At 42.1% G+C, this 72,089-nt stretch overlaps 1 long non-coding RNA gene across 1 annotated transcript; it reads right to left on the bottom strand.

The window, feature by feature from the left end:
- Positions 1-12,105: 12,105 nt before the first annotated feature.
- LOC135361481 (uncharacterized) lies at positions 12,106-71,883 on the bottom strand. The gene is made up of 6 exons (XR_010404760.1): positions 71,774-71,883; positions 71,284-71,494; positions 54,183-54,243; positions 41,194-41,333; positions 13,207-13,404; positions 12,106-13,117 (listed from the first exon to the last, which is right to left on the bottom strand). It is a non-coding gene; the product is annotated as an uncharacterized LOC135361481 (long non-coding RNA).
- Between the last annotated feature and the right edge of the window lie 206 nt (positions 71,884-72,089).

The following is a 72,089-nucleotide window of genomic DNA, read 5'->3' as shown; positions in this document are numbered from 1 at the left end:
GCACATGCCTGCCTCAGGACCTTTGCACTTGCTTTACATATGCCTGGAATTCCCTTCCACTGTGTAGCCTCATGACTGACTCCTTCATTTAGTTCAAGTCTCTGCTCAGATGTTAACTGAACAAAGTGAACTTCCCTGGCCATCCTATCTGAAATAGCACCTTCAGTCACTCTTTATCCCTTTATTTTGCTTTTTCTTCTTAGCATTTATCTATTTGGCATTATATTGTAGTTTGACTACATTCATGCGCCCACTCAAATGGAAGCTCCACAAGGGTAGGGTTTTATCTGTTCATTGCTACAGCCCTAGCACCTAAAACAAAGCCAGGCCCATAAAAAGTACACAACAAATAGTAACTGAATGAATGATTGTTTTGTAAGGCTAAACTAACTTTTAAGGTATGATAAAGATTTTAAAAGTTCTATGTATCTATTGTCTACCAGCCTCACAGGATATTAAAACCAATCACTTCAATTTTTAAGTCAGGACTATTACTTTTACTATTGGTAAAAGAGTAGCCTCTGAAAAAATGTTCCTTCTCTTGATGTAGAAGGAAAGAATTTGATACAGGTAAAGAGAGTAAAGAGAGAGAGAGAGAGAGAGAGAGAAATAAGGAGGCTGAAAGATCTAGTAACTATTGTATCTAGTTAATGATACAATCATTTTAATTGAAGGCAGTAGCTAGACATCTTGCTGTTTCTGAACATCTGGATCTTAAGCTTATACGGAAACATTCCAAACAGTGCTAAATTTCAAAGCAGAGTGTTTCATCTTCCAAACAGTGCTAAATTTCAAGGCAGGGTGTTTCATCTTTTCATGAAAAAGACAGCTGGTGGTCCAGAAAAGAGACATTTTAATCTAGTGTTTTAATCTAGTGTTTTACATTAGAGGAACAGAGCTCACAGCTCAGTTGAGGTCTTTAGAAGTCAAGAAAAATATAAGGGCTAGAACCCACATTCCGCCTCTGGCTGATTTTCTCCCAAAGGTGATTATTTCCTCTAGTTGCCTTTTCCTCTAGGCTTTAATATTCACAAATTATCATCTCTTTTCCAAAGGGAAAGTCATATTTATCTCTGAACCTAAGCCAGCATTTCCCAAATCACATTCTACATAATATGCAAGGTGTTTACAGATATTCTTCAAATTAATATAGAATAGTATAGTATACAGTGCATTACAGGCCTTTAAGAGAGAGAAAAAGATAGACTGTTAGCTTCCTAAGAAGCCATGCAATACAGAAATTGTCTATCTTTGTATAGCTCAGTACTTCTAGAACTTACCTGACCAAAGAAAATTAGGGGCTTTTTTCCTAGAATTTTCTCACAGACAAAATTGAGAAAATATCTCTATCTTTGTATCTATACACACACAAGATAAACACTTAGACACTTACTATACATTGTTTGTATAGTAACAGAAATATACAAAAAGATTACATATCATATGTATCCATTTATGTTGCTAGAAGTGCCATCATCTAGCCAACTGGGGAGTTGGTCATGTGACGGTCATCTAAGAGCTCCTGCAAAGCTAAAGTTGCAGTTAGCTGGCAGGAAAGAAAACAGGGCAGCAGGTAGAGCATGCATGCTATTTAATCTTTTGCCTAGTTCCTATACTCTAGGAACTGCTTCTACCCACTCTCTCACCGCCCAATGGTTGCAGTAGGAAGCGCCATGTCTTTATGCTGTGTGGAGGCCCTGCCCACCCACACAGCTGTAGTGGACTGGGACATGGGGTCGGCTCTCTATTAACCCTGGCCAATTAATTAATTTCGGATCCAAGACTGAAAGACCTTAAGAAAAAGAATAAATGCGGTATTAAGAGAGAAGCTGAGACAAGAGCTAGAGAGAAAGGAGGTACTTCTGGAGAGTCCCACCCGCCCCCCCGAGTCTCTTCCTGAGGCCCAGGTACATCCCTGACTTGGAGTGCATGAGATATCCCCCCAAGCCACCAATACATTTTCTCCCTTCTCCTTTCTTTCGTCCTGCTTTTTTTGCTAGAATTGGTTCCGGCTCCTGGCAGGCTAATACACTTACCAGTCTTATCACACCTAATTACTTTTAATAAATGCTTTCAAATTGACCCAATGTTTTCTATAAGTTCTTCACGCTACTCATATTTTATATCATGCTTTGGCTTCTTAAAGATCTCTCTCTTTTTAAGGACCTCTGGAGCTTTTTTCTGAGGGAAGTATTTCAGGTAATTTATTCTATTTTAGTACACATGTTATTTAGCCCTGTTGAAGCTCATTGATATGGTGGCTACATTTTAAAAGCATAGCTCCAGATGGAAATCTGTATTTTGGTTGGTGAGGGTGGAGAGTATCAGGGAGTAATAAATAATCTAACTTGATTGTAACCCTTCACCTTAAATCAATTTTAAACCATAGAATTGCTTCCCTATAAATGAAGCCAACACAAAAGGGCCCTTGAACCAGCAAATAACCTTAGAGGGATACATTAAGAAAGGATTCAAACCTAAAAGGAATCAGAGAATTACAAACTAAAATAAGGCATCAATTTCTATCAGCAAAACTACACATACACACATGCACGCACACACGCGTATGCGTGTTTCCTTTGGGGAATAATCTGGCAGTATATACCAGATGTTATATAAATGCACATGCCCTTTGATCCTCTGTGCAACTTCTAAGAAAAAGGAAAAAATATTATATATGAAAAGGTTACATCCTTAAATATGTTAAATATTATTATTTTTAATGGTAAAAAATGGAAACAAGAAACTAATGTTCAGCTAGAAGGGAATAAACAGGTATATTATAGTATAATTGATAAATTGTTACCTAATAATTAAAGTGATGGTAGAGGAGACTATGTAGGCAACTAAAAATTATTAACTTTATATTGAAGAGCGGTCCACCTTGCATGTATGGGATATTTACAACTTTGTAAAAAGAAGTGTATTTTTAAATGTCTGAAAGAAATATTCCAATTTGCTTAGAGTGATTTATTGAATGGTAATGTAACTACTTTTCAGTATTTTTTAAATGTGATTGTATTACTTTTCTAATTTTACATCTTCTAAATGAAGTAAACCTAGAAAACCATCATACTCCAAGAAACCAAATTTTGATACTAATATTCAGCTAACTTGATTTAAAGACTCAGGAGAATCCTTGAAAAAGCACCCCGGAGAAAATGTAATTAAATCACTGATCTAGATCTAGTGAGTCCTAGGGAAAGTGTTGTAGTAGAGAATATTAAAGCAGGGTACACAGTGTTTTAGAAGCTGTGCATTGAGAAAATATTTTTAAGTGTTCACCAATACAATTCTTAGGTGTGGTGATACACTACTCGGCACAGACATGGGAATTAGATTATTTCATTTTTATAAATTACACTGTTAAATTTCCTTCTGAGAAAAAACAAACATGCCACTTCATGTTATAAATTTAAACATCTACTCTTTGGCATATTGTTACTGTATCAGACTTTGCTCGTGCGCATGAGAAAGACAGAAAACAATTCCCCCAATGTGTAACAAATACCATAGGTAGGCCACTTTGAAAGAAATACAGGTGAATTACTGTTCTGAAGTATACTGCTATTACTACTCCTCTACGCTGTGATTGAAATTTAACATTCTGAGGACAAACTTTGTGCTCCCCCACCACTCTGTGAAAACTGACCCCCCCTTCCCCACGCCAAATGTCATTACTTAACCTCCCTTCGCCAAATGCGATGAATGGTCTTTACGTTCCCCCATCAGCATGGAGCCCTCTATGGCATTTGACAGCATTAGCAGTTTTTGAATTACTGTTGTACTCCAGGCATTGTTCTGCGTACTTTCAAGTATGATCTCCTGTAAGCCTCACAACAACCCTATGGGCAGATACTTTTGACAGTCCCATTTTAAAGATGGGGGAATTGAAGTACACACAGGTTAAGTTGCCCAGGATAACCCAGCTAGTTAAGTTCTGGAATCTGAATTTGCATTGAGCCAGGTGTATTTGAAAGTCCATGCTCTCGTCCAACAAAGAATCCAGTCAACATGTCCAAGCTGCTGTACTACCTGGCGTGACTTCCTGCTGCATCAGGTCCTATGTGTCCACTGCTACTTTCTTGGGGCCGCTTCTCATGCTCCTACTGATACATCAGCCCAGGACCTAGTCCTGGAGGTAAAGATCATTTTCATGACAACGAAGACTCAGCCTGTATCTGAAAGAGCACATGTAAAATACTCGCCCCATGTTCAACAAACGGTATTATCGCTACTATTTTATCATATGAGAATAGTGCTGTACACTCTTGAAAGTGCTTCAATACATTTTTTGTTTGATCCTCAAACTCTATGTTCAAGATCAAGTTTATTATATTTCCCCCCAACAACTTTTGGCCTCCCTGTTCTTTCAGGTCATCATCTTCCTCCTGTGCTCAAACCTGAATCGTCTTAACTCCTCTTTCCTCCTTAGTCTCCACACTGGATCTGCGGCTTGCTCGTATATGCTCCACTTTCACCAAGCTTTGGGGCTCCTCTCCTCCTTTCCATTTTCCCAAAAGGCAGCTAAAGCACCGCTCCAAGAATATCCTCCTCCTTCCTCAAAAACCTTCAATGGCTCCCTACAGCCACCCATTAAGTGCAACCTCCTGAGTCAAACACTCAGATTTCTTTATGTCTTCACCCTACCTTTCAGCATTAATTCAAGTTAATCCACGATGTGTATCCTATACTCATTCACAGTAGACAGCATTTACACTCCTCTTCAAGCAAAGGGGACAACTGCAGGGTTTCAGACAGATTTGATCACACACATTTTGTCAGTGTCAGACTTTTCTTAATGTGTGACTTCAGAGTAATTTGACCCCAGAATCCCTTATAACATCTTGAAAATATCAGCTAAGATTATCTCACCAAAAAAAAAGTGTATCATGTAACTATTCTCCATAGTCAAATTCGCAAAATAATCCCCACATTTTAACCCAGAGAGCTGCTCCTTCCATCCCACGTAGCAGTAGGAAAGGAAAAGAGAAAGTTACAGAATACGGTTGGGCTACTGAAATTGTGAAATCCCCTTTAACTGTTCTCTGTCCTAATAAAAGGGTATGGTTCCCAAATAGAAATCAGTGTGAGTCAGAAGGAAGGTAATCATGACATTGGGGGTGGTTGGGGGTGGGGGTGGGAATGAACAGTTACCCTGAACAGTGAAAGCAGTGTCAGAGTGGTGAGACAGGTAGCATGTTTCTTCTTAGGCTTTGATTTGTTTAATAACTTACTCATATGAATCATCTCCAAACCTAATTTTGGCGATAATATTTTAATTCTACATTTTTAAAGACGTAAAAATTACCTTATTCTCTATGGTAAACGCCATAGTTTTACCACACAACCAAGGCACCAAAGTGCCCCCTGGTGGCAGACTATCATTATTGCAGGTTTATACTTCACCCGCTTGAGGGTTCTCCAACTTCCATCCTTTCCTCAGTCTGGAAAGACCCTACCGCCTACGTAGTGCTATTTCAGGGGCCTATTAGTTCTAATTTTCTACCCACCTTTAAAAAAATCCTACCACCTAGCTGATGCCTAATATCCTTCTGGTAGTGCTTTATTCCTTTGCCACAAAAGCATGGGCAGAGAGAGAACGCTCTGTGTCATTTGTACCTTGATGCAAACAGGTCACTCCATGGTGTGAATGAGTTCATGACTCTTTGCTGAGAAGGATTTCGACAACAGAGACACACTCCAGGGCCTTCAGAATGGAAGGGGGTGCCGCTGGCAAAGGTGAGGGAGGGGCACAAAATGGAGCGGCTGGAGGAGCCAAAGATAACTTTTGCCCATCTCAGTGTTTTCTTTGGTTGAACCATAGTCAGCTTTGGGAAGGAATAGCTTTAGTGCAAGCAAAGACATTTGGTGAAAAGTGACAAAGAGACTTAACAGGAGCATAGGCACTTGGACAGGTGGGGGTTGGGAGAGAAAGCATCCCTCCTGGGTGCCTCTGCGCTGGTCAACTGTTCTGCAATCTGTCCTGGGAAAGGCACATGGCACTGAGATTTTTCCACTTATTTGCCTTAGGCTCAGAAGAGCTACATGACCTGGTTACAAGCCATTGAATAAGTGATTTTTTCTAATTTCTTAAGAGGGAAAAAAAAAGCCTATGGTAAAAATCGGATCCTGAGAATCCAATCTAATGTTAATACTAGGACGAAGATCTCTGTCATACTCAACAACTGGTTTGGGAGATCTCTGAGTGATGCTTGTTTTCTAAGAAGAGAAGGAGGATTGGGCCAGGAAGGCCAAGCCGTAGAATGTTACCTTTCACATCCCTGATTCTAGCACTGACTCAGCTATGCAGACGCCAAATCCCAAAAGATGCTTATACTTCATACTTGTTAATTCCAGGAGAGCAAAAGGGAATGTAGCCAATGATTACCTTCTTACCTTTTCCTAGATCAAAATTGGTAGAAGTCCAATACTGCCTACTATCACAGGGTGCAGAGAGACTGAGCACAGTATTCCTGAGCCTCTCTATCACATCATGGAAGGATGTCCCTCTGTCACTTCAATCCCGGGCAACAGTTCCCTTTTCGGAAGAAATTTTGCAAACCTTCAGAATCCTACTTCTTCATTGGACTTCCAAAGTAATCTTTAAGAGGTTGTTTGCAAATAGGAAGTAATGTGGATTATGCCCCATAGTCTCCTAAACCATGTCTTCTACTGTACATGGACAGTCATTTGGTTTTCCAGAAGTGGAAATCTATCTTCCGCAGTCTGGCATGACCATTACTCCTTAAAACTGCCCTGTCCACACAATACCATTAGCCACAGGTATCTACTGAGTTCTTGAAACATGCCTAACCCAAATTGAGATGTGCTATATGTGTAAAATCCACAACAGATTTTGAAGCTTTACTAAGAAAAAAGATATAAAATAGCTCATCATTAATTTTTTCACATTGTTTACATGTTGAAATAATATTTTGAATATATTGAGTTAAGTAGGCTATATGACTAAAATTAATTACACCTGTTTCTACCTTTTTAATTTGGCACTAGATCACTGAAAATTACATACGTAATTTTATTTCTACCATGAGGTTCAACTCTTGTTGCATTAGGATCATTCAGAGCTTTTTGAAAACTCCAGAACACTCAAATCAATATACCTGGGGTTGGGGCTCAGCATGGGTATTTTTTTTTTTTTTTTTGAAAGCTCCCGAGGTGATGCTAATAGACAGCCAACATGGAGAGCTACAGCTCTACGTTCTGGAATTCTATGATTCTAAGACTCGCATGACTACTCATGCAGGTTAAAAGTTCAGAGTTGTTTTTTTCCTTATTCTGTGTAATCAACTTAGTCTGTGCTGATCTATTTCTCCCTAAAGAAACAATGAAATGTTTTTCCAGCCATGCAAGTTAGAACTTTGTTTGTTTTATTTTTTAATGAAGCTCACATGAATCCAATATACTGCCAAGGCTGGGGAAAAGATGCATTGAATTTGGGATTTTAAGGTTGATGAGTAACATGTAATCTTTTCCTGGGGCTTCTTCTTACACCTGCCTTTTTCTTCATGGAAGCACCTGCTTTGTTCCTACTAATAACAAGGAATGCATTCACAGCGCTTCTAGACGTGAATGTGCCTGCGAATCACTGGGGAATCTGGTGCAAATGGCAGATATGGATTCAGTAGGTCTGGGGTGGGGCAGAATCCTGCATTTCTAACAGGTGTCCAGGTGAGGCTGAGGCTGCTGGCCGGTGGGCCTCGCCTAAGAGAAGCAAGGCATCGGGGCTTAGGGAATTAACTAAGTTTCACCTGGGTGGATGGTGCTTATGCACAGTTGCCCAGCCACACACAAGGAAGTGGACAGCCTATTGACTCTGTTTTCTGCAGCATACACAGAGCAACCTTTTAAATGACATTTGCTCTGATTTGCCCGTTGAAGCATAGTGATGCGAGCACCTGTTATCTCTCTATAACTATGAGCATCTTGAGAGAGAGAGATTGCATCTTCATCCCATCCATGAGACCGAACTCCCCTAGGCCTTCTTCCTTCATCTCAGGGCTGGAGGAGGAGGCTGAAGGCTTGGAGAAGGGTGTTTGAGTAGGACTAACTCCGTGTTTCTCCAGACCTCTAGGCATCCACCGGCAGGGGTCGAGATGGGAGTCCCCGGAAGCCCAAACTGCTCCGTGCTCTCCGGCCCCCTTGCCACCACTGTCTGCCTTGGGTCCCCCAGAAATACTCACATCATGCTTTTTATCCCTGACTGTGTCTGTGACCACAGAAGCCAGGCTCCTGGGTGGCCCCACATCTCGGATTTTCTACTCCCCAGAAGGCTCTGTACATCTCCCGTTCTGTCTCCATCTTCCAATCACAGGGCCCTCCAATGAGCCCTCTGGTTCCACAGTCCTTCTTTCACAAAATCGATTCCGAATGTTCCTTTCACCTGGGGCTCCTGTGAGCGAGCAGTCCTCCCCTGTAGCAGTCCTGTTCGCCCCTCATTCTTCCAAGCCCTGCACCTGGAGGTAGAATGGGTGTCCTCCCTGCCCTGTCTCCATACCGCTGCTCTCCCTCCTTGCTAAAACTCCCCAGCGTTCTCTCCTGTGCCATCACCTTCTAGCCCTCACTACCTCACCTTGTTGCTGTGGCCCACTCCCGGATTTCCTGCCCGGCGTGTGATTACTTCAACTCCTGGCTCACTGTCCCTCCCTCCTGTACCACTTCCCTCCCTCTTCTTGGTGATTTCAACACATACAGATGGACCATCCAACCATCTGTCCTCTCAGTCACTTGAACTCCCCTCCCCCCATCATCTTGTTTGACCTCTTGCCTGGGCCACCCACTCCCAAGGACATAGCTCCCAAATCAATCATTTCAACATCACTGATTTAGTCAGGGAGGGATCAATGCTTTGTAAACTATCACAAAATCAAACAAAATAAGTACACTCTAAGCTTATTTTTGGCTCATGGTGTATCACCCCATTGCAGTTGGGTGGAGAGCCTTCCACGTGATGGTTCAGGGACCCAGGGTCCTTCCAACTTGAGATGCAGCCACGCCCCAGGAACTCACAGTCCTTGGTTGCGTTCTCAGCAGCTAGCTGGCTGTCAGAATTGAGGGAGGGTATGGGATTGCATTGGCGGGGGGGCGGGCAGGGTTGTAGGCCAGACCTAGACAGGGCATATCACATACACCTCATTCCATTTGCCAGAAGTAGTCACTGGTCATATCTAACTGCAAGGAGGAATAAAAAAGGTAGTACAGCCATGGATGTTGGTGAACAACCCCCCCACCCCCTCCAACTCCACCATCCACATGTTCATTGTCATCCATCCCAGTCTCTGACTACTCACATCCTAACCCTCCAGTTCATTCCACTGGGTGCCCCAACTACAACAAGCCTTCAGCCACTGGGACCATGGATCCACGAATACCATCAACTCTCACCATCCCTTGCCCTCTTCCCTTTTTCACCTGCTTCAATTACCTGGTCAATTATAATAATGGCTTCCTTGGCCCCTCTAGCTTCATCACACAGCATGTGTGCTGCCTTCCCACCTAATACAGGGCTGGCCTATCCATGCACCAACCGCCCACCTGTGCTCTCAATTCATCCCCTCCCACCTACTCAAGGGCATTGCTCCAGCAACTCCCTCCTTCTCTTTGGCATCAAGAATCCATCCTTTCCTTATTCTTCTCATCATCACATGAAAGTGCTATAATCACTCCCATTAAAAAAGAAAAAAACAACAAAAGCCTTCTCTGGACGTAATTCTCCTACTCAGCTCCCTGCCATTCCTCTATTTCGTCTCCAAGCTGGCTTTAACCTCTGCACAGCAGACCGCCCCAGTTTGGGTGACTCATGGTCTCCCCATCAGGAAACCCAATGGCCACTTCTTAGTCCTCTACTCTGACCCACAAGCAGCACCTGGCCCAGTGCCTCTCACCTTACCAGCCCTTCCTCATCGTTCTCCTTTGCTGGCACCTCCTTGTCTCCCAGACCTCTTGGGGAGCCCCAGAGCTCAGTCCGTGCACTTTGTCCATTCTCTGTCTGCACTCCCCTGTGACCCCAAGCAGTCCCTGGCATTAAATACCACCTATACCCTGACGGCTCCCCACATGTGCCCCTCCATCCCAGATACTCCTGCTAACTCCAGGTCCAAGGCCTCTTGGACATCTACACATGGAATACAGACTCAAATGACCCAAAGCAAACTTCAGTATTCCTTCCCAAACTGGCTTCACCTACAGTCTTCCCATCTTGCAAGCGACTCTAGTCTTTTAGTTGCTCAGGCAAAAACAAACAAAAAACTCAAAAAACAAAATTTAAAAAACCTTGGAGTCAGTAATTCTACTCTTTCTCTTACACCCAATTCAACCTGTCCAGGAAACCCTGCTGGATTTTCCTCCAGAATATATCCACTTCTCACCATTTCTACTGCCACCATTTTAGTCCCAAGTGCCAAGAGTCTCCCCTGGATTCTTACAGAAGCCTCCTCACTTGTCTCCTCCTTTGTACCTTGACTCTCCTGCAGTCCATTCTCAATGCTGCAACCAAAGTGATGTTGTTATAATACAAGTCCTATCCTCCCCCGTCCTGATCCCCCAGTGGCTCTCTGTCTCAGTCAAAGTCCTGAAATGTCCTACAAGATCTGACATAATCTGGCCATTTTCCCTTCAACCTCATCCCCCATTACTCAACCTCTCTCACTTCACTGAGACCACCCTGGCCTCTTTGTGGTTCTTCACAAAGAGAAGGTTCGTTGAAAGCTAATTAGCACCAAGACCTCAATCTTGTGGCTTTCATCTAGCCATTTGCTGGGATCAATGTCCAATATCAACACTGTCAGCCTTTGCTTGTTTTTCATGCCTCTGCTCCCCTAGCCATCTCCTGATTGAGTCCACTTACACCCACACCTAATAACAAAGAAAAAAAGGAGAAAGGATGGGAAGGAAGATGCGGTGGTATACTGATCCAACCGTGTTCAACTCAGCTCGAGTTTCATGATCACCTGTAAGCTTCTTGCTTGCTTGCTTGCTTGCTTGCTTGCTTGCTTTCGAGAGAGTGCATGAGCAGGGAGGTGGGGGTGGGGACAGAGGGAGAGGAAGAGAGAGAATTTCAAGCTGATTCCACGCTGAGAACAGAGCCCCACATGGGGCTCCACCTCACAACCCTGAGATCCTGACTTGAGCTGAAACGAGGAGTCGGATGCTTAACCGACTGAGCCACCCAGGCGCCCTCACCTGTAAGCTTTCTAAAACCACACATGCTTGGAACCCACCCGAGACTTACTAACTCAGAGTCTCCAACAGTCAGGTGCAGGTGTGTATGCATTGCTAAAACTCTCATAGATGATTGTGATGTGCAGTCAGGTTCGATCCACTACCAAATGAGGCACTTCATGTTATATCATTTCAGCTTCAAACAGCCATAGAAAGTAGGTATTTTGAGCTTCATTTTATAGACAATGAAGCCAAATCTCAGAGAAGCTAAAAACTTGTCCAAGGTCACATAGTTATGAAGGGGCAGAATGAAGTTTCAAATTCAAGCCTTTCTAAGCTATACTCTGTTGGCAAGTAGAGGCCCCCTCAAGTCCTAAAGCACCCTGGCAGGGGCAGGCCATGCTGATGCCCCTGGGGAAGCCCAGATGTCAGCCATTCTCAGAAATCCAGAAATGCCCCTTGGAGTCAGTGTGTCAGGGACTACCCACTGGGCACCCACTGGGCCTGGCAATCGGCTCACCATCCCCGGGCCCTAGTACTTGGTTTTACCCTCAGTCCCCATTCCTAAGCCCTGCCTTCCAGTCCATCTCTGAATAAAGTTATGAGGTGGTCCGTCTTGCTGTAGGCAGACCTTTCAGTAAAACCACATGTTTCCTTAGCAGTGTCAGCATCCCCGCCCTGGATTCCCCATCTCCTTGCTGTACCTTCTCAATGAGATTCTGATCCTTCATCTTGTAGAACCAGCTACCCCAACTCCGAGCCTGAGGCTACACATATTATGCACTTGTTTACTAATTCATTCACAAAGTGTTTCTTTTTTGTTTGTTTCAAGTTTTTATTTAAATTCCAGTTAGTTAACATATAGTATAATATTAATTTCAGGAGTAGAATTTAGCGATTCATCACTTACATGTAACACCCAGTGCTCATCACAACAAGTGTCCTCCTTAATATCCATCATCCATCTAGCTCATCCCCCCTCCTACCTCCCCTCCATCAACCCTCAGTTTGTTCCCTATGGTTAAGAGTCTCTTATGGCTTGCCTCCCTCTCTGTTTTTTTTTTCTCTTCCCCTATGTTCATCTGTTTTGTTTCTTACATTCCACATACGAGTGAAATCATATGGTATTTGCCTTTCTCTGACTGACATATTTCACTTAGCATAATATACTCTAGCTCCATCCACGTTGTTGCAAAAGACAAGATTTCATCCTTTTTGATGGCTGAGTAATATTCCTGTGTGTGTGTGTGTGTGTGTGTGTGTGTGTGTGTGTGTGTGAGAGAGAGAGAGAGAGAGAGAGAGATATCACAACTTCATCTTTATCCATTCATCAGCTGATGGACATTTGGGTTTTTTCCATAATTTGGCTATTGTTGATAATGTTGCTATAAACATTGAGGTGGAGCATGTGCCCCTTAGAATCAGTATTTCTTTTTTTTTTTAATTAAAGGTGACTAATCTTTAATATTCTAGCCAAGATTATCAAGAGTGACCAACTTGGCAGATGGTGACTACATTTATTGTGGTGAGCACTGGGTAATGTACAGAATTGTCAAATCACTGTATTATATACTTGAGACTAATATAACATTGTATGTCAACTGATCTTCAATAAAAAAAAGCAAATAACCAAAAAAAAAAAAAACTATGTCAAACAAAGTGAACAATTTGGAAAACAGACCATTTTATATCTCTAAATATCTTCTTAAACCTTCTATAATGATTGAGAATGATGCATATATAATATCTAAACCAATGTAAAGAATTAAAGCCAGCAGGACTGAGAGTCACTTGAGTACCCACCAAGAACTAAAAACGAGCAAGCTCAACAATCATAGTACCTTCATGAAAATTATGGCAGAGACAATGACGAAGTGAACTCACACTCATGCTTCCATTCTTGTATCTAGTCATGTGTTGTAATGGCCATTTACTCCTGCAAGTATTCAACAAATATTTATTCGCAAGTCCATACGTGGTAAGTGCTTTGAAGAAAAATAGGAGGATTCAACCTGGGAGATTTACCTGTGAGAGGCTGCTTCAGAAGGCTTTGCTGCAGTGGACTCCTCATCAGATGGGAAGGAGCCAGCTATGGGAACCATGACAAGAAGGGCATCAGAGGAAGAGGGAGCAAGATGGACACATTTGCAGTGCAGGAAGGAGCTCCAAGGGGCAGCAGCAAGATGGTTGGCAGGCACATGGCTGGGGTCAACATGTAGCTTTCTGAAGGAAAAAAAGTGAAATATACACATTTTATGAACAGATACTCAATTTAGACTAACTGACTCACACAAAGCCATGAATACTAGAATGGGGCAACAGGAAAGAAAAACAGCAAGGCAGGGAGAAGGCAGAAACAAAGCCCTGGACCGCTTCAGACTCTTCATGCAAAAAGCAGACACTTGAACAGCACTTTCTAAATTGTGTTCTGGAAGTTATTTCATTCATCTTTTCAACAAATGTCTAATACTTGCCTATGTGGTGACATACACTGTTCTAGACTCTGGGGATCCAGTGGCAAATAAGAACCCCTACACCCTTCTCTCTCATCACTGAACACATTCTGATTGCCTGGTTGGGATTTGTCCTTCCTTGTCTTGCCAGATGCCTCCTTGGGAGTCTTTAAATACAGAACAGGAAGCAGAGATAGAAGAACTAGAGAGGCACTGACGAAGCTAGAAGAGGATGCTCCCCTCCTCCTGCCCGCCAAGGATTTTTAAGAAAGAAATAATGCTGCAGTGTGTGAGGAAAACGAACAGGAGAGAAAACCAAGTTTTAAGAAATAAGAAGAAATAGCATAGTTAACGTGTATTGAGCTCTTACTATATGCCTGGCAATATTCCAAATAGTCACATGGATCATCTCATTTAAACCTCACGATGACACTCTGAGGTAGAAACTATAATGCCATCCATTTTATAGATGAGAAAACTGAGACACAAAGAAATTGAGTAACCTGTCCAGGGTTACACGGCTGGTATGCGGCCAGGCTGGGATTTGGTTCCTGTTGGGGAGGCTCCAGAGCTCATGCTCTTTATCATTCCATTATACCGCGTCTTGTACACAAACGGATCTTGACTATCAGAGCCCTTTACGGCATTCATATAATGTAAATTTGAAAACTGCTATTCTGATTTTCTTCTTCTCTTTCAAACTTTCCATTAGACAATAGAACACAGACTCAAAAAAACTGCACAAAGTGTACATATAGCTTAATGAATTGGTATAAGGTGAACACCTTAGCAACCATCATCCCCAAGTCAAGAAATAGAACTTTTCCAGCTATCCCTAGAGCCCCTCGATGTGTCCTGTGCGGGTCGATGAACCTTCCTCTTCACAAATGTACCCACTACCCTGACTTCAATAGGAATCCTATCTTTGTGTTACTTTGCAGCTTCATCGAGTAAGCATGCATCCCTAGGTACTAGAGTCTAGCATTACCCATTTGTAAATCTGACATGCCTTTTAAGTCTCTTCTATTCCACAGGTTCCTTCCTCCACCCCTTTCTTTTGCCTACAACTTCTCTGGAAATTTGACCTGTAGACCTCCTACCTTCAGGACTTTGCTGATTATACATGCATGGGGTAGTTCCCCATGTCCCTCTGTCCTGCAAATGGGCAGTTGGATCCAGAGGATTGTTCAGTCCTGGGTTTGATCTTTTGCAAGATTTTGGTGTTGATTTGTTCTCTCCTCAAGAGTCATGTGATGTCTGCATGTCTCTCTTTTGGGGGTGGGAGCAGCTATTTATGTTCTATTAATTCAGAGGGGGTTGCAGAATGGTAATATTCTATTTCTAGCACTTCTTTTCTACTCATTAATCCATCTGTTGGAATACTTTTATAAATATATGCTTTCCCTCATCTACTATTTGGCTAGTAGGTGATATCATTCACCTAGGAAAAGCAGAATAAATGATTTTTCCCTTTATCTACCAGTTTTCACAAAAATAACTGGTTTCCTATCATACTCTAAAGAGGATCAAGTTTTAAAACTATCATTATGAAGTCATGGATTTAAAGTTATTTGATGGATTTGGGGAGGCTGGGTAGCTCAGTTCGGTTAAGCATCTGACTCAATTTTGGCTCAGGACATGATCTCAGGCTCATGAGATTGAGCCCCACATAGGGCTCCATGCTCAGCAGGAGTTTGCTTGGATATTCTCTCCCTCTGCCCCTTCCCCTGCTCATGTGCATTCTCTCTCTCTTTCTCTCTAAAATAAATAAGTAAATCTTTTTTTTTTTTTTGAGGGGCTAGCATTTCTTTTACTCAAGATTCAATTAAGCCTCCCTGAGTGGCATGGAGCCTGATGACTGGGAATGGAGCCTTTCATTTCTTTCTGTTTTTTTATTATTATGTTATGTTAATCACCATACATTACATCATTAGTTTTTGATGTAGTGTTCCATGATTCGTTGTTTGTGCATAACACCCAGTGTTCCATGCAGAACGTGCCCTCCTTAATACCCACCACCAGGCCAACCCATCCCCCCACCCCCCTCCCCTCTAGAATCCTCAGTTTGTTTCTCAGAGTCCATAGTTTCTCATGGTTCGTCTCCCCCTCCGATTCCCCCCCTTCATTCTTCCCCTCCTGCTATCTTCTTCTTCTTTTTTTTTTTTTTAACATATAATGTATTATTTGTTTCAGAGGTACAGGTCTGTGATTCAACAGTCTTACACAATTCACAGTGCTCACCATAGCACATACCCTCCCCAATGTCTATCACTCAGCCACCCCATTCCTCCCACCCCCCACCACTCCAGCAACCCTCAGTTTGTTTCCTGAGATTAAGAATTCCTCATATCAGTGAGGTCATAAGATACATGTCTTTCTCTGATTGACTTATTTCGCTCAGCATAATACCCTCCAGTTCCATCCACATCGTTGCAAATGGCAAGATTTCATTCCTTTTGATGGCTGCATAATATTCCATTGTGTATATATACCACATCTTCTTTATCCATTCATCCATCAAGGGATATCTTGGCTCTTTCCACAGTTTGGCTATTGTGGACATTGCTGCTATAAACATCGGGGTCCAGGTACCCCTTTGGATCCCTACATTTGTATCTTTGGGGTAAATACCCAGTAGTACAATTGCTGGATCATATGGTAGCTCTATTTTCAACTTTTTGAAGAACCTCCATCCTATTTTTCAGAGTAGCTGCACCAGCTTGCATTCCCACCAACAGTGTAGGAGGGTTCCCCTTTCTCCACATCCTCACCAACATCTGTCGTTTCCTGACTTGTTAATTTTAGCCATTCTGACTGGTGTGAGGTGGTATCTCATTGAGGTTTTGATTTGGATTTCCCTGATGCCGAGCGGTGCTGAGCACTTTTTCATGTGTCTCTTGGCCATTTGGATGTCTTCTTTGGAAAAATGTCTGTTCATGTCTTCTGCCTATTTCTTGATTGGATCATTTGTTCTTTGGGTGTTGAGTTTAAGAAGTTCTTTATAGATTTTGGATACTAGCCCTTTATCTGATATGTCACTTGCAAATATCTTCTCCCATTCTGTTGGTTGTCTTTTGGTTTTGTTGACTGTTTCTTTTGCTGTGCAAAAGCTTTTTATCTTGATGAAGTCCCAATAGTTCATTTTTGACCTTGCTTCCCTTGCCTTTGGCAATGTTTCTAGGAAGAAGTTGCTGCGGCTGAGGTCGAAGAGGTTGCTGCCTGTGTTCTCCTCTAGGATTTTGATGGACTCCTGTCTCACATTGAGGTCTTTCAACCATTTTGAGTCTATTTTTGTGTGTGGTGTAAGGAAATAGTCCAGTTTCATTCTTCTGCATGTGGCTGTCCAATTTTCCCAACACCATTTGTTGAAGAGAGTGTCTTTTTTCCATTGGACATTCTTTCCTGCTTTGTCAAAGATTAGTTGACCATAAAGTTGAGGGTCCATTTCTGGGCTCTTTATTCTGTTCCATTGATCTAAGTGTCTGTTTTTGTGCCAGTACCATACTGTCTTGATGATGATAGCTTTGTAATAGAGCTGGAAGTCCAGAATTGTGATGCCACCAGCTTTGCTTTTCTTTTTCAACATTCCTCTGGCTATGCTTTCTGGTTCCATACAAATTTGAGGATTATTTGTTCCATTTCTTTGAAAAAAGTGGATGGTATTTTGATAGGGATTGCATTGAATGTGTAGATTGCTCTAGGTAGCACTGACATCTTCACAATATTTGTTCTTCCAATCCATGAGCATGGAACATTTTTCCATTTCTTTGTGTCTTCCTCAATTTCTTTCATGGGTATTTTACAGTTTTCTGAGTACAGATTCTTTGCCTCTTTGGTTAGATTTATTCCTAGGTATCTTATGGTTTTGAGTGCGATTGTAAATGTGATCGACTCCTTAATTTCTCTTTCTTCTGTCTTGTTGTTGGTGTATAGGAATGCCACTGATTTCTGTGCATTGATTTTATATCCTGCCACTTGACTGAATTCCTGTATGAGTTCTAGCAGTTTTGGGGTGGAGTCTTTTGGGTTTTCCACATAAAGTATCATATCATCTGCAAAAAGTCAGAGTTTGACTTCTTCTTTGCTGATTTGGATGCCTTTGATTTCTTTTTGTTGTCTGATTGCTGTGGCTAGGACTTCTAATACTATGTTGAATAGCAGTAGTGATAGTGGACATCCCTGCCATGTTCCTGACCTCAGGGGGAAAGCTCTCAGTTTTTCCCCATTGAGAATGATATTCGCTGTGGGTTTTTCATAGATGGCTTTTATGATATTGAGGTATGTACCCTCTATCCCTATACTCTGAGGAGTTTTGATCAGGAAAGGATGCTGTACTTTGTCAAATGCTTTTTCTGCATCTATTGAGAGGATCATATGGTTCTTGTTCTTTCTTTTATTAATCTATTGTATCACATTGATTGATTTGCAGATGCTGAATCAACCTTGCAGCCCAGGGATAGATCCCACTTGGTTGTGGTGAATAATCCTTTTAATGTACTGTTGTATCCAATTGGCTAGTATTTTGGTGAGAATTTTTGCATCCATGTTCATCAAGGATATTGGTCTGTAATTCTCCTTTTTGATGAGGTCTTTTCTGGTTTTGGGATCAAGGTAATGGTGGCCTCATAAAACGAGTTTTGAAGTTTTCCTTCCATTTCTATTATTTGGAACAGCTTCAAAAGAAAAGGTATTAATTCTTCTTTAAATGTTTGGTAGAATTCCCCGGGAAGCCATCTGGCCCTGGGCTCTTGTTTGTTGGGAGATTTTTGATGACTGCTTCAATTTCCTTAGTGGTTATAGGTCTGTTCAGGTTTTCTGTTTCTTCCTGGTTCAGTTTTGGTAGTTGATACATCTCTAAGAATGCATCCATTTCTTCCAGATTATCTAATTTGCTGGCATATAGTTGTTCATAATATGTTCTTATAATTGTATTTCTTTGGTGTTGGTTGTGATCTCGCCTCTTTCATTCATGATTTTATTCATTTGGGTCCTTTCCTCTTTTCTTTTTGATAAATCTGGCCAGGGGATTATCAATCTTGTTAATTCTTTCAAAGAACCAGCTCCTCGTTTCGTTGATCTGTTCTACTGTTCTTTTGGTTTCTATTTCATTGATTTCTGCTCTGATCTTTATGATTTCTCTTCCCCTGCTGGGTTTAGGCTTTATTTGCTGTTCTTTCTCCAGCTCCTTTAGGTGTAGGGTTAGGTTGTATATTTGACACCTTTCTTATTTCTTGAGAAAGGCTTGTATTGCTATATACTTTCCTCTTAGGACTACCTTTGCTGCATCCCAAAGATTTTGAACAGTTGTGTTTTCATTTTCATTTGTTTCCATGAATTTTTAAAATTCTTCTTTAATTTCCTGGTTGACCCATTCATTCTTTAGTAGGGTGCTCTATAGCCTCCATGTCCTTGAGTTCTTTCCGACTTTCCTCTTGTGATTGAGTTCTAGTTTCAAAGCATTGTGGTCTGAAAATATGCAGGGAATGATCCTAATATTTTGGTACCAGTTGAGACCTGATTTATGACCTAGGATGTGATCGATTCTGGAGAATGTTCCATGGGCACTAGAGAAGAATGTGTATTCTGTTGCTTTGGGATGGAATGTTCTGAATATATCTGTGAAGTCCATTTGGTCCAGTGTGTCATTTAAAGCCTTTATTTCCTTGTTGATCTTTTGCTTAGATGATCTGTCCATTTCAGTGAGGGGGGTGTTAAAGTCCCCCACTATTATTGAATTGTTGTCGATGTGTTTCTTTGCTTTTGTTATTAATTGGCTTATATAATTGGCTGCTCCCATGTTAGGGGCATAGATATTTACAACTGTTAGATCTTCTTGCTGGATAGACCCTTTAAGTAGGATATAGTGTCCTTCCTCATCTCTTATTACAGTCTTTGGTTTAAAATCTAATTTGTCTGATATAAGGATTGCCACCCCAGCTTTCTTTTGGTGTCCATCAGCATGGTAAATCATTTTCCACCCCCTCACTTTCAATCTGGGGGTGTCTTTGGATCTAAAATGAGTCTCTTGCAGACCGCATATCGATGGGTCTTGTTTTTTTATCCAATCGGATAGCCTTTGTCTTTTGATTGGGGCATTTAGCCCATTTACATTCAGGGTAACTATTGAACGATATGAATTTAGTGCATTGTATTGCCTGTAAGGTGACTGTTACTGTATATTGTCTCTTCCTTTCTGGTCTATGTTACTTTTAGGCTCTCTCTTTGTTTAGAGGACCCCTTTCAATATTTCTTGTAGGGCTGGTTTCGTGTTTGCACATTCCTTTAGTTTTTGTTTGTCCTGGAAGCTTTTTATCTCTCCTTCTATTTTCAATGACAGCCTAGCTGGATATAATATTCTTGGCTGCATATTTTTCTCATTTAGTGCTCTGAATATATCATGCCAGTCCTTTCTGGCCTGCCAGGTCTCTGTGGATAGGTCTGTTGCCAATCTAACGTTTCTACCATTGTAGGTTACAGATCTCTTGTCCCAAGGATTTTCTCTTTGTCTCTGAGACTCGTAAGTTTTACTATTAAATGTCAGAGTGTTGACCTATTTTTATTGATTTTTGAGAGGGGTTCTCTGTGCCTCCTGGATTTTGATGCCTGTTTCCTTCCCCAAATTAGGAAAGTCTCTGCTATAATTTGCTCCAATATACCTTCTGCCCCTCTCTCTCTTTCTTCTTCTTCTGGGATCCCAATTATTCTAATGTTGTTTCGTCTTATGGTATCACTTATCTCTCGAATTCTGCCCTCGTGATCCAGTAGTTGTTTATCTCTTTTTTTCTCAGCTTCTTTATTTTCCATCATTTGGTCTTCTATATCACTTCTCTCTTCTGCCTCATTTATCCTAGCAGTTAGAGCCTCCATTTTTTATTGCACCTCATTAATAGCCTTTTTGATTTTGACTTAGTTAGATTTTAGTTCTTTTATTTCTCCAGAAAGGGTTTCTCTAATAACTTCCATGCTTTTTTCAAGCCCAGCTAGTATCTTTAAAATCATCATTCTGAACTCTAGTTCCAACAGCTTACTAATGTCTGTATTGATTAGGTCCCTGGCAGTCGGTACTGCCTCTTGTTCTTTTTGTTGGGGTGATTTTTTCCGTCTTGTCATTTTGTCCAGAGGAGAATAGATGAATGAGAGAACAAAATGCTAACAGAGTAACAACGTCCCCAGAAAATATACACTAAACAAATCAGAAAAGACCTGAAACCAGGGGGAAAGAAAGAAAAAAAGAGAAAAACCAAAAAAAAAAAAAAAAGAAAAAGAAAAAGATAAAAACAAACAAACAAAACAAAAACAAAACAAAAACAGAATATGATCAAATATGATCAGGCTGGGCATAGATCAGTGCCACACACTAGATTTTGGGTGTATTTTGGTCTGTTAGAAGAAAGTGCCTCCCAAAATTTTAAAGAAAGAAAAACTTATATATATACAAAAATAAGGGTTAATATGATGAAGGGATGGAATATGACTCTAAAGATGAAAATTATAAAAGATTTTAAAAAGGAATTGATAAGAAGTTGGTTGAAAAAAGAAAGAAGAGGATTTAAAAAAAAGGGGGGGAGAGAATGTGATCAGGCAGGAAACTAGAAAAAAGCCATACACTAGAGATTTAGGGTATATTTTGATCTGTTAGAAGAAACTGTATCCCAAAATTTTAAAGAGAGAACAACTTATATATATATTTGACATATATATATATGTCAAAAATAAGGGTAACTACTATGAAGGGATAGAATATGACTCTAAAAATGAAAAATAAAAAGATTTTTTTTAAAACAGGGAATGATAAGATGTTGGTTGAAAAAGGGAAAAAGAAAAATTCAAAAAAAAAAAGACAGTTAAAAAAATTAAATTTGAAAGACTAAAGAATCATGGTAAAAAAGCCATGGATTCTATGTGCATTATTCCCCTAGCGCTGGAGTTCCGCCGTTCTCATTGATCGGTAAACTTGGTCTTGGCTGGCTGTTCTCACTGATCTTCTGGGGGAGGGGCCTGTTGCCATGGTTCCCAAGTGTCTTTGCCGGAGGTGGAATTGCCCCGCCCTTGCCCCCTCCCGGCTAAGTAATCTGCTCGGGTTTGCTCTCGGGAGCTTTTGTTCCCTGCAAGTTTTCCGTACCGCTTTGGAGGCAGAGAGTGAAAACAGCGGCCTCCCAATCTCCGCCCTGGAGGAGCTGAGAACTCAGGCCCCGCTTCTCAGTGAGCCCCCAGAGAAAAGCAGTCAGTCACTCCCATCTCCCCGGTCTCTGGCCGCACTCCGTGCTCACCCGGCCTGTGACCGAGTGTTTCTATCTCTGGCACCTGACCCCATGTGGAGTCTCCAAACCCACCAGATCCCTGCGGTGTGCTCCCGCGCGGCTCCTCCCAGGAGAGGAAGGGGAGTCTCCCCGGATCTGCCACTTGTTGGGTCCCTGCTGGAGGAGCAGTGGCCCGACTGTGCCGCGGATCACCCCGAGCTTAGCGCCCTCTCCTCGGCTCCATCTCTGCAGCCGGCTTCCCTGCTCCGATACCTGGGAGCTCTGCCGCACTCGGGCACCCCCGGTCTTTCTGTTACCCTGAGGGTCCTCAGACCACACTGTCCCGTGAGGGTTCCACCCCCCGCTTAGCCACTGGAGCGACGTCCCTCAGCAGAGCAGACTTCTAAAAGTTCCGATTTTGTGCTCCGCGGCTCCATCACTTGCCAGAAGCGGCTGACGGAGGCCCCTCCCCCGCTGTCTATCCTCCCGAATATCGCCTCGGATTCACTTCTCCGCACGTTCTACCTTCCAGAAAGTGGTCGCTTTTCTGTTCAGAGAGTTGTTGCTCTTCTTTTCTTCGATCTCCTGTTGAGTTCGTAGGTGTTCAGAATGGTTTGATCCGTATCCAGCTGAATTCCTGGGACCAGACGAAATCCAGGTCTCCTACTCCTCCACCATCTTACTCCCTCCCCCAAAAAACTTTAAAAATAAATAACTAAATAGTTACTTGATGGGTTCCAAATAATTAAAATTATTATCCTTTTTAAAGCTCAGATTTTCCCCTCCTTGGCCACCAGAAGCCTCTTCAAGTTGGCTCTGGAGTGTTTTTGACATAATCCCGGTGGTCTTTGATAGCTTCCTCACCCTTTAGTATGATAAGATGTTCCAGACACATATCCTTCATTTCCCACCCCAAACCTGGAATTAGATATTTCTCTAGATTCCTTTAGGGGGAAATGACATTTCAAGACTACAGTCTGGGCAATAGAGATGCACGTTTACTAGATGATCATTGTTTCCAGGCCTTTTCAGTGAGCAGATCTAGGAAATATGTGTGCGTGCACACACATACACACGCACATACTTTTTGTATGTCTGTTAGACTCAATAAAAAGGGTGCTTTGGCAATATTCTACATTTTGTCCCTCATTTTGCTTGCCTAGACTCCCCATGGCATAGCCCACTGAGAAGTTATTGGTATGAAGCCCATCTCAGTATTTTGGAGGCTCTGGGGACAAAGAAAGCAGTTGTTTTTCAACTTGAGTTTAGGGATCCAGCTCCCATTTCAATGTTTTTTTCTCTTTCATATATTCATTCAGAAAAATCTCTGCTCATCCATACCATTTTATGAAATGTATTTACATTTTCCAAATGTCAAAATTTCATCAAATAGTCCTTTTGGGGGACTGTTTCAGAGGCAAGCTGTTGCAGAAAAGAAGAGGAAATATTATCCTGGAGGCCAGCTCACCTGCACTTTGCTCTAGCTCTGTGAGCTTGCTAGTTGCAAGTCAAACTAAAGAATGAGCTGCACAGATTGCTAACAACACATCTTCTTACAAAGGAAATTAACAAAAATATGGCCCTGAATCCAAATTTGGCTTAAGCGCTAGGCTATAGAAGGACAAGTACAAACAACTTTTGAGAGGCACTAGATTAAGAAAGGATTTAATCTATAATGAAAAGCATAAAAATAGGACGGCATATGCAAAAGAGTCAAGGGCAAATATTCAGTTTCTGTCATACTCCCCAAAGGGAAAAAAGGAAAACATTTGCTTTAATACTTGTGTGATCACGAAGACAGGTCTAATGTTTCGGGTAGTGCATGGCATAATATGTGTAAAAGTCCTTTCCATGTTGCAATACACTCTGTAAATGAACGAACTATATTATTAATTAAATATTATTTAATTAAATTCAAAGATTCTTTCAAAATTATCTTGACCAAGTCTATGTGTCTCTACATGCTGTTTTAAAATGAAAGGCAAAGGAACATCAGAGCATCATCAGGCTGCCTGCCTCTGAGTGCCTGCAGGGAGGCCAATAATATGACTCTGCGATCATCATTATCTTCATAAAAAGAAAGATCTAGAGGTTGAAACAAGGCCAACCTCCCAGGCTTCCCACTGACAAAAAGCACAAAGTCAAAAATCTTCCTGTGCTCACAAGTCCACACATGCCTTTCATTGTTTACCAGAACTCAGGCCACGGGGCATTCAGATAGAGGTGCCATGTCTCTGGAAAAGTTCCAGAAAGTCCGCTGCCCTGAGGCCCGGTGCTGGGGGCCTGAGCACAGTGAAGGGAAGATATGTGTGTTGTTTCAGGGAAACTGAAAATGAATGAGAGTATTTGAGAGGCAAACCAAGTGAAGGAATGTAGATCTCCCGTGGGCCTCTAATTATGCAGGTTTATGTGTGGGAATCCCAGCCACACTAGAGGTAAATGAGAGTTATCCTCTCAAAGAGACGATTCTTCTTGAGAGGGGACAGAATGATGAAGTACCTGCAAAATAGGTGGGGGATGCTATAATTATGCTTATGGATTAAGTTGGAATAATATATTTAAAGATGTTTCAAAAATTATCTTCTCTAGATCTGTATCTCTCTCATCCGTGGACCCGTATGGTCTCTTTTCCAATTCACGTAGATCTACGCTTCAAGTTAGGCTAACCACTCCCACCCTTCGCACCACACAATGAGTGTTCACTGAATTTGTTCTAGCACTATTGAGAAAGAACTGGCAAATGTGCCGCCCCAAAATAGGAAGTGTAATTATTCCAGTTATACAATTTATTTAGTTTTCCTCTGCTGTGAGAGGAATAACAAATGAGATGTCAAACTGAAATCTCTGACTCATAAAACAGAGCCCCGTCCTTCCCCAAAAGGAATGTCATGATTGGAGACGAGCACATCAACAAATGCCTAAATTTTAACATACAAATTTCAGAGATAGGTTGCCTCAACCTGACTACAGCCTTCTCTCAATCTCTTTCAATCTCTCTCTTCCTCCCTCTCTCTCGCCCACCTTCCCTTCAATTCAGTTCAATTCAGTGTTCCAGGAACATTCAAATCCCTTCTCTAGGAAAGAGTATGAATGTACTATCTGGGATGTCACCATGGGTATGCAGAGCTCCCGTGTCCGAGCTCCAGTATGATCGGACCCTTGAATCCCCAGAGAATGGAAGTCTTCCTATCACTTCAGAAGAGCTGTAGCTCTCTGAGGAAGCACCAGTGTAGATGCTTCGGGGCCTCAGAATTCTGTGTCTTTTCATCCTGGGATCAAAACCCAGATCCAGCCTTTCCTCAGCTCTCCACTTGTGTCCCTGGCACCCCAACTTCTGGCTCCCTGCCCCTCTGTCCCGCTTCCAACTTGGCCATCCTTCCCTCAGGGTCCATGTCAGTGGCCATCAGGAGGGACTGCCTATTTCTGACTCCAGGGCCCTATCCTTGCGTCTCAGAGCTCCCAGTCCATCTGCTCTTCCCTGCCTAATCCTGCCTCCTGACTGTGTGAGCCCTGTCTGCTCAGCTCTAGCGGGATTCAACCCTTGCAATTCTAACAGGAATTCATGCCCTGGATTTAAGCAGCCACCCCCAGTTTTGAAGGGTACTATGTTTAGAGATATGTCACATTCATGATGCCATGAGTTCCGGGCGTGATGGACTTCTGCTATGTAAGAGGGCATAAGGACACACAGAGAACAAGTATGCTTTGGCACAAAGGAAGGAATATGTTAAAACGGGCAATCGAAGTCTGCTCCAGAGAGGCAAGTGTGGAAAAGGCTCTTCTGGCTTTAGGAAGATTTTTCAGTGTATTACAGCAAGAGAAGGCTGTCTGTCCTCTCAAAGTTAAGAGAGAATTTAACCAGAACCTTTGAGAACTTGTAATAAGTTCACTGAAGTGATATTTTAATGAAATCTGCAAAGTTGGACTTTGGTTAAAGAACAAGGTAAGTGATATATCATCGTACGAACATGTTAGAAAAGAGGAGTCCGTGTATTTCTTTGTATGGACAGAAAACCTCAACTATCCAGAGCCCTCGGTCTTGTGGAACAGGTCAGGCCAAGAAGCTGAGAAGGAAGTGAACAAGCTCTCTGAAGGAAAAGATACAGCCCTCAGCATGCCCAGCCCTCAGGGACGTTCATTGAGGGTTGCTGGAAAAGGGACAGGACACAGAAACCCAGCAAAACAGGGGTCATTTGTGGAAGGGCAGCGTAGGAAAAAAAAGGGAATCATGACAAATATCGGACTCTAGAATCGACCTCAGAAAAGAGAATCAGCCAGGAAAGTTTAAGACTGAACGGCTCTACTTTCCAGTGGGAAGGAGAGAGCCATCTGCTCTCTAATAATGTCCTTGAAGGCAGGCTTAGGGGGTCACTCTGCTGTTGCGTTTGTGGATGGAAGCAGAAGGGGAGAATCTCAAGGCCATCAGTGGGGCACCAGGAATGGCTCCCAATAAGTGCAGTCGAACAATCTCAAGGATTATTTGCTAGATACAATGCCCTTATGTGCACTTCAGTTTCCTCATCTGCAAAATGGGACTAATAACAGCACCTCCCTCAGTTAAGGTTGTTGGTGCACATAGTAGGCACTCAGTAAACATGAGCATCCTAACTGTAACACTTACGTCACCACCACTCAGGGCTAGACCATCGACAAATAATATTGTATTTACAGAAATGACGCTGTGCATTTGGTGTCTTATAGGTCTTCTCCTCCAGTATAGGATCTAGTGGAAAGCAATGAGCAGAAATATACAAAATTATATAAAATGACACTATACTAGAACAGTCTCATCTCTATGTGACTTGAATAGGGCAAGTACAAGAAAACGCTGTTTGAGAATTAATAACTGATTAACCTTGTATCATATTAGAACTCAGACATGTTTACTGTTAAAATTCTGAAGAGATTCTTAAATTACACAAAGTCAGGAGCATACCACATATAATTTTAGCTGGAGAGAAAAATGCCAAAGGGATTCACATTCATAAGGGAGCCTATTTTGTTACTCAAAAGGTAGAGTCAGCTGGTGCATAAGGAGCCAGTCCAAGGGTCACTACCAGGATTTTCAGAAAGGAACAGACAGGCTAAACTCCAGGAAAAGATCAAAGCCAAATTTTGAGACCAAGACAGATTGCCAAAAGTCTTGCTTGCCAGTCCAGATTGCTTTTATGAAGCAGCTCATGAGTTTGACCATGAGGCATAGTACAGGATCCACCCATGTATTAGTTAGGGTTCTCCAAAGAAACAGAACCAATAGGGTTGGTACATATATAGAGAGAAAGATTTATTTTTAAGAGATGTGCTCCTACGATTATGGAGGCTGGCTAGTCCAAAATCTGCAGGGTAGGCTGGCAGGCTAGAGACCTGGGAAAATGCAAATGTTGCAGAGTTCTCCCTCTTTCTGGGCAGATCAGTCTTTCCTAATTAAGGTCATCAAGTGACTGAATGAGGCCCACCCCCATTCTGGAAAGCAATCTGCTTTAGTCAAAGTCTTTTGACTTAAACGCTAATATCATCTAACAATAACTTCACAAAGACATCTAGAATAATGTTTGACCAAATATGTGGGTATCATGCGCTAGCCAAGTTGACGCATAAAGTCCACCATTACAATCCACTCTCTAACAACGAGGAGGCAGCCGTCTGAATCCCAGCACCTAGACTGAGGCTCTGGAAATGATCAAACCCTCTAGAAACGATCTCAGGGATAAAAGCTAAGGAAGCTCCTGTCTCCAAACTCCTGGTAGGGCAGAAATATCTTACGAGCAATGCGGTTTCCTGAACCATACGTGTGTATCTCAAAGGGCTGGCTCTGGTGTTTCAATGCAAGACAGTAGGCTAAAAAGGCTAGAAGAGACTGGCGCAAAGCTCAGCATTGGTGATAGGGAAATATTTTTAATTTATCAAAAACTAATTTCTAAAGAGAAAATTGTCCTTTAACATTTAAAAATTCCCATAAAAAAAATTCCCACGAAACTGACCTCATTTAGTCCTACTTGCCACTTCCCAACCTGGTTAGGTCTGTGTGCATAAGAAGGCAGACAGGTTGACTCTGGTGTGTGTTCCATCTGCAATGTCCACCAAATAAGACCTTCGATGAGTGGAAATTATCTTGGAAGAATGAAGGTATCGTATATTTACTCTCTACTGATGGAGCACATAGATTGGCAAAGTATACACCAAAATATCTCACATGTATTCAAATATTGAGTGAACTGAATGACGCAAAATAATTTTTAGCAAATTCTTTCATTGCTCTGTACCTTAATAAACAGGTGATTTACTAATCAAGGGCCTATCTAGGAGTTGCCAAAATATTCCATTTATCTAATAGCTTTTAAGTCACTCTGCAGAAAATCAGGGTTTTATACAAAATATAACACATTAATGCCTCAGACTGTGCAAGCCTTTCGTTCTCATTTTGGCAATAAATGTTCCCAGTGCCTGAGAAATTGTCAGTTGAACCTTAAGGAAAGCTTATATAGAATTGTGATCTGGTATCCTGACAGCAAAAGTCAGAGCTTCCTTATGAAGATAAAACCTTTTTAATCCTCAGAGCAAGCATTCTCCAAGCCCTACTGTACATTCTTGAAATGTTGAAATGTATTCCTCTGTCTTTCTCCATGAAATAAACAGGGTGGGGTAAAGCTGATAGGAGCTGCCTTTGGATCCTGATCCTCTGGATCAGGAATGCAAAAAGCCTACTGCTCCACATCATGTTGTCAGGTCAAAGGCTGCTGATAGAGAAAGGGAGGAGGACTTCCACCCTGGGGTAAAGGACCCAGTTTGCAGGAAGGTGACCACCTTTATGTCCAACAGGACCTCTCTCCCCACGTGAACAGCGAATGACAATGCAGCTAAACCAGGCTTCATCTGTACATAAAAGAATGAACCTGGACTCCAGAGGAAGTAACAGGGTTTTCAGTCCCTGCCACGATCCTCAACGCTCTTTACATAGTTTGGACGTGTTGTTTCTCATTTGTGAGTTGTTTTAATGGTTAAAAAGTTTACCCACAAATGTTCAGGGCACCTTATACTTACCCTACACAATAGCTAACTCCTTGGGGAAGCTCTCCTAGAGCAGTCATTCACAAACTTTGTTCTAGAAAACACTGTGTCATCAGAAATCAAGTCACTTGAGGGAAGGGGGAGGAAGGATTCTGAGATTAATCTCAGAAAAATATGATTAAACCAAGTTCAAAAGTTCTCTATTACGGGACTTCTTAGAGCCCTTAATATGCTAATATGGGCTGCCATTTGTGTGTTTTGTGTGTGCACTGTGGGGTGATGTATGTATTGTGTGCCTGTTGCATGCATTGTGTGTGTGTGTGTGTACATTGAGTGTGTATTTTATCACAGAACTTATGTTTTTCAGGGTATATGCAGAGTATACACTGGAAAATGCTATTTATTTAATCTTAACTTTTCAAATGTACTTCTTAAGTTTTGTTTTTTGTTTCCTGCACTTAAAAAAATCAATATACTTTTAGACTAGATGAAACAGTTTATTATGACACTGCTATTTCTTGTTTATCAGAATTTTTGGTAAACTTGCATAAAAGAAACTTCTACTAAATATATACAATTTTCTATCAAGTCCGTAATCCACTTGAAAAGTGTTCAGGTAAAAACTGAATACGTTAGGCCTTGATACTAATAATACAATGAAATGCGGGTTTTTTTTTTTTAAATATTCAAAGAGGAAATAAAGCACTAATGAAAGAATAGCAATCATACTTCAAATATTATAAGAACATTTAAATATAAATGCAGAACATCCATACAACATATTTATTCACTTTACCACCACTCAAATGTTGACATGGCACAATTCCTAAAACTTCAGTCATTCTAAAGCTAATTTCCAAGAATTAAGTGCCTAAACTAATTTTAATATTGTACCCAATGTCTTTCCCTTCCTTTCATTTGAACTTGGGTTTCTTTCATTTGAACTTGGGTTTCTTTTCAGCCAATCTCACCCGTCCAAAATTACCTGAGTAAATATGGTGGCATATAAAGGCAAGTCATGATTACCTTGCCTAACTACAGAAAATCATTCAATGTCTACTTCCCATCAATCAACTTTGTAGTTCCAAGTCTGGTAGTCTAATAAGGCTCAACCGCTCTTTTCCAATATTGCAAAAGCTAATGGAAATTGCATTAACTATAACATCAAATGTCTTTGCTTTTAGCCAAATTGTATTAATTATAATTATTCTGCTACTATTTCAAGCTGATTAGAAGCTCTGCATAGCTAATTAATTAGAAATAGATGAGAAAATGAATTGTTACTTAATAAATTCAGTTAAAATGATAGACAAAAGTCATCAAAACATGGGGTACATGGAGAAAAGATATGATGAAAATGTTTAGCATTATGGAACTAAAACTGTCCTACCTCTGCCGGCAACGAAAAACATTTACTGAAAACTTACTGGTGTCATAAACCATGCTAAGTAACTTACATGCATTATTTCATTTAATCCTCCACACCCCGAAACAGGAGTATCTTAATAGTTAAGGTAACAGGCTCAGAGGGGTTAAATTTTGCCAAGGCTGCATAGCTAATAAATAGCAGAGCTGAGATTTAAACCCACTCTCTTATACTACCCTGATAAGGAGACCGTATTAATTCTCTGTTGCTGAGTAACAAATTACTACCAGCTTGGTAGCCTAAAGCCACATACATTTATGATCTCAGTTTCTACAGGTCAGAAGATAGGCTCGGGGTCTCTCAAAGCTGGAATCTAGGTGTCAACCCAGCTGCATTCTTCTCTGGAGTGTGGGGGCCTTTCCCCTGCTCACATGGTTTTGAGCAGAATTCAGTTTCTTGCAGATGCAAAACTAGGGTCCTGGTTTTCTTGCTAGCTCTCATCTAGGGCCCACTCTCAGCTTCTAGAGGCTGTCCACAGTTCACTCCCACACGGTGGCTTACTTCTTCAAGACCAGAAGGACCATCTCTCTCTCTGGAATCTACTACAATGGAGCCTTACATGGCAATAACATAACCACAGGGGTGACTACCCCATTACCTTTACCATATCCTATTTGCTAAAAGTAACTCAGAGGCTCCCCTGGCACTCAAGAGGAGAGGACTATGCAAGAGTGTGACTCACCAGGCTAATCTTAAAATTGTGCCTACTGCAGGTACCAGTGTTCTCTTCCTAATTGTTTTATTTATTTAAGTGAGAATTACTGTCTTCTGCATGGGACCATCAAAGCATTCAAGTTGGCCACAGCTCATATAATTGACAACAACAGAACTCAAATGATAGATTCGAGTAGGCAATCTGGATCCTCAAATTCTGTAAGTCTGAGGACTTTTGCGCTTACAGTAAAGCTGTAATTTCACTGTTAAATAATCTGAGATCAATGCTAGGTAAATTCCCAGTGAATGAAGAATATTATTTGGCAAACAACACTTATAACTAATCTTCCATTTATTAGTGCGAACTTTGTTTACAATAAGTGAGGACCGTTTAAGCATTGAGTTTTTCGAAACAGTCATTAAATAAACTGACACTGAGCTACCATTTTATTTCTATTGAACTGAACCCCCAGAAAAAGGTTTTCATGACAACCTCTAGAACTGGCAAGGTTATGGTGACCCAGTTGCTTACAGGTATGACTATTGGTGAGATTGTCAAGGGGTACATCCCTTCCATAAAGCAATATTGCTGGCTTTGCTAGTCAAGTTCTCTTCAGGCTTACCAGCAGGATATGTACAGAAATTGCTAGCAGATATAAAGGTTTATTACAGAGAACCATGGGAAGGTTTGGCAAAAGAGGGCATTACCCATCAGCAGCCCAGATACTCAGGGGCCTCAGCTGACTGACTGCAACATCCAGCCAGCTTCATAAACAATCAGCACCATATGCCCACTCTTGCTCCAGACAAAATAATAGCTTTAGGCTGAGTGGCCTTTTCTCTGATCATCTTATATTTGTATATTGTTTAAATAGGGGATTTGACTGGGTCATGTAGCACTGCATGGGTTGGAGGAATTTAATGGGTACAATCTCTCCCAACTTCCCAAGGGTGATTGGTTCCCTTACACCAAGCCCATACGGTGTTGCCTTCAGCTTCTGAATCCAGTAGGTAGGAACCAGTTAATAGGAAACTCTACTCCCTGAGAGAATATGAACTAATCAGTGACTATACCAAAGGCAAAAAGTTGGGAGGCCATTTTCATAAAAGATGGATGTGTCTATGAGTGGTCTTCAAAAATGTGTGAATATACCCTTCAGCCCATGTGGTTCAAATGAAATATCAAACATTATAGAAATATGTAATCTCTTTGACTCTTTGAGGGTCTTTGACTCTTAAGAATTTGCCCTAAGGAAAAAAAAAAAAAACCAACATGAGAGGAAAAAAACATCTTCATGTTTGAAGATATATTGTTTATAACGGCTCCAAATCAGAAATAACCTAAATGCCCAGTAAGAGAGGATAAAGACCCCCAAATAATCGAATAAAATAAAAACTAGTCAAATAAGCAAGTAAATCTATTGCATGCTGCTACGGGCTGATTTGTGTTAAAGTCCTAACTCAGAATGTGACCTTACTTGGAAACAAGGTAATTGCACATGGATTAGTTAAATTAAATTGAGGTTGTACAGAATAGGGTGAGCCTTAATCTAGTGTGCCTGGTCTCCTTTTATGAAATAGGAAAGAGACACAGAGGGAAGACAGCCATATAAAGATGGAGGCAGAGACTGAGTGATGTGTCCACATCTATGGAATAGCAAGGATTGCGGGACGTCACCAGAAGACAGAGGCATGGAACAGATTCTCCCTCAGAACCCTCAGAAGGAAGCAACCCTGCCAACACCTTGATTCTAGACTTCTAGCTTCCAGAACTGGGAGAGAATACATTTATGTCGTTTCCAACCTCCCAATTTGTGGTACTTTGTTATGGCAGCCCTAGGAAACGAATACACATACTCCACATATGGAGAAAAATAAAAATAAGTAAGAGTGTGGAGGGGGAGTATTGGGTGGGGAGCTAGCTCTTCATAAAGATTACTCAGGGAGAACCACAGGTAAGATGGTATTTGAACAGAAACATGAAGCAAGGAGGAACCAGACAGGCAGCTATCTGCGGGGAGAGCCTATCAGATTAGGATACAGCCAGGCAAAGCTCCAAAGGGAGAGCAAACTGGATGCCTGTGTGGCTGGAAGAGAGTGGACATGGGTCAGAGGGGTGGGCATAGAGGCAGTGATGGTGCCTGGGGGCTTTTACCAGCAGTGAGATCGGAATCCTTTTGAGGGTTTTGGACGGAGCAGTGACATTATCTGGTTACTCTGTTGAGGATAAACTGTCACGGAGCCAGAAAGGAATCAGGATGAAGACCCATTCAGTAGCTATTGAAATCATCCAACCAGGAGAGGTTCTAAACACAGTCGAAAGGCAGAGCTGGTAGGTTTTGCTGAAGGACTGGATGTGTGATATAAAAGAGTCAAAGAGAGGTGCCTGGGGGCCAAAGTCCATTAAGGGTCTGACTTCTGATTTCAGCTTAGGTTGTGATCTCAGGGTTGTCATCTCAGGATCGTGAGATCGAGCCCCAAGTTGGGCTCCATGCTCAACAGGGAGCCTGCTTGAGGATTCTCTCTCTCCTTCTGCCCCTCCTCCCCATTTCACTCATGTACTCTCTCTCTCTCTCTCTCTAAAATAAATACATAAATCTTAAAAAAAAAAAAAAGAGGAGCACCTGGGTGGGTTAAGTGGCTGACTTCAGCTTAGGTCATGATCTCAGGGTCCTGGGATGGAGTTCCTCATCAGGCTCCTGACTCAGCAGGGAGTCTGCTTTTCCCTCTCTCTCTGCCCCTCCCCCTGCTCATGCTCACACACAATCTCTCTCTCTCAAATAAATAAATAAAATCTTTTTTAAAAATTTTTTTAAAAAGTCAAAGAAAGACTCAGACAATGTTGGAGACCTGCGTAGGTCAAGGATGGAATTGCCATTTGCTCAGATGGGAACGTAGGGTGCAGGTTAGTTAGGAGTTTAGCTTTAGACCTATTAAGTTTAATACATTCATGAGTCATAGAGATGCCACAGAGATGGTAGATAGGCAGCTGTATATGTGAGTAGCACTGAAGATAGATTTGGGGAGTTGGCAGTAGATGGATTGTATTTGAGGCCATGGTAATTGATGGAATCACTTGGCAAGTGAATAGACCTGGAGAAGACAAGCAGCCTGAGGCCTTAGGACTGAATTCTGGGGCACCTCCCACTGTTGGAAATTGGAGAGGTTCCACAAAAGAGATTTAGAAGATTCTAAGGAAGAGAACTGAGAGAGAGAGAGAGAGAGATGTCCCAGCAGCTAAATTAAAAAAAAATAAGTTTCAAGAAGGGAATGGTGAAATATTATGTAGTCACTAAAAATAATGTATTTTAATCTTAATATTACAGAAATAGGATGATGTAATGTGAAGTGAAAAAAACTAGGGCTCCAGGGGCACCTGGGTGGCTCAGTCGTTAAGCGTCTGCCTTCGGCTCAGGTCATGATCCCGGGGTCCTGGGATCGAGCCCCGCATCAGGCTCCCTGCTTTGCGGGAAGCCTGCTTCTCCCTCTCCCCCTGCTTGTGTTTCCTCTCTCGTTATATCTCGCTGTCAAATAAATAAAAAAAAAACAAAAAAAAAAAAACTAGGGCTCCAAAGTATACAGAGCAAAGTGTTAATTTAGTTCAAAGAAACCTATGTAGGCATAGAAAAATGGAATGAAAGGAAGTATAGCAATGCAAACAGTTATTTCTAACTTTTACTAGAGGATGACATTTGTTTTCTGCCCTTATAGTAATTTCCAAGTTTTCACTATGAACTCATTTTTTAATAAATATACATATGAGATTTCTTAAAATCTTAATAGCAAAGAATTCTGGATTCAATTTTTCAAAAGTAAAAGTACGTAACACTTGAAAAGTCTTTGAAGCAAAACAGTAGAAACCGTTGATATATTATGTGGTTAAGTGTTTTTGGTTGATTTCAGTTTGCTCTCTTCTCCCAAAAAGAAAGCAGGAAAGTATTAAGATTTTTTTCATTTGCATTAGAATCATCTTTCCTCAGAAAGGAGCAGTATAATTAAAATAGCATCTGATTATTTTTAATTCACTTAAATAATCATTTCTACAGATATATAGAGGCTGGGTGTCCATTTTCAAGCTTTAGGGCTTCAGTAAAATAAGTCAGACAGAGAAAGACAAATACTGTATGATCTCACTTCTATGTGGAATCTTAAAAAAAACCTAACTCCTAGAAACAGAGAACAGATTGGCAGTTGCCAAAGGTGGAGATTGGAGTGGGTGGACAAAATGGATAAAGGGGATCAAAAGGTACAAACTTCCAGTTATAAAATAAATAAGTCATGAAGATATCATGTACGGCATGGTAACTCTAATTATTAATACTGTATTGATTATTTGAAAGTTGCTAAGAGAGTAGATCTTAAAAGTTCTCATCTCAACAATAAAAAAAGTTGTAACTATGTGAGGTGATAGATGTTAACTAAACCCAGTGTGGGGATCATTTTTGCAGTATAGACATGTAGCAAATCATTATGTTGCATACCTTAAACTTGACGATGTTATATGTTGACTATATCTCAGTAAAACTAGAAAATAAAATAAAATTTAAAACCAAAAAAAAAGGGGCGCCTGGGTGGCTCAGTCGTTAAGTGTCTGCCTTCAGCTCAGGTCATGATCCCACGGTCCTGGGATCGAGCCCCACATCGGGCTCCCTGCTCAGCGGAGAGCCTGCTTCTCCCTCTCCCTCTGTCTGCCGCTCTGCCTACTTGTGCTATCTCTCTGTCAAATAAATAAATTTTTTAAAATCTTAAAAAAAAAAAAAAAGCAAAAGCAAATGTTAGGGTTTCAATATAACCTTAAACCTTAATAAGTCTGTGTCCTGGTTTTCTCATGTTAAATGAGCTTGATGGACCCTCCACATGCCCCAGCGTGGTTGTGAGACTCTTAAGAGTAAATTCAATCAGCACAGACAGTGGTTTCGCCCCTTACCAGCGGAAATACATTCTAAGACCCACCCTGGGGATGCCTGAAGCCACGGGTAGTATTGAACCCTATAGTTTTTCCTGTACGTGCACATAACAAAAGTGAATTTATAAATCAGGCAAAGAGATTAACAACAACAATAATAAAGTAGGGCGCGCCTGGGTGGCTCAGTCGTTAAGCGTCTGCCTCAGCTCAGGTCATGATCCCAGGGTCCTGGGATCGAGCCCCGCATCGGGCTCCCTGCTCCGCGGGAAGCCTGCTTCTCCCTCTCCCGCTGCCCCTGCTTGTGTTCCCTCTCTCGCTGTGTCTCTCTGTCAAATAAATAAATAAAATCTTTAAAAAAGAAAAAAAACAATAATAAAGTAGAACAATTACAAGAATATACTATAATAAAAGGTATGTGAATGTGGCCTCTCTCTCTCAAATTATCTTGCGGCACTGGACTCAGCCTTCTTTCTGGGATGAGGTGAGGTGATGAAATGTCTGTGTGGTGAGACGCAGTGAGGTGAGTGACGCCGGCCTTGGGACGTCGCACGGGGGGCTACTGCAGGCCTTCGGACAACATGAACTAGTTCCATACTGCGGTTGACCGCGGGTAACTGAAATCGAGGAAAGCAAAACCACAGATAAGGGTGGGGGGACGACCAGAGGGCTCCTGTAGGGTAGTTGTGAGACTAGAGAGAGAAGAGGGTAACTCGACTGGCCTCCTGTAGGTTCTGGCGCACCACCAGCCACCCAACGCTCACAGCAATGGGTGACTTAAACCAGTCCGTTTGCTTTCAATGCCCAAAAGTGGCCACACTGCTCTGCAGGTAGTCCCTGAGGGCAGAGCTCCTGCTTGGCAGGGGAAGGAGCTGGTGGTTTCCAGCCAGGCCCCAGAAGCGCAGGTCTAATTTCTGAAGCTGGTCATGAGACAGGAGCCACGTTACCCTGTTATTAGCCTGGTGGAGCCAGCATTCGAGCTGAGCTCTGCCCACCCGGAGGCCCTGCCTGGGCATGTGCTGAAAGCCTCTTTGAACTGCGTCAAATAACAACATTTTATGTCTCCAAACACCGCAAGCAATTGAGGGCAGTCCTGGACTCGGCAGGCTGAACATTTATTTAAGCAGTTTATCACTCACTGATCCTTTTAGCAAAAAGCAGGGCAGGGGAGAGGAGAAGAGGTTGACTAAGAGAAGTGACAGATGCAGTTATAAAGTTCCAAACACACCCTTTTCCTCTGAAGTTAACTCCTCAATAAAACATGCACACAGTTCAAGAGCAAACAACACACAGAGCTGGCCTCTACTCTAGGAATTAGGAATAAGGTTGGATTTATGTGCAACACACTAGAAGCAGATGGTTTTTCATCCGAAAGCAGGGGAATAAGCAGAAAGAGATAACCCTTTTCTGTCTCCTAAATACTAGATCCCCTAAAGAGGCATTCTCCCTGCCTGGGAAAGAGATGAGATTCGGTATCTGTCACACAGTCAGCCTCTTGCTGATGTGCATGCGTGAGTTCACCATTCCAAGACCCAACTTACTTCCTATTTCTGGAAAATGTGGGCTAATCATAGCCACAGCCAGAGGGGCTGTGAGGACGAAACACTGGACGCCCAGTGGACTTTTTGGCTAACGTTTACTGTGTGCCTACGTTCTATCCGCAGGGCCACTGCCCAAGTTCTTTCCAGGATGGCATTACCTGTCAGTGGTTGTCCAAGAAGCATCGGGTTCCCTCCTCCCCACCCTGTGCCCACCTCCCACCCTCCAACTTCAGTGTTGAAACTTCAACCCCAAGAAAGTAATGGCAATCCACTCCTCCTTCCTCATTCATCCTACTTCTCTCTCAGTCGGCTCCTTGCCAGCCCCCTTGCCACTTGCATTTCCCAACACTTGGGAATTCTGAACCAATCTGCAATTCCTCTTCCTAGAATCCTTCCCCAAGAGTTCAGATCACATGTGAAACAAGTTTAGCCATTGTGCAAATGAGTTCTGTGGCCAAGTTCCTAACACTGTCTAACAAAAGCCAAGGGTGGGACTGGGAAAATAAAGTCAGCGTGACAGCCCCATGGTGACTAGGAGGGTAGGAAGGCTGTGTGTTCCAGAGGGAAACACACCAGACTAGGAGTCGGAGGACCTCAGGCCCAGTCCTAGAAGTGCTGTGGGGCACACGCTTCACATCTGTGGGCTTCAGCACCCCCACAGAGGAGAGGGGGAGAAGTCAGAACCAAATCAGGCATGGAAAATAGATGGCACCGACGCCATCGTGTACTCACTCCTCCCACGCTCATGGCAAACGTCCCTGATCGATTAGTCCCTTCTTTCCTGCAGAACCCAGATGAGACCCAGCACTCCAGGCAGCCACCATCCCATAACTGGAGTTGGCACAGGAGACAAAATCTCTTTGGTATCCCTGAGCTACAATCTAAAATCTCCCTTAGTATTTGAACATTCTCTGCTTCTGTGGCGAGGATTTCCTCAAAGGACAAGTCTGCTGATTGATGAGCATCACCAGAAAATGGGGCATTGGGGCTTCCTAGAAATCAGCCAGACACACCTACGGTCTAATGCCTTTTCACACTGCAGCCCTGGGCAGACTCCAGGTTGGTCCTGTCAGCATGCCGCACAGAGGAAAGCCAATCCTAACTATAACCCACAGTGGGGTGGAGTTGGCCCCAGCCCATGCCCATGCAATGTGGGATGGCCCTTTAAGGCTCAACACTGACTTTTTGTTAGGATTTCCAAAGAACATATCCCATGAGCCTCAATTCACCGTGGATAAACCAGACTAATTCCACAGATTCTGCTGCGCCAAGTCTTATTTGCTAGCTTCAATGTCTGCTTTGGCCTTCTGCCTTGCCTACGAAGCCCTGGCCCAGTCTACTGTAGATTCCACACTTCGTGACCTCAACTCAACTCCATCTCTGGCTCCAGCCATCTTGGACTGACATGGTACCCCTCTCCCCGCCAGACCCAGAACTGCCCTGGGTTGCCTCATCTGCCCTGGCATACATCTGAAATGCAGACTCTAAACAGAGTCTCTCCAGATGTAGCTGACTTCTCACCAAGTGACACCCAGCTCTGGGAACTATAGAAATAGTAACAACTCTCCTGGCCCTGCTAGGCCCAGGAAATAGTGTTACCTTTGCCCCTCAACAGCCTTCAATAGCTTCAGTAGCTCCATTTTCTCATCTACATTCCTTTACTTGGCTTCTCAGGACCTCTGTAACCAGCCCACATACTTCTCAACACATCCTTTCCATGAAGCCACCCTGATCTTCCTGCTGGGCCATTGGCCCCCAAGCCCCCTTTCCACTCTGGGCCTCCAGGCATCATGTTCCCCTTGCCGGGAACTTCCTGTCTTCCTTTACAGGCCCCAAATCTACCAGCTCTTCACAATCCAGTTTACATCCCATCTCCTCTGTGAGGCTTCCCCGGCTTATGTCAGCCTGTTTTTATCTAACATTTAACTGTTTACACCAGGCAATCTAGTACTAACTTATATATTACTTCACAGGATTCACAAATGTTTCATCAGTGCTGGACTTAACATCTCAACCAGAGTAAAAGTTTTTTGAGGGCAAGAAGCTGCCATATGACCTGAGTAGGTCTCACTGGTAACATCACAACAAATCAACAAACACTGAACACCCCTTCTATGACAGAATCCTTAGTAAACCCTTGCTAACTCCTTGTTCTAACCACCGGATGAGTCTACTGAGATGCATCAAGTTCTTGCCCAGTTATGTCCAATCCGGATCATAACAGATCCTCCTCATCCTAAATTAAAGAAAAGGTTAAATTAGGCCAGAGCCCCGGAAAGTATTTGCCTATTAGGCTTCAGCAGTGGTTTTCAAACTTTTAAGTATGAGGAGATATCTGGAATAGTTTCTAGAAGAGCAGATTCCCCAGCTGTACTGACACAGTCTCTGAATCATGGGGCCTGGGGTGAGACCTGAAATGTGCCTTTTAATAAGTGTCCTAGGTAATTTGGAAGTAGACAGTTCATCACCCGGAGAAAAATTGGGCTATGGGGTGTTTTCCAGAGACAATCTACAGTGTGTGGGCAAAGGTGGACAAGAGGCCACCACCCCTGAAAAGTCTGTCCAGGTGGCCTGTGGCTGAGAATTTCCTCAGCCTTTTCCTTGGTTATAGTCCAACTGTGGTTACCAAATCTCTGAGACATTCTGCCAGAAGACCGTTTGGCCTTGAAGGATCATTTTTATCTGCAGTGATCTCCCTCCCAAAAGGCCTCTGCCTTTGGCTTGTCCTCATCAGAGGAAGCAAATCAACAGACCAGCGCTCTCTCCTAAGCTGCTGCAGTGTGGGGCTTCCAGGCCTTTTAAACTCCTGCTCTGAATCAGAATGGAATTATGAATAATTTGTAGGAGGCCTGTTACATCTTGTTTCAGTCTTTCTTCAGCTCATAGTTTTCGTTGTTTGGCCTTCCAAGTACTGGTACATCTGATGACTTTAAAGGCTTCAAGTCTGGAGTCCTACATATGCAGCATTACACAGAACCTTGCTTCTCAGAGCCGACATCTCAGTAAGCTCTCATATTAATCACCCAACATGTCAACAGGAAGGAAACAGAGGAGCCTTTGGAACAGGCAGGGCAAAGGCTGGTAGGGTTCCTCAACTCCCCTACATCCTGCCGGCACCTTGGCTGAGTAACTCTACTGTGTGTCCTAACATGTTATATACAGATGCCTGAGGCCAAATGGTTTTCCACAATAACTTCTGAAGCATTATTAACACCCATCCTGTTTATACATGGGGACTGTGCATGGTAAACAACTGTTTATAGAAAGAAGTAAAGTTTAAAAACAAAAAACAAACAAACAAAAGACCTCTTTCCCCAAAGCAGATTTAGTTAAACCATCAGGTCCCAAACAGAAAGAAACTTGTATAAATGATCCTCTAAGCCTAATTTAGAATCACTACTTCAGGAAGGGCTAGAATCAAATGGGAGAAATAGTCTCTTTAGCTTTGCCCTGAGGCAGTGAATGCCCCCGCCCCCGGCGCTGCCAGGCACAAGAGACAGCCCAGAGCACCCCTGGTGTTTCCTCTGAGACAAGCAGATGGAGTCCAGGATGCTCTGAAGAATAATAAAAGTCACATGTCCCCTTGCTTCCTCCAAAGCTTGATTCACCCTAGGGTTCACAATAGGCATGCGCAATATGTTGACTGAAAAACTAGTTCTTGCTTTCTTGCAGGTGGTGGGGGTGGGGGTTGCAGAGCCAGGGGCAGGGTCACAGGGTGGGAAGAGCATCTGAGAAGACGGAGAGTAAGGACATCCCATTTGATGGGAGAAAGCAAATGTGTACCTACCCATTTTTGCAGGTGGCCCTTTTTGTTGGCCTTCACACTGGGCTCTTGCGGCAGGCCCCAAGCCAAGGCATCACATCCATCTGTGTGGCTTGTGTTCGATTCTCTTTCAACTCACCCCAAGCCTTAGGAGAATCACCTACCTGGCAAGTGAATTCATTAAACTTCATTAAGCCTCTTTTAAATCACGATTCCCCCTTGGAAATGATAGCCACATTAAGGCTATTGTTTGGCATTAAAGTTCAAAAATGCATTACCTTTTATCACCATTCAATAGAGGGTCAGACATTGAGTCAATAAACCAAAGAGAAGAGCACCCATGTGGGAAAGGGCAGCCAGGTGGGTATCTGTGGACTCGTGCCAGACCCTAGGGTATAGACATCAGGACTGGGGAGAGGCAGTAGGGCCAGGGGTGAAGAGCATGGGGTCCAGGGTGAACCAGCCTGGGTGCACACCCTGTCTCTACCACCCCTACCCATCTCACCTTAGGCAGTTGACTTGACTGCCCCATGCATTAGTTTCCTCCTCTGTGAGGCAGGGATTAGGGGATTGCCATGAGTATTAAATGAATTGCTTATGTAAAAATACTCAGTAGATGCATCATAAGTGCTTAACAAATGTTATTATTGACTCGAGAAAGAAAATGGATGTAGGATTTAGTCCTCATGATGGGTAGCTTCTTGAAAATGTTAAAGGCAACAGTGGCAGCCTTCTGATGTGGTGAAACAGGCAGCAGTGTGATCAGGCTGGGGCACAGGATTCACCACCCACCATACCCCTGCCCCCCAGTCATACTCAGACTGTCTAAGGGAAACATCCTAAGGAAACATCTCTTGATCTCCACCGTGGGCAAACATGAGCAGAACCTTTCTCTACTCTTGCTCAGTTTTCATTTCCTGAAAGAATAAGACCTTCATTGAAGGCCATAAGTGTGGAGTTCTCACCTAGCAGAACTAATCTGCTAGGGGAACAATAACAGTTCATGCTAATTAAGTACCTACCTTAAGTCCCTAAGTGTGTGTTATATTCCTTATCTTATTTTTTCCTCACAACAACTCATTGAAGTGGGTCCTATTATCATCCCCATTTTACAGAGGAAACTGAGGCACAGAATGGTAATTGCCCAAGGTTATCAGTTAGCCAGGAGTTGAACTCAGTGTTTCCAAATCTAGCACGTATGCTACAAAGCTATGTCTCCCCTTCACCTACCTTCTCTCCTTCTGACTCACTGAAGTTTTTCGTTTTTTTATGGCTGCTTGCTAAGAAAGCCAAATGGATAATGAAAACTGTTAATGAACATTCATTTTAGCAAAGTTGTATCCAGGACTTAACCATGTACCATGTTACAAATCATTCTACCAGGGTCAGAGATGAAGGGGGGGGCAGGGGAGACATGCATCCCATGCCCCTAATGAACATTCAGTCTCCTTGATGGGAGGGGGTGTGAGAGAGAAAAGCCATGTGAAATAAAAGTAACAGAATATAAGGAAGGGAGGGGGGTACCTGGCTGGCTCAGTCAGTTAAGCGTCTGACTCTTGATTTCGGCTCAGGTCATGACTCAGGGTGGTGAGATCGAGCCCCACCATGAGCTCTGTACTAGGCGAGGCCTGCCTAAGATTCTCTCCCTCCTTCTCCCTCTGCCCCCCTTTCTCCCTCTCCTTCTCTCTCTAAAACACACACACACACACACACATATATGTACCTTCCATGTGTGTGTGTGTGTGTGTGTATGGAAGGGAGAGAGGAAAAGGAAGGATACAGCAGGTATGGAAGGATGATGGGATAAACTGAACTCACAAGGAAGGTCAGTGTGACCTCTTTGCTTTCATAGCACACTGAGGAAACTGACACTCAGAGACCTTAAAGAGTTAATCCTGGAACACTCAGCAAGCCAGCAGGAGAGGTAAGAGTCTAGCATCTAACTCTGAAGCCCACACTCTCCCCATTGCACCATACATCTCCCTAAGCCCGAGGAGGTGTTAAAGGCCACGTCCTGAAGAGCCATAATGTCACCCTAAGGAGCTTGGGCTTTACTCTCTAATGGGTGGAAGGACCCACAATGCCCCCTCAGCTCGAAATTTAAGAGCATCATCCAGGAATTTCTGAACGGAAGCAAATCCCACTGGTTTCCCTCCGGGCAGCCATATAACTCCCCCCCGCCCCGGGTGTCCAGTGAACCAATCAACCATTTCTTTCTTTTATGCAAAGACAGCAGCTGGATTAGCTGCACCTGCAGCTCCTGCTGTATCACACGCGATAAAAGGATCAAAGCCTGGAATATGACTTCAGACTATAATTTAAGTTAATTAAGATTTTTTTAACCTAAATTACATTTTAACATTTCATAACAGAGCTGTCAAGATTCTATCTATCAAAACTCTATCAAGCAAACAAAAGAGGATAATTATATTTTCAAACACATGCAGTCATCACTCTGCTTGGTTTCTTATAAAGACTCCTGTCTTCCTTCACATTCTCATTTTCAAATGCTCTTCCTCTTCCCCACCCACCCTCAGAGTCTGAGAGTATACACTCTTAAAAAAAGTGGAAAATATACCAAAGGCATGTGTAACTCAGGGAATGAAAAAGCGTTTCTCAGAAGCAGCAACTCTAAATAGAACTGCATCTAAAGGAAATATCTCTTGGTTGGTAGGAGCATCCTGTCTCACTAAATAGACTCTGATTGGGGATGGAGCAAAGGCAGGATATTAAACTCCTCAAATCAAAGAGAACAATGAAGAAATGGCAAGCTTCCTACTAGAAACCGAATTTGCTTTTATCTTATCCCATTAAGGTAGGGAGTTTGTTCTAAGGTCTTCTTTGAGATACCAAGGGAAGAATACTGTCTATATTGGGTATTGTTGGATGCCTCCTCCTCAGCCACTTCACTCCTCCCCTGAACATTATGAAACGGTCATGCTGTTGGGGCAAAAATGACCTTACTAATAAGCTCACTCTCTTCGGGTTGGGATTGATTCAGGACTGGGTAGGAACACAGTCCTCAGCCAATCAGTGCATGCCACTCCCCCCCCCCACACACACACCCCCGCCTCCAGCCCCAGGAACCAATGGGGACAGGGGCACGTGACCTCAGTGGGTCCAATCAGAGTGAAGCCCACAAACTTCTTTGGGTGATGGAGAGGAGAGAAACGCTCTCATTTTGGACGTGTGTGGAGCAACACCGGATCTGGAGCTACTGCACGCATTTTGCTACCAATGAAGGAAGCCCAAGCACAAAGCCAACACACTAAGGAGGGTGAAGCCTGGAGTGTTGCCAGAGAAATGGAATAGGAATCCTGATGAAACTGTGAGTGAAAACTCTCAGCTAGTTTGAGGTGGGTTTTCTTTTGTTTGCAACCAAGAGCATCCTAAGTGATCTTACCAATTCTAATAATTCAGTGCTTTGTGTGACCGCAGCCCTTTGTTAATCTAACATAGACCACCATCCTTCTTCCTGGAAAAAGAAAGCCACCTGCACAAAAGCTCAGATAGAATTTAGGGGAGACAGGGGCACAGACTGAGAGTTCCCAGCAGACTGGTTAGATGTTTAGGATTTAGGGTAGGACAGACTTGAATTCAAATCCTGACTTGAGGTCAAATCCTAAACAGCATTACTTGGGGTTGCCTTACGTAACTCTTCTGATTTCATTTTATTCCTCTATAAAATGAGATTAATGATAATGCCTACTTCATAGGGATGTAAAAATTGAATAAAACTATGGAGGTCTAGCGATTAGCATGCTGCATAGTCACAGCCCAAACACTCTGGCATCAGGCAAGCAGGAACAGTCCTTCAGGGGCTCCAGAGGGAGAGCCCTTTAGATAAACATCAATGTCAAATGTTCAGGCATGCACAAAAGTGAAGCCATGCCTACTCTAAAAATATGAAGCAGTTGATCAGGGATTGGTTCTAAATTTGGGGAAAAGCTGACCTTTGAGGTAAGATTTGGGGCAATACACAGCTTCCTCATCTGAAAACTACCTTGACAGTACTCAGGATTATTGTAGGCCCAATGAGAAAAAAAAAAAAGATTTGATCCTCCTGAGGGAGAATAGGGAAGTTGTTAACTGTGAAGCTTAAGAAAAAAAAAAGTAAAAGGGAATAAGAAAGATCTATGACTGCACATCTTCTATAGACTTTTGGAATCCTAAGAGAACAAAAAGTAGCAATTTCCCACCCTAGCTGTGCAGAAGTGACTCATTGGGGCTGTCCTTTACTGGCTAAACTCCAAAGTTTCTTCTAAAAAGGAGAGACCTTGGGCTCCACGGGCATGGCCACTCTATTCAACACCCCTCTCTGTTGTTCCCCTCATGCCCTGCCCACCTCCAGCACCTACATGCCTTACTTCACCCAGAGGGTTTCCCCAACATTCACATTCCAGCATAGTCATAAGGCTCTTCAAATAGGTCCCCTTGACTTATGACTTAGAAATATCAGCAGAAATGGGAAATCCAGGACAGAACCAGGAGGAGCACCATCCTAGGACATTTTAGAGCTGACACGGCCCATCTACTTAATCTTTCATTGTGGTCCTCTATTTCTACCTTCCACTACCTGATTTTTCTTTCTGCATCAAAACTTTCCTTCTTTTTCCACTACATTTTCCTAAGTAGGCCAGTCACAAATAAGCACTTTTTGGAGAATGAATGCAAACCCATCATTGCATTTCCTGCATTTTTCGCAGTTACGTAGACCTCAAAGCAAGTCCCGGTGAGATGGCCCAGTGAATGGACCCCCTCCCAGGGGGTGGAAAGACTGGACTGGGAGGAGTTATGTCCCATCCCAGGGAATTTTCCCCATGAAATCAAGTCTTTCCTATGAATCTTCTCCCTCAAGACACCCTCGGAGCTCCAGGTTGGCGGGGGGGGGGGGGGGGGGGGGGGCGCGGTAAAGTAGGGATCACAAATGAACAAGAAAAAGTTCAAAGCTGTTCTGACTTCCCACATCGCAGCCAGTGATGACTCAGGACAAAGTTCTGCTCCCTCCTAGGAACAACTGAGACCAAGAAGGCAACAGGGAAGAAATGCTGACAGAGACCCACAAAGCCCACTGCAGTTTGGTAAAGCACCAAACCAGCCACTATGCCTTATGGAAAAGGAGAGCCGATGCGACCACAGTTGGCACTGACAATGGCCAAGCCACAGTGCCATGGAGGACAATCACCACTCTGGACAAACTCCCCAAAGGCTGCTGCAGAGGCAGCAGCTGGCTCACTGAGGAAAATATAAGTCCTGGCTGGCTGACAGGAGCAGGGGTTGGGCTGCCCTCAGCTGCATTCTCGGCTGCACACCAAGAGCTCAATCCAAAAGCAGACATTCCAGGAATTATGGGCAAGCACTTGAAGAAGCAGGATTCAAAGCCTATGAAGGTTTTAGACAAAACCCTTGGAGATTTTTGTAAATTGATGAGCGCCCAATATGGACCTTTTCTTAAAATGCAGGATAAAAGGATGGAGAATGGAAAATATTAATGCATCAAAATATTAATGCACTATAGCTCAGTCCTGGGGTGGGGTGGGACTGTTGCTTTCCTGCCGCCACTGCTTTTGGCAACCTTGAAAGGAAAGAAAATAAACAGGTGACAGAATTTCCACTAGACCCAACTAGCACTAAGGAACACCCTCTTCCCTTTGGGCCACAGGCCCTGATGACCCAGATTGAGGAGAGGGTGTCACATCTGGTCTGGGCCAGTGATTAAGAAGTCCAGTCATGTTCCAGTTTGTGTAGCATGGGTTGGCATGACCATAGATGAGAACATCAAACAAAGGCCTTCAGGTTTAGCCTCCTTGAAGAGATGGCCCTTGATCTGTCTCCCAGCCAAACACAGGCTTATGAAGAATGGGGCTCTGAGAACACTCAGCTAACTGAAGGATCCAGTGTCCTCTGGTCCCTCATGCCCTTCCTGCAGCAGGTAACCTGACAATAAGCTGAGGTAGAACATCACCAGGCCCTGTCTTCCCATCCCTACAGGCGCATGCTCCTCCCCATGGCTCAGCCTTCACTCCTTAAGGAGCTAGTGCTCCCAGAGCCTGGGCACAATGGAAAACATAATAAAGAGATTGTGGTGCCAAAAAGTAAAAATCATAAAATAAAATGTATGATAATACTTCTGCAAGGTTGGTTATTTCCACTTTTTAGAGAAGGAATTGAGGGGCGCCCGCGTGGCTCAGTGGTTTAAGCTTCTGACTCTTCATCTCAGCTCAGGTCTTGATCTCAGGGTCATGGAGCCTACTTAAAAAAAAAAAAAAACAAAGAAGAAGAAGGAGAATTGAAATTGAGAAACTGCTATGCTGAAGTTCAGAGCAACTAACTTTTCCTCCAGATATCAAGTATGTGGTAAATAAACAATCCACAAAAAATTGATATGCTCAGCACTGGGCACTATTCTATCACCAAGGTACTCAAGTTGAAAAATTCCTTTTTCTGACCTAAACCTCCTTTATTTCTCACCCTACAGTTCTCTAATTCCTACTAAAACTGTCCTCACCTCCTCTGGGCCTCCATTCTCTAGATCCTTCTCTTGTGTCCTCATCCATCAGTGTCCTTCTGGCTTCATCTGCCCCCTTCCCAGCCTGGACCTATCAGAAAGGACTTAAGCAGGATTTTCCCCTGAACCTCAGAATTACTCTCTCGCAAGCTACCTCTTGAGTGGCCAGATTTCCACTCATCAAATCTGGGGTACTCTCACTTTTCCTCCTCCCCATTCTATAGCTGCCAAGTGATGTGGGACAAAACACCAAAGTATAGGTTGCATCCCATGTGCCCATTCTCTCTAAATCCTGGCTGGGTCTTCACTCCCTACTGACAACCTTTTTCATTAACTTTTCCTGTCTCCATATACCACTTCTAACAACATTGGTCTCCTCAGACACATGTGACTGCCTTTACTTGAAAGACAAACTTATTTATTATTCTGAGAAGATTAGAAGGTCATTGCTTTACTCAAAATTCCCCTGTATTTTTTACTACAGTTTTGCCTTCTCTCCTATTTCAAAGAAAGAGGTATTCCTCTTCCTTTCTATAAAGTTATGCCTAGGCTCCTCATCTTCCAGCTTCTCACCTTGTCCAGGATCCGACTCTATCAATTTTGTCCTCTCTCACTTGGGACTTGTCCTTCTGCTACTACTATGTCCTCCATTGCAAAAAATACATAACTTTCTGGAAACCATACTTCAGCTAGTCCTTGTAGGGGTGCTTAAACCAAGTGGGGACACAGAAGTCCCACAAGAAAAAACAAAAACCCTGCTGATAGAGAGCTCAAAATAAAGTACTAAAATCCACAAAACAAATGAATAAATCACTAAGAGGGAATGCCAGTGGATGTAATATGTGGGGCAATTATCATTCCAAGTTTCTGACACAGACTACAAAATTAGTATATTTAAAATGATTAAGATACTTTTTATAAGAATGGGAATCAAAAATAAAAGTATGAAAAAGGACAGATTTTTTAAAAAGATTTTATTCTTTTTAAAAGAATAAGCAAGGGAGAGAGGGGCAGGGGAAGAGGGAGAAGCAGGCTCCCCGCTGAGCAGGGAACCTGATATGGGGCTCAAGCCCAGGACCCTGGGATCATGACCTGAGCCGAAGGCAGACGCTTAACTGATTGAGCCACCCAGGCACCCAAAGGACAGATTTTTTTAATAGAAATTTTAGGAATGAAAAATACAGTGTTAAAAATGAAAATCTCAAGAGATACGGCAGATTTAATAGAGTTGAAGAGAGTATAAGATAAATGGGAAATAAATCTAAAGAAATCATGCAGAATATGGTACAGAGAGGATAAAAAGATAGGAAATGTGAAATCAGTTCAGCGATATGAACACTAGAATGTGAAAGTCCAAAATATATCTCCAGAAAGAGAGAAAAGCCAGAATAAAGGTAAAGCAGGATTTGAAAAGACAATGCTTAAGATTTTTTTTTCAGAACTGAATGTTTAATTCCTGAGAATGAAAAACTACCCAAATGCTGAAGAAGATAAATAAAAATAAATCTACCAGGAGACACATTGTGGTAAAACTGCAGAACATCAAAATCGGTAGAAAACCTTCTGAGCAGAGAAGAGACAAATTACCTAGAAGAGAATGACAGGCAGGTTGGCAGCCAGCTTCCTACTACCAACAGCATATTCCACAGGAAAATGAAACAGTATTTTCATACCACTGTGAGAAAATAACTGTCAACCTAGAATCCTACACCTGACCAACCCAAAACTCAAAAAAGAGTGAGCAGAATAAAAACATGTGTGGACAAAGACAAGGAAGCATTTACCACTCAGAGACCCTCACTGAAATACCTGCTAAAACCATAGCTCATAAGAAAGAAATGTAGTCCAAAGCAAAGGAGAAGATGCTGGATGCAATAATGAGTACCAATGTCAGTATCTAGAGTAATCAATCTAAGTAAATTTGCCTATAAAGAAAACAATAATAATATGAAGAAACAGGAAGTTGGAAACAAGACAAAAGAAAATAGTAGGCACCACGAACATGAAAACGGGAGAAGAGCAGAGTTTGAAAAGTGGGAGCTCCTCACTCTGCTAAGTGAAAAAAGCCAGCCACAGAATGACAAATACGTTGTCATTCCACTTCCATGGGGTCCTGAGAGTAGGGAAAATCATCTAGACAGAAAGTAGCAAGCTGGCTGCCAGGGGGTGGGGAGGCTGGGAGAGTTGTTTAATGAATACAGACTTCAGTTCGACAAGATGTGTCCATCCTGGACATGGATGGTGGTGATGGCAGCACATTATGAATGTATTTAATACCACTGAACTGTACACTTAAAAATAGGAGGAAAAAAATAAAACAAGGCAAAACCGAGAGGGCGACAAACCATAAGAGACTCTTAATCATAAGAAACAAACTGAGGGTTGCCGGAGGGGACGGGGTAGGGGGATGAGGTCACTGGGTGATGGACATTAAGGAGGGCACGTGATGTAATGAGCACTGGGTGTTATATAAGACTAATGAATCACTGACCTTTACCTCTGAAACCAATAAATCATTATATGTTAATTAATTGAATTTAAATAAAATAAAATAAAGAAACAAAACAGAGGATCATCAGGGAAGGGAGGGAAAAATAAAACAAGATCAAATCAGAAAGGGAGACAAACCATAAGAGACTCTTAATCATAGGAAACAAACTGAGGGTTGCTGGAGGGGAGGGGGTGGAGGGGATGGGATAACTGGGTGATGAACATTAAGGAGGGCACGTGATGTAATGAGCACTGGGTATTGTATAAGACTGATGACTCACAGTCCTGTACCCCTGAAACTAATAACACATTATATGTTAATTAATTGAATTTAAATTAAAAAATGTTAAAAAAAGAATAAAAAATAAAATATTCTAGGGAGAAAAAAATAGTTAAGATGGTAAATTTTACATTATGTGTATCTTATGTGTATCTTTCCCCAATTAAAAAAATGGGGGGAAAAAGTGGAAGTCCTTACACTGGGAAATATTCACTTTATACTTAGGTATTGATGGCAAAAATTTAAAGATTACCACCAACAGAAACAAAAAATATAACTTCCAAGTTAGAAAAGGCGGAGAGAAAATAAATAAAAAATCAAATGTAAGGACAAAAAGAGTGAAAAGAATAGCAAAGAGAAAGGAGAGTAACACAAAAACAGAAAATTAGATGGAAGAAAAAATTCCAAATATATCAGTAATAAATGAAAAAAACATTAAAACCACTGGTTATAGTCTCAGTCTGGCACTTCTAAAATTCCAACTGTATGATATTTGTAATAGATGAAAAAAAACATATATCAGGTGAATAGTAACTGCAAAAAGCCAGTGAAGCCCTATTAGTATCAGGCAAAATAGAATTTAAGGCAAATAGAGTTATTCATAAACAAACTAAATGAAAAGGAATTTTGGGGGGTGGGAGGGAGATAGAATGAGCCTGATTCTGTTGTGCTGAACAATATGATCTCAAAATATATAAAGCCAAAAGCTACAAAATTCCAGGAATAAAAAGAAAAATCATAGGGGGCAATTCCAATATGCCTTCCCAGAAAGTGATAAATCACCCAGACCAAAAATTGGTAAGACACAGAAGATTCAAATTATAATTATCAACATTGACCTAAAGGCAATACAGAATCCTGAATCCCCAAAATGCAGCAGAAAGACATACCTTTGAAAAAGTGGAACAAAACATATATCCCAATAGTTTGAGTTAAATAAGAAGTCACGGTAGAAATCACTAGCATAACTTGCTAATATATATATATTATATATCTTATATATATATTAGCTAATATATATAACAACTTGAATATATATATGTATATATATATATGATGAGCTAAGCATTCAAGAAGTCAGAAAAAGGAAAGATAAAACTCAAAGAAAGATGAATGGATACAATAAAGACAACAGGAAGAAATAGAAAGGAATGAAAAACTAAGTTTTTCTGAAATGACAAATCAAATAGACTATTTTCTGATAAGACTGGTCTGGAAAAAGAGACGGCACAAATTAATCAAGGTTAGAAGTAGAAAGGATAATTATTTCAGGTGTAATAGAAATTGAAGAAATGACCTAAGTGAATGCTATAAATCCAAATTTTGAGAACTAAATTTACAATTTTTAGACAAATTTGTCTATATTGTCTCAACAAGAAATAAGAAGTTTAAATATATCTATGTATTTTTTAAACAGCAAAAAATATATCCATATACATTACCAGGCCAGATGATTTTTAATTTTATTTATGATTTTTATCACCAAAGTTCCAGTGAACATATATCCTAATCCTATATAAACTATATTGAAAAGTAAAATAAAAGAGAAATTTCTCAGTCTCCCTTTAGATACTATCATAATCTTGATACTGAAACTACACATAGAGCATCTAAGGAATAATAGCAATGGGAAGCAGAATAGCAGTTGACATACAGTGAATGTTCACAAAGCACTGGGAACTATTCTAAAACCTTTACTTGAGGGTCACCTGGAGGGCTCAGTCAGCTGAACTTGGAACTCTTGATCTTGGCTCAGGGCCTGTTCTCAGGATCCTGAGACTGAGCCCAGCATTGGGCTCTCCACTGCACTCAGTGTGGAGCCTGCTTGTCCCTCTCCTTCCCCCTCTGCCCTTCCACTCACTCAGGCTCTCTCACTCTCTCTCTCTAAAATAAATAAATAAAATCTGTAAAAGCTTTACTTGATTATTTCGTTTAATATCTATGTAGTAGGTGTTACTTGTTAACTCCATTTGGAGAAGAGGTAGAACAGAGAGTTTGCCTAACTTGCCTAAGTTAAGAGTCAGGAAGTGATAGAACAAGAGCTCAAACCTAGCACACTCTCAATGCACAGCCTGCAGTCTTAACCATCATGCTATATTCCCTCCTGTTTGTATCTGTGTTCCAGTAAGCAAATACTAAAGCATGAACACCAAATGAACATAGGTGCAGAAAATAAGTATTAGCACATCTAGTCAAGCAATTTTTATTTTTATTTTTTTTAAGGTTTTATTTTTTTTTTTAAGATTTTTTATTTATTTGAGAGAGAGAATGAGAGAGAGAGAGAGAGCATGAGAGGGGGGAGGGTCAGAGGGAGAAGCAGACTCCCCGCTGAGCAGGGAGCCCGATGCGGGACTCGATCCCGGGACTCCGGGATCATGACCTGAGCCGAAGGCAGACGCTTAACCGACTGAGCCACCCAGGCGCCCCATATTTTTTTTAAGGTTTTATTTAAGAGAGAGAGAGAGAGAGCACAAGCAGGGAGAGCGGCAGGCAGAGGGGGAAACAGTTTCCCCGCTGAGCAAGGAGCCCGATGTGGGGCTTGATCCCAGGACCCTGGGATCATGACCTGGGCAGAAGGCAGACGATTAACCAACTGAGCCACCCAGGCGTCCCACGCAATTTTTATTCTTTAAACATACTTAATAAAACTGGAAACCCACCCATGATTTTAAGAATAAGAAAACATTTAGAAAATTAGGACTGGGGTGCCTGGGTAGCTCAGTCGGTCATGCATCTGCCTTTGGTTCAGGTCATGATCTCAGGGTCCTGGGAGCAAGCCCGACATGGAGCTCCCTGCTCAGCGGGGAGTCTGCTTCTCCCTCTCTCCCTCTGTGCCATTCCTCCCTTCCTCTCTCTCTCTCTCAAATAAATAAAATCTTAGGAAAAAAAAAAAAGAAAGAAAAGAAAATTAGGAATAGAAGGGGAACTTCCTGAATTTGATAAAGAGCATCCAATAAAAGCATATATTTTATGGTGAGACTTTGATTTCCCATTACATTCCTGAAAAGACACAGACTTCCTCCATCCCTGTTTCTATTCAGTATTGAACTGGAAACCATATCAAGTAAAATAGGTCATTAAGACAAATGAAATGCATAAGGATTGGAAAGAAAAAAGAACTGATTTTCAGACTATATTATTATATACATAGAAAATCCAAGAAAATCTCCAATATTAGAATTGAAAAAGATGCTTCAGAAAGACTCCTAGATAAAAGATGAATAAAAAAATTTTTGAACTCTTATTCTATTCATAATATCCACAAAAATATATTCACTCAATAAAAGTTTGAGTATCCAGGCACTGAGTCGTGTACTGGAATAACATGTGCGAGACTTTTATTGGAGAACTTAAACTTTCCTGAAAGATGTGAAAGAAGACCAAATAAATGGAGAGATATGTCATTGTGACAGGACTTAATAACCTATAGGGATAACTCTCTCCAAATTAATCTATACCTTCAGTAAAAGTGCAGTCAAACCCTAAAATAATTTTGATTGGAATATGACAATATGATTCTAAAATTAATATAAAAAAATCACAGGAACAAGAATACCTAAAACAATTTTAAAGAAGAAGAACGAGGCACAAGCATTAGCCCTATAGGATATGAAAATTTATTTTCAAGTTACACAAAGTGAAAGAGCAAGTTCTTGGCACTAAGAGTCACCGAGAGGTGGGGCTGGGGTGACCGCCTGGGGACACAGTTTTACAGGCCCTGCAAAACACACCTACCGTCAGCTTGATCTTTCCAAATCATAAAGTTGAATTCTCTGCTACCCTCCATGAAGAGCTCCTAGAGAAAACAGAAAACGCATTCATTTCCGTGTCTGGACAATGTAAATGGCTTTTTGGCAACAGTCTGTAAAACGGAATATGAAATAGAAGAGTCTTTCAGGTTCCCACGCAGAACAGGCAGCCTTATCAGGAGACAAAATAGAAGTTGAGACGTGCCCTGGCTGGGCCGGGAGAGACACTCGGGAGATGAAGGCCGATCATGGTGACCTTAAATGGCCTTCGTTAATAAGAGGGGGTGCACTTCAGAAAACCAAGATGAGCCATTGGCCACAAAGTAATCCTGGGATAAAGGGTAGTGACATTAATTCCCCTCTTTGCAAGGCAGATTCGGTCTTTTCATTTTCTCTGCTCTCACCCTCTTCTCTTCAAATATCTGGAAGAGATGACATGGGGATCATCCCTTCCCGGAGGCTGAAAAATAACAGTTAGTGAGCCAATTAGGGCAAGAACTCAGTTTATTTGGGCATGAATATTAAATGGGATCCATGACAGATTGAGCGTTCTTATTTCCTTCTATTAGTAGAGTGATTCATAACAGCAAAGACAGGGCTATCCCCAAACACACAGGCATGCCTTTAGTCTTTTCTCTTGGAAAAGACCAATACTCAGCATTTCTCAGTCTCAACCTCTCTCTCTGTCTCAGTCTCTCTCTCTCTCTGCAACAGATACACACCATATACTCTATACTCTTCATCTAAGGAAACCCAACTGCCCGCAGCTATGAATCCACAGTTCCCACTGAATCCAGAGGAATTGTGGGCAGGGCTTTAGGAGCCAGAATGTGACCCACATCCTATTAATCAGTCCTACACCATAGGAATGGAATTTGAAGTTAACAGAAAGAGGCCTGTGCTCTAACCATCTGCTCATTGACTTCAATTCCTTCACATGACAACGAAAGCAGCCAGAGGGCTGGTTGCTTATTAGCAAGACTTCTACTTGCAGCCCAGACCCCCATCTTTTTGTGCTGCCACATAAAGAAAGGCATCGGTCAATAGTCCCTCTCCCCAATGTCTTTACTATATGACTGCTCTTTGATTAGGCTTTTGAGGTCAGAGGACCCCAGCAGCCTCCCCCAGCCCGCTTGGAAAAGATAGTTCAGCGTGTGGACATGGACCACTCTACTGCAGAACTCAAGAACAAATAATGCAGGAAGTTGACCCACAAAGCAGACAGTCTCCTTTCTGATGAATAGTTCTCACTTCAGAAATGTGAAGGCTAATATAGGTAATGCAAGAGCCTGGGACAGCAAGATAAGAGGAAGGAATGAAAATTATTCACTGAGGTTGTAATGACACAGACCATCCCATATCCTGACTTGAGTTGCTCCTCTTGAGTAAAGCTGGTATCACTCCATCAAGTCCCACATACTGGCTCTGGGTTTCACACAATGAGTGGGCAATACTGGCATTTGATGAGTCATTCATTTCTTCATTCTACATTTTACTGAGTGTTATAAACCAGATACCATGCTAGGCTCTGAAAAACCCTGGAGGGAAAAGAAACATAATTGCAATGCAGTGTGGTCACTGGCTAGATTAGATGTATTTGGGGTGCTTGGGTAGGGTGCAGACAAAGTGCCCCAGGAGAGTGGCTTTTAAGGGGGGTGGTGAAAGATTAGTGTATAGGGTATATTGGTGATGCCTCCCCTGGTTCTTTGGTGTATTTCCCCTTCAACAAAAACACTCCCAGAACTTTTTGGCATCACCATAAAGATGAATCTTCCAGGGCACCTGGGTGGCTCAGTTGGTTAAGCAACTGCCTTCGGCTCAGATCATGATCCTGGAGTCCCGGGATCGAGTCCCGCATCGGGCTCCTTGCTCAGTGGGGAGTCTGCTTCTCCCTCTGATCCTCCCCCCTCTCATGCTTTCTCTCTGTCTCATTCTCTCTCTCAAATAAATAAATAAAATCTTTAAAAAAAAAAAAGATGAATCTTCCATCTGTTTTTGAAGCATTTCATTGTACCAAAATGAAACGATTCCAGTTAAAGATGCTCTATTTCTCTGAAATGAATAAACTATCCCGAATGTTTTTAACTGCTTAAAACATTTTTAATCACAAAAGTAATATGTGTTTTCCATAGATACTCTGGAAAATACAGAGAATGATAGGGGAAAAGTAAAAATTACCAAGAATCCAGGTATTAGAGAAAATACTATCGCTGTTTTGTTACTGTTTTATTTTCTCTGAACAGACTTTTGTTTCGTTTTGTGTAAAACTGGAATCATATACTGTACACATAATTTTTTAACTCTTTTTTTTTAAAAAAGATTTTATTTATTTTTTAGAGAGCGAGCGAGAGAAAAATAGCATGAGAGGGGCGAGGGTCAGAGGGAGAAGCAGGCTCCCCACTGAGCCGGGAGCCCGATGTGGGACTCGATCCCAGGACCCTGGGATCATGACCTGAGCCAAAGGCAGACGCTTAACCATCTGAGCCACCCAGGTGCCCTTAACTCTTTTTTTTAACTTAACATTCTATTCTAAGCAATTGCCACATCCTTAAATACTATTTGAAAATAGTACTTCTAAGGGCTGGAAAATGTTCTATCATATGGATGGGCCACAATTATTTCAACTATTTCTCCACTGGTGGAAATTTATGTCACATCCATTCTTTGGCTCTCCATGCTGCAATGAACATAAATCTATCTGTGCATCTATGATATTTCCTCACAACAAATTTCTAAAAGAACAATAACTGGAACAAAGGTCATGCATATTTTTAGGATTCTTGCTATATGCTACTGAATTTCTCCCCAGAAATACAGACATAGTACCTACTACCCAGTGGGTATTTAATAAATATATATTAGGGGCGCCTGTGTGGCTCAGTCAGTTAAGCGTCTGCCTTCGGCTCAGGTCATGATCCCAGGGTCCTGGGATCGAGCCCCACATCCGGCTCCCTGCTCCGCAGGAAGGCTGCTTCTCCCTCTCCCACTCCCCCTGCTTGTGTGCTCGCTCTCTCTCCCTCTCTCTGTCAAATAAATAAATAAAATATTTTTAAAAAATAAATAATAAATATATATTAATGAATGAATAAATAAATAATTTTTACAATTCTCCATAATATTCTTGCTAGAAACTGCCATACTTGAACCACAGGAAACTACATAACCTTTGTGGAAGTGAAAAAACTATTGGATTAGGGGAACTAATAAACTAATAAAATTGTAATTACCTCTGAAAAGAATAGACCAAGAAGTATTTCTAAAGTTGAGTTATGTATTTATCTGATAGAAAATTGGGTAGCCAAAATAACGTTGCAGAAGAATAATTATTGCCATAGGAAAATGTGAACTATGTATCAAAGGTAGTCTCCAAAGTCGTAAGTATATGATCGCATTTTTGTGGAATATCTATATGTATGTATACATACATAATATATATGTATACTATGTTGTATATAACATTAGAAAACCAAACACTAAAATATTAACGGTGATTCTGTGTGCTGTATTATGGGTCATTTTTTCCCTTTGTGTGTGTGTGTGTGTGTGTGTTCTAATTCTTGTGCATTAAGAATGTATTACTTTTTTTGAGAGAGAGAGCACATGCGTGCATGTGCGAGCAGGGAGGGGCAGAGAAAGAGAGTGAGGGAGAATCTTAAGCAGGCTCCACGCCCATTACACAGCCGACATGGGGCTCAAGCTTACAACCCTGAGATCATGACCTGAGCCCAAATCAAGAGTTGGACACTTAACCAACTAAACCACCCCTACTTTTTTTAATTAAGGAAAAACAAACGTTTTTAAATGCTGAGTTACCAGGGAACTAAAAGAAATGTTTTTTACAGCTAGAAATCTGACTTAGAGACAGTAAACAAAATAATAAATAGGAAGTTCTTCCTCTGCAGGTCTATGAGTCCCCTTGGCTGCCATAACAAAATACCATAGACTGGATGGTTTAAACAACAGAAAGTAATTTTCTCACAGTTTTGGAGGCTGAGGTCTGAGATCAGGGTGTTAGCATGGCAACTTCTCATGAGGACCCTGTCCCTGAATGCTCACATGGCCCTTCCTTGGCGCATGTTCTTGGAGAGAGAGCAAGCTCTCTGATGTCTTTTCTTATGAAAGTACCAATCCCATTGTGGGGGCCAAACCCTTACAGCCTCTTCTAACCCTAATTACCTTCCAAAGACCTCCACATACCATCCAAATACCATCACACTGTGGGTTAGGGCTGCAGTGTATGAATTTTGGAGGGACACAAACACTCATCTGAAGCAGAGGGTATCCTCCAGAGATTAATAGTATGATACATTCAAGTTCACATTTTTTAAATGAAATATTTAGAAGAGTGCTAGATGATATAATACAAGGAAAGAAAAAAAACCATGAACAGGACACAATCCTGCCCATCAAAGAGACACATTCTTATAGGGGAAGACAGAATATTACAACCAGTGCAACAGAATTCTAACAAAAATATATACTAGCACATATTTGAGTGAAGAAGGGGAACATAAAAAGCTCTTAGTCTGGGAACAATCAGGAAATGTTTCTAAAAAGAAGTGAAACTTAAGCTGAGTTTTTTGGGGGAAAAAAAAAAGTAGGACGAGTCAAGTGTGTGGAAGGCTGTGCCAGAAAGAGGGAACAGCTTGTAGCAAGGTGTGGAGGTGCTGGAAAACATCACTGCACACATGTGGAGGGATGAGGCAGGAGGGGCTCGAGAAAGGGCTCCCATCTCTAACGTACATCTCAACAGAGACTCAATGAGCTCAACTGGAAGGAACCAGTGTGCCATGCTAAGTTCAAAGTTTACCTCAAGAACCATGCAAAGTACTAAATTTTAAGGAGAGAGGAGCAAGAAATGACTAAGGATTTAGAAATATCCCTCTGGTAACAAAGCGGAAGAGAACAGCTTAGATGCCATTTTATAGAATGGAGACAGAAAGCCAGTTTAGAGGTTCTCCTAATAATTCAGAAGAAAAATAATGAAGACCCTGACCCAAGGCACACGTATTTATTAGGAAAAAAATTAGGTAGTTATTGTCAAACAGCCAATGTGGTTCTAGAAAATCTCTGTGGTAAAGCTCCACATTGTGTATGGTTGAGATACTTAATGACAAAAGAGGTGGCCATCTGGTTTGTGTGGGACAGTCCTGGATTTTACTGTACAATTATTCATAGCTCCCCTTCTCTTTTCAAGAGTATCCCAATTTGGGTAATAAATTATTGGGCATCCTACAGTGACTCCCCTCTCCTGGCTCCCTGAGTATCTAGTCTGAAGGCCCTTCTGTAGACACCATTCCTTGGATTCCTCTTTGTTTGTTTTCACCATCTTGCTACCTTCCAGGCCATACTTTTGGCCACCAAAGAAAAAAGCTGCCTTTTCTCTCTGGACTCCAGAATCAGCCTTTTTATAAGATTGTCTTACACTTATCTAAACCCCCCTGTTTCTGACCACACAAATTCTATGGAGGAAACACTTCTGTTATGGATCCCAAGCCTGCTTCCAAATCAGCTGCTTCTGCCCAAACTCCTCATTCTTCCTTTATCACTGGCTGAGTGCCCTGGGCTTTAAAGTCCCAGGCATTCCACTGACTATACTGCCCTTCATTATACATCTTGGGCCCATGGATCATCTAAACTAAAATGTTAAATTCCTTCCCAACTTTGCCTCACATTACCTGGTCCTCTATTTGGCAAGAGTCTCAAACTCCTATCACAAACATCTCACCTTTTTCTCCACCACGGCCAAAACTTTATTGGGCATGTTAATCTGCCACATGACCTCCACACCCTCATTCAGAACTAACCAAAATGTAAAAATAGTTGTTTGTGGGATGATTTTTATATCTCTTTATTCCTCCACTTCTTTGTATATTCCAAATTTTCTACAGTGTAGAATGAAATACATTTATTTAAAACAAAAAAAACAATTCTACCTTTATTCCCTTCAAAATTGAACCATGCTTTCCTCTCACCTTCCAAGTCCCACTGAGGCTACTTACCTCACCACCTGGAGCTTTCCATTTAGGATGAGATTTGGCTAGGATCAAGGGCTAGCCATTGTGCCAAGCTCTCTGCTAGAGTCTTCTCACAAACTGTTTGGAGAAGAGCAAGCAATCTGAACATAACAGCAAAAGAACCCTATTTCTGACAGTAAATGCTTTTGACTCCCTACAAAAGTTTAAAAAGTAAAAGAATGGGTATAGAAAGAGCAAAGATCAAAGAAATAAGAGTAGGTTACAGCAGAATATTACTAACGATCCAGAGACGAAAGCATCATTGTTGTTATGCTCTCCAAAACATCGATTCTCAGAGCAGAATTCACACACCAAGTAGACTGAATGAGGTGGAAGGCCTAGATTAGAAGGGGTCGGGGGAGCAAATACATTAGAGATAAGATTACTTAAGCAACACACCAACCAGTGGATTACAATGTGTATTGAATCATCTTTGTGTAAATGGATCACAGTTGTAATAATTCAACGTTGGAAGATAAAGTTTTGTAGATCTGCGGATCTGAACCCGGGCCTTTCAGTTTATGCTCTGAGGATACTGCATGAAGAGAAGGGACAGCAGAAACAGGTAAATGGGTAAGTCTCCTACCTCCCACTCACATCAGCCAGTCTTTGCTACCTTAGAAGATAAAATGTATTTAAAAGCCACTGATCTAAATAAACGTGCATGAAAAATAAATAGATAGATAGATAGATAGATAGATAGATAGATAGATAGATAGATAGACAGATAGTATGTGTTATGGAATGCATAGCCTTATACTTTTCATAGGACCAAAATCTAACTAAATATGCATCACCTTGACATATTTACCACCAGTGTATGTTTTTTTGTTCTTGTTCACAGGAAGTAGAAAAATTTCATTGGGAGGCTTAAAAATGCCTCCTTTTAATAATCTCATATTCGCACTTCTAATCCACATATGAACTCATCTACTTCCACTAAATAAATTCCTTGAAGAGAGGGGTCCCTTCCCTCTCACTGCCTCTTTTAGACCTCACAAATAGGATGTCCAATAAATATTTGCTAGTTAAAAAGAACACTGAAGGCAGAATACATTTTTTAAATACATAAGCAAAGGGGTGTCTGGGTGGCTCAGTTGGTTAAGTGTCTGCCTTCGGGTCAGGTCATGATCCCAGGGTCCTGGCATCGAGTCCTGCATCGGGCTCCCTACTCAGTGGGGAGTCTGTTTGTCCCTCTGCTCCTCCCCCTGCTTGTGCTCTCTCTCTCTGTTTCTCTCTCAAATAAATAAATAAAATCTTTAAAAATAAAATGAAATAAAATAAAATAAAATAAAATAAAATACATAAGCAAAGAAATTCTTTCGTAGACCCAAAAGCAACTTGAGAAATATGTCCAGGGCTAAAATTGTTATCTACAAGCAGAGAGAGAGAATGCTAATGATCAGGGTAATGATTTTGCTATAAGGGAGGAACAGCGATAATGAAGTCCACATACCATGACCCCAGTTTACAACACAACCATCTTAGGATGTGGTAAAAATAGAGCACATCAGAGTAGTTTGCCCTTATGTTAAGGAATCATACAGCTCATTACCTTCTAAACGACTGTGGTAAAAAATTCTTCCCATGCTACATTTTCTCTTTATGTTAAAACACACACCCCCACCCCCACCCCCACACACTCATCCTCTGAATCAAAGGGGCAGGTTAAGCAAACCTTATTGTCTCTGTGATGCCTTTATATATAATGATAAATACAAATGAGATGATAGGCTTATCTTCGTACAGTCCATAGAAATTAAAAACCAACCAACAAACAAGCATCATGGTTGTGTTGACTGCCTCAGACACTGGACCTAATACCTCACTTAAAATTTCAGAGTACCAGAGAAAACATCACCTGCAGTGATTCTGTGGGTTCAATGAAAAGGTCAGATGGAGCATGAACTTGTCTTAAGTGCTTGAGAAGTACATAGGGAAGACAGACAAAACTCACACAGGAAATAAAAGGGCCATGTTGGTGTTAACTGTTTATGTCAGGCATCTGACTGATGCTGTGAGGGAAAAAGTTATATAAACCAAACAACAACCTGGTGACTTGCCCCAGCATAATGAAATTCATGACTGTAAATTATGCATGGTATTATTTTATAAAGCCTTTCAAAAGCAAGTGGAGTAAAGGAAAAACAGCTTGGTTGCCCATGGATAATTTTTCTTTGATACCGGTTTGAATAAAACAAGAACCTTCTGCTGGATTTATAAAGTGATCGTGCAGTTCAGGCAGGGGATGGATTAAAGGTGACAAGACAGGTGGCGTGTCATCCGTGTGCAGGGAGCGTCACGCCAACAGGGCAGCCTACGGGAAAAGGTGGCAGATGTGGAAAGCCACTGCGCAGGAAGGCGGAGATAATGGAGCTCAGCGACGCACTGGGTATTTGTGAAGGAGAATTTCTTCATGGGTGATATAAATCCAATCTGTGACTTTCTGTTTTTCACAATAAGCCCATAAATTTAAAACACTATTATTTGAAAAGCAGAGTCACAGCAGGTGTGAGATCACATTATAGCTTGTTCAGTAAGATCTATTAGCCCAGCAGGAGCAGCTCTGGCTAGCAGACAGAGGGCCCGTGACGCAGCACCCCCACACCAGGTCTGTGGACGGGTCTGCCACGGAGCCCACCCACTGTCCTGTTCTACAGCTTCTCTCACACCGAGTGATATTGTTGAGTTACTTCATCCACGTCATCCTCACCATGCTGAGTTTTCACACCTAACGCTTATAAATCTCTCCTATCTTTTTATGCCCACAAATTATTTCACAATCCTCTTTCTCAACTTCTTGCCCTTCCAGTTACCTCTCTTGAAAGTCGGTTTCCATTCAACAACCAAGTGTCCTCTTCATCCTAATCGTGGGAAATGGTAAGGAGATAGTCACTTGGCCTCAACACCAACATCGTGAGAAAAGGATGTGAATCCAGGAGAGAATGAGTACCAAGAGAGAAGGAAGTAAGCAATCACTTGGAGAAGGACAAAAAAATCCACCTTTATCCTGTGAGGCAACTTTGGATGCAAACCTGGAAAAAGGCAGCCACGTTCCCGTGAGTGTTTCAACATGGCTGGAATAGCGCAAAATAAAATAAAGCTCGTTATCGTTGACGAATGCACACTATTTACCTTTAGTGCCTTTTTCTGAACTGGAGTAATGGGTTTCCAATATTTACCATTAGGTTGATTTATTAAAAGTTCAGAGAGATTCTGGATCAAAAGTGCAGTGCCCACTGAAAATATTCATCGTCCTGACTTTTTGCAAATCAATGTGAAGGGTTGCACAAGGCAAGCCCAGAATTCTGTGCTCAGTTTGATATTCCAGAATGCTATTTGTGAGAATGTAACAGATTGGTGAGGCTGTGAGCACAGTTGCAGATTGTAGTAACACATGCATCCCATCTCTCCCCCATAAGGCCTTTCGGGGGATGCATTACTGTCCTTCTACATTTATTACTCATATTATGTTCCTTGCTAGAGTTTCAGAGGCTCTATGGTTGAGTACACAGAGTGCTGCTACAATAAGGAGACTGATCTCAGACAGTTGTGTGTGCCTCTCTTACATGGATGACAACTAAATGAGTAGGATGTCCAACACCATACGCACTGTTACTGGCTTTATTTATCATGAATCACAAGACTTTTTTTTTCCTGGCCCTATAACAAGCCTATGACCAACAACTACAGTGAACAGTCAACGGCACAGGTGTAAGAACAGAGAGTGATTTCTGCTTGAGAGGCAGAGTCAGGTGTATATCCAAGGAAAATTCCCAGAAGGCATGATTGCAAGCCAAAGTGGGAGGGAGCATGTGGTGGAGTGGGTTTGAATGAGCAGCTAGTCTCCCACGGCCATCCTCTCAGTCAGAACTTTTTAAATTGCCACTTCCTTGAAGTCACATCAAGAGTCTTCCCATGATGCTCTCACCTCCCTAGATTTCTATTCTTGGGATTGGATGCAAAGCCAGAAAATCGAAGGGATTCCTTCTCTTCTCTATAAATCACCAACTAGACAAAAAATAGAGCCTATTCACCAATTACTCTTCTCTTCTCAAAGGGCTTTATTTGCATGGCTTTATCAAGTGAGTTATAAGAGAATAGGCTTAGGAAAGTTGGCCAAACTCAGTAACTATCTCTTATGGTTTTATTGAAGTTAAACAGTTGGAACAGGCAGGTAGCACATCATCAGGAAGGATGCCAGGCTAAAACTACAAAACCTCTTTGTAGAAGTCTTGGTCCCCATATACAAACATTGAACCTCAAAGAATAAACCAAACTGCAAGGTTGCAGTTTGATTACTCAATTTATTCCAGAATCATAAATACAGTAAGTGATTAAAAGGAAAGAATAAAGTTTCTACCAGGATGAGTTGAACACAAACAGCTCTTGCACTGTGCATTATCCAAGTGAAATTTCATTATGATGAAACTTCTTAACTTCCTATCCCACTGTTCACCTCCTTAATGCTTTATTTAAGAATAACAGCAATTCAAACTATCAAAAAATTAGCCATTGTCCTTTCTTAAGAAAGGTGCAGCTCTTTGTTTCTAAAATGCTCATTTATGCACTGAATGACTTTGGACTTGCAGGGAAACGTTCACCTCATTATGTGATACAATTGTAAGACATGAATCCAGCAGCAGTGATTAAATCTTATACACAAATGTGGAACAATTGCTCAAAGAGCATGCGAAGTCCTTTGTGATTAAATCAAGTGGGGATTGGAAAAATAGTGTATAAGAATAATTGCTTTGCCTGAACATTTTCTGGGACAATCAACATATCACAGAATCTCTAAATTGGAAGAGACCTTAGATGACATTAAAGGCAATCCTCTTTGGTAGGGTGACCACTTTGTCCAGGTTTGTCTGGGATTTTTCTGATTTTAGCACTCAACATCCCAAGCCTTAGAAAACTCCTCAGTCTTGGGGCACCTGGGTGGTGCAGTCAGTTAAGCGTCGACTCTTGGTTTCAGCTCAGGTCATGATCTCAGGGTCATGAGAGCGAGCCTTGCGTTGGAGGTTCTGCACAGAGTCTGCTTGAGGTTTTCTCTTCCTCTCCCTCTGCCCCTCCTGCTCATGCGCTGGCTCACTCTCTCTCAAATAAATAAATAAATATTTTTAAAAAGAAAAAGAAAACTCCTCAGCCTTGAGCTAACTGGGTAGTTGGTCACTCTGCTCTTTGGATTCATAAATCCCCTTGATGACAAAACCTATAAGAGACTTAACTTTCACAGGGCTCTGTTCCTGATCATGAGTCAAAATCAGTGTCCCTATAACCTATCCTTATTCTGTCTTCTTTAGCAAAATGAATTCCCTCTTCTAAAACTGGTAGCCTTCTGATTATATGAAGACTGTCCCTCCCCATCCCATACTTCCCCAATCCAGTCTCTCCATTCTCCAGGTTGAACTGGCCCAGTTCCTTCATCTACTCCTCAAGTGTTCTTGTTCCATTGGTGATCCAATGACTCTCCTCTGGGTAAGCTCATCTGTCAAGGTACCTCAAATGGTGACATCCCAAACCGTGTTCAAGCTTCCATGCACTGTCTGAGCAGAGTCCTTTAGCCGTTCCCTTGTCCTGGGCATCATGCTCCCATGTGGACATTCTATTAGCTCATTTGGCTACCACGTCCCACTACTAAATAACAGTACAATTTATGTCAACAGAAAGCCCTGGAGATTTTTCACACATGCTGTTGTTCAAAGATCTGCCATCCTGTAGTTATGCAATTGGTCTTTAGACCCAAACATTACACATTGATCTCTTAGAGTGAACCCATTATTCAGCCCAGAATTCCAGCTTTAAATCATAATTCCATCACCCAAATCACTCACTCCCCTCCCAGGTTTATGTAGTCCACAAATATTTTCTGAGTGTCAACATCTGCCTTCACTGAAATCATTGGCAGGAATGTTTACTAGGTCAGGGTATAGGGCCAGATCATTAGTGTATGCATAGCTATCTGCTGCAAAAAGGCAGGTATTCACATGGTCCTTTATTTTGAAATATTCTCTAGAGCTTTCCCTATTTCCAGATTTTAGAAGGGAAGTTGAAACCAGGAGAATGCAAATATACTATAGCAATACTTTCTTCATTTTCAACCAGCAACTGCCTTCTCCTTTACCTTTAGCCCACATATAGTCCTTCGGATGTCTCCAAATTTCAGTAAGCGAGTAGGATGGAGTTCCCACCATGAGCCCTGGAACTGAGCAGGGCTCTGTAGGCACCAAGTGTGAATCATTTAGTGCAGTTCATCCAGTGTCCCCAACTATCCTTTTCTGGGGACATTTTAGGGTTTCACTTGTCCACCTCTTTTGAAGTCAGGCATAGTCACAGACTTGTTTTAGCAAACAACACACATATGGAATGATAAGTGTTATGTCCTGGCAGAAGCTTTAAAAGCTGGCTGTGTGGTTTTCCCTGTTTCCTTCCCACTGTTGTTTTCATCAGGAATGTGGGTGAAGATGAAAAGCCTTCCATTAGCCTAGGTCCCTGAGAGGACTCACGATCAGAGCCCCCTGCTGGCCCACAGTAGACGTGCAGGTGGAGTAGGAAAGAAAGCCCCTGAGATTTTGGACATGTTGTGACTGCGACATGACTTAGCCTGACCTGATTGTTACACTGAGAATGCTGAAGAAAAAGAAACCAACTCCTATTTACAAGAAGCTTAGAGTATAGTTGAGGGGATAAGTCATATCCACAAAATAAATGTAGAGACTCAATGAGCAGGTAGTAAAAAGCTAAATTGGAAAGTAGAGATAATTAGCAAACAGGACATGGTGCTAAAGGTGAGCCACTAAGACAATGCATTAAAAGGGAATAAGAAAAGGGAGAGCTCAGCATGGGCTTACAGTTCTCAGAAAATATTTCATTTCCATTAAAAAAAGTAAAATTACATAATTTATTGAAAAGTATTATAGGAAATGGCTCTACAAATATGTTGACTCTTCTCTTTTCAAACTGTAATAAAAATTTGAACTTAAATTACGGGGCCATTTTAAGTCTGTTTGATTTTAGCCTTTCCAATAACCAGCGCTAATAAGGCAATAACCCAGGGATGAGGTTATTTGTCCTTTGTCACCACAAAGATAGGGGCAGTAGCAGTGGTCATGGCATGAAGTAAAGAGACTAGAAATATATTTTGCAGTCATCACTTCAGGAATAGGTAATGTGTGAATGTGAGGAGTGACGGATGTGTCAGGGAGAACTCCCAGGTTCTGGCATGAGCAAAGTTTCTATTTTGTGCAGTGGGGAAGCAAGGAGGAGGAACCAGATTGGAACAAAGACACTCATGTGAGGCTGCTGAATGGCAACTGGATCTGCTGGTCTGAAGCTCAGCAGAGCAGGGTAGGTTACAAATGTGCAGGGTCATGGGCTTAGTGCTGGTGTTAGGCTGTGGGAGAGGTTCAGGGGTGTATAGAATGGCCGTCGCCTCACAGAACACATGACAAGTGTGGGGCACTGGACAAGGATGGTGACATGGGGTTGAAAAACAGGAGCAAGATCAAAAGGAGTTCTTGGGAACCGAGAAGAGGTTTCATCAGAAGTCTAATGACTTAAGAAAATAATTAATTCTTGAAATCCCTTGATCCAATCCCAGACCCCTAGGAAAATATGGAAAAGTTTATACCTGGCTCCTGAATCACAACTAAATCAAGTGGCACCTAAATCACAACTAAAACAAGTGGCACCTCTCTCCTGTACCTATCCCCACTTCACAAGTGAACTTCGGTTTCAGCTTTTACTCTAGTTTCATCTCCCACTCAATGACTACTTTTCAAGAAGGAATGACATTTTTATCACTTTGCAAGTTTTTACTATTCAAGCAATCTTGAGTAAAGAGATGCTTCCCAAATGTCAAACTGTGACAGACTGCTCACCAGTCCATGGCAAAATGGGAAAACTGGAACCATGGAACATATATACATCAGCATAAAGTGGCCAACTATCACTTCCTGGGGAAGGTACCCCTTTATTCTGAAACGATGTCAGTCCTCTCCTTTTAACATTAAAATGTCCTTCTTTGAGGTGCCTGAGTGGCTCAGTTGGTTGAACATCCAACTCTTGGTTTCAGCTCAGGTCATGATCTCATGGGTCATGGGATTGAGCCCTGAGTTGGGCTCTTCACTTAGCGGGTAGTCTGCTTGAAGATTCTCTCCCTCTGCCCCCATCCCCCCTCACAGGCACTCTCTCTAATAAATAAATAAACCTTTTTTTAATTTTTTTTACGATCTTATGTATTTATTTGACAGAGAGAGAGAGAGAGCACAAGCAGGGGGAGCAGCAGAGGGAGAGGGAGAAGCAGGCTCCCCGCTGAGCAAGGAGCCCAATGTGGGGCTCGATCCCAGGACCCCGGATCATGACCTGAGCCGAAGGCGGATCCCTAACCAACTGAGCCACCCAGGTGCCCCTAAATAAATAAATCTTTAAAAATAAAATAAAATAAAATGTCCTTCCTTTTATGAAATAATGGTGATAAGAGGTATTTTTTAGGGGCACCTGGGTGGCTCAGCCATTAAGCGTCTGCCTTCGACTCAGGTCATGATCCCAGGGTCCTGGGATCGAGCCCCGCATCGGGCTCCCTGCTCAGTGGGAAGCCTGCTTCTCCCTCTCCCACTCCCCCTGCTTGTGTTCCCTCTCTCACTGTGTCTCTCTGTCAAATAAATAAATAAAATCTTAAAAAAAAAAAAAGAGGTATTTTTTAATGTCCTTACTTAGTAAAATAAAAAAAAATCCTATGTATGACTCCAATTTAAAAAAAAAAAAAAATTGTCCCAATCTGTGAAATACCAAATCAGAAAAGAACAAGAAGTGAGAAAAACAGAACATCACTGAAAAGCCAAGTGCCAGCTCTCGGCAAGGTGCACACTCTAGCTGAACAACTCCCTCCCAGACACAACGCCGGAAATATCCAGGATTCACAACTGTGCCTCGGCAGACTTTGCTAAATGCCATGGACATCTGGAGTTGTTTCCAGACAGTCAAAACCACAAATGTTAGGGTGCACTTTATCGGCAAAGCTGAGTCATTATGCAAAAGGCAAAGAAATTCCAGAACTCTAAGAACTGTAAACAGGCCCTTTGTAGCTGCTTTCTCTCCCTTTGTAGCTCCTCACCATGTTGGGATCTTGATTCGATCAAACCAACTACAAAAAGACTGTGTTGGCATTGAACATAGTTAAATATGATCTGGGTAGAACTTGCTAGTAAGAAGTTACTATTAGTTTTGCTAGGTGTATCAGTGTCATCATGTTAAAAAATATTCTTATAATTTAGAAATGCATACTCAAGTATTCAAGGTGAAACTGATGACATTTGGTATTGTTTTAAAATATTTTAGCAAAAATAAAATAGAGAAACCGAATATGACAAGCTGTTGAACATTGTTGAATCCTGATGATGATGGAGGCACAATTCACTGTCCTTTACTTTTATGTATGTTTGAAATTTTCCACAATAAAGTTGCAAGGAAGGAAGGGAGGAAGAAAAGGAGAAGGAAGGAAGGGAGAAAAACTACCCTCCAACATGCTTATTACCATTTCATGATGACTTTAAATGGAAGGAAGTGTTAATTAGTTAAATAAGGAGGCCTTTAGTCTTGAGGTGGCCCTAAGCCAATAAATGCCTCAAGGTTACAAAATTGAAACCTAAGGACAACCAATCACAAACAGCAAACAAGGCTTTAAAGCTAAAGCCAATAATGGGGTACCTGCGTGGCTCAGTCGGTTGAGTGGCCAACTCTTGGTTTCGGCTCAGATCATGCCCTGGGGGTCGTTAGATCAAGCCCTACATCAGGCTCCGCACTCAGTGGGGAGTCAGCTTGAGGATTCTCTCTCCTTCTCCATCTGCCCTTCCCCCTGCTCACACATGCTCTCTCCTCAAATAAATAAATAAATCTTAGAAAAAAAAATAAGCTAGAGCCAATCAATAATGTCCTTACTTCGCCTCTGCCTTTTCTCTGTTAAAGTCCCTCCCCCAGCTCCTGCTGGTAGAGCACTGCTAACAACTTCTGGCTTGGTGCTGTCCCACCAGAACCAATTTTTGCTCACATAAACTCTTAAAATTTTCAATACGCCTCAGTTTATCTTTTGATAGAAAAAGAGGTGAATTAAGAGAGAAGAGAAATTCCACTAATATTTGGGAACACCTACTTTAGGTTAGTCTCTGTGCTGTGTGCCCTCCTATGTGTGCATATCACATGTCAGGTAGCTTTTATTACCACCAGTTTATAAAAATTAGACTCGGGTTCAATCTGTTTTCACATGGAAAATAGAGAACAAATCAGGCCATTGGAACTATCTTGGCTGCTAAAGAAATTCACCAGTGAGCGGATTAAAAACAAAAATAATTATGCTGACTCCTCATGTGCTCTCTTTCAATCCACAATGATGCAGATGCGCAGGCTCTGCCAGGGGTGGGGGCATCTCTTCCTCCAGGCCTTTCCATAACGGTCTCTGGCAACACACGCAGCTCCCAGCATCCTGACCCAGGCCCCTTCCATTTCCCTGCCACTGGGGGAACTGTACATGAACTCTGACCTGGGACTATGAAAAGGAAAGACAGAACTTCTGTCATTACGTCCAGGAAAGGGCAGAAGGAAAACCGTGAACCCAGCCGGTGGACTCCCACCCATGACCCAGAGCTACGCTAAGCTGAAGGCTCCGTGGAGGGCACATCAGATTCCTCTGCTCTTCCCCACGTGCTTTCTACCTTGCACATCTGGGCCCTACTCTCTTAATACCACTCTCTTCAGATTTCATCCTGCCTCCAAAACAATCAATGGAAATCTGTGCATCCGCATGCATAGTGGTTTCTGAGGGCAAGCTCAGAGCCAGACCACAAAGAGTCAAACCCTGGCCACTTAGTTACTGGGTGACATGGGACAAGTTTATAACTTCTCTGTGCCTTAGTTTCTTCCTCCCCTCTAAAAAGGAGGATGACCCCGGGGCTGCCGAGGATGAAATGAGTTAGTTCCAGTAAAGCACTGAGAACACAACACATAGCACTTAATAATGTTAGCACTGTTACTATAACCTATCCTTATTTGGTTTCACCCCAGGCCACTTACTTTCCAATTGATCCCCAAATACAGGTAGATCTCCGTGCCGCTTCCATCTTTGACTTTGCTTGATGCTCTTCCCAAATATTTTCTCTCCATCGTCCGTAAATTCTCCAGCTGAAGCCCTGCCTCCTCCCCAAGTCCTGACTGTTGGAGGCCCCCAGTCCAGATCTCCAGCCAACTTCTGTACTGCTTACTGCTATCTGCCGCTACCTGAAAACTTTGAAGAAATGAGTGCATGAGTCATGGTCTCGTGAGAAAACAGGAAGCACCTCAAAAAGGCAACCACGGGGGCTATTTATGGAGGCATAGGCAGGGTTAAGGGAAACATCAAGTGACCCAGAGAACTAGCAACAGGGGAAGTAGTTATCCCCCAGGCCTGAGGAAACAAGGGAAGGGAGCAGTTACTGAAAACCAGTGGGAGGCCTTGAAGAGGCCACCCAGGTAATGGCCTTGAAGTAAAGAAACCATGGGGACAGGGAGTGAACCAATGTCCCACCTCTGTCTTCCCCTCGAGCAGTCTCTTGCAGGTGGTTCCCACTGGGCGGACACAACTGGAGGCCAGAGCCCAGACAGAGGTCAGTCTCCCTGTGATGGAGAGAAGGGTGAAGGGACCTGGAGAGGCAAACAGAGGCTAGTAACCATGGACAGGTCTGAATCAAGCTAATCATCACTCAACTGGGGGCCATCTTGTATTCGTCCTTAGTGTCTCTTGCATGCAGACCTCTGCAAGAGTCAGTATGGAGAAATGGAAAAAGCATGGACTTGGAAATCAGAGGCCTGGTATATCAGGGGACCCTGTCAACTACCAGCTG

The sequence above is a fragment of the Mirounga angustirostris genome, unplaced genomic scaffold, assembly GCF_029215605.1.
Source record: "Mirounga angustirostris isolate CCGP_5_RB_7025 unplaced genomic scaffold, mMirAng1.0.hap1 SCAF_9, whole genome shotgun sequence".
Taxonomy (NCBI): Eukaryota; Metazoa; Chordata; class Mammalia; order Carnivora; family Phocidae; genus Mirounga; species Mirounga angustirostris.
Note: the sequence above shows the minus strand (reverse complement) of the source record. Positions and strands in the feature narration are given on the sequence as shown.